At 43.7% G+C, this 72,089-nt stretch overlaps 1 protein-coding gene across 1 annotated transcript; it reads left to right on the top strand.

The window, feature by feature from the left end:
• The first annotated feature begins 18,781 nt into the window (after window positions 1-18,781).
• On the top strand, window positions 18,782-41,031 carry DYRK2 (dual specificity tyrosine phosphorylation regulated kinase 2). Its single transcript, XM_040344045.1, has 3 exons — window positions 18,782-19,074; window positions 19,253-19,362; window positions 37,505-41,031. The coding sequence occupies exons 1-3, from the start codon at window positions 19,029-19,031 to the stop codon at window positions 39,104-39,106; spliced, it is 1,758 nt and encodes a 585-aa protein (XP_040199979.1). The 5' UTR covers window positions 18,782-19,028; the 3' UTR covers window positions 39,107-41,031.
• Window positions 41,032-72,089: the final 31,058 nt, after the last annotated feature.

Below are 72,089 nucleotides of genomic sequence, written 5' to 3'. Positions count from 1 at the left end.
AAAGCTCACGGGTGTCAGACTGTTGGAGCTAAAGTAAGTATTACGGATTATATTTTTACTTTAATAACTCCATAATGTATGCTCCCTTAGGCCTTGTACACACGGTCGTTCCAAACCGATGAGAATGGTCCGACGGACCGTTTTCATCGGTTCACCGCTGAAGTGGCCTGACGGCCTGATATGCTTACACACCATCGTTCCAAAAACCGATCGGGTCAGAACGCGGTGACGTCAAACACACAACGTGCTGAATAAAACGAAGTTCAATGCTTCCAAGCATGTGTCGACTTGATTCTGAGCATGCGCGGGTTTTGAATCGATGCTTTTCTGTACTAACCATCGGTTTGGACCGATCGGGCAGCGGTCCATCGGTTCGGTTTTGAAGCATGTTTTAAAAATTTGGACCGAAGGAAAACAGACCGATGGGCTATACACACGGCCGGTTTGGACCGATGAAACTGAACCTCGGTCCATTCTCATCGGTTTTGTCCGACCGTGTGTACGGGGCCCTAAAGTGCAACTTGAAGTTTCCAGGAGGAACATTGAACAGGCTGGAAAGTATATTTTCCAGACATTTGGCAACTCAGCATCAAGCAACCAGCCCTTTCATTTAAAAACATTGTTCCATTATGTGGCATTTGTGGTTTAACCTCTGGCATGTACGTAAAATTCAGACTTTTGAAAGAAGAAGTATTGAAGAAGTATTGTCAGAATTTTCAAATTCCATTTAAATCTCCCAGAGTACCTAGTACAAACAACACTCGGCCCTGTTAAAATGTGTGCAGTGTTTTTTTTTAAATTTGCTGGAAAAGAACAACAGCATGTAATGTAAAGTTGTTAATAAACTGACAGTACTGTATGCATAATACCTATCTATGCAGTAGGTGGCGCTGAAGTATTATAGTGTATAGTTGATGTTTTCTATGATATACAGTAACAGGATGTATTGTCTATTTCAGTGCATTTACTTGTATATTCCTTGTTCCTGTTCTCTTGCTGTTTCTCCATGCTTTAACCACTTGCCGCCCGCCTTATGCAAAAAGACGTCGGCAAAGTGGTTTCAATATCCTGAGTGGACATCATATGACATCCTCAGGATATTGAGCCGCTGTGCGCCCCCGGGGGCGCGCATCGCAGCGATCGTTGTTGCAGGGTGTCAGTCTGACACCCCGTAACACTGATCTAGGTAAAGAGTCTCCGACGAAGACTCTTTACCACGTGATCAGCCGTGTCCAATCACAGCTGATCACGATGTAAACAGGAAAAGCCGGTAATCGGCTTTTCCTCACTCGTGTCTGTCAGACGCGACTAGAGGAGAGCCGACCGGCTTCTCCTCTGACAGGGGGGGTTTGTGCTGATCGATTATCAGCACAGCCCCCCCCCCGAGTATGCCCACACTGGACCACCAGGGATGCCACTAGACCACCAGGGATGCCCACCACAGGTATGCCACCCTAGACCACCAGGGATGACAATCACAAATGGATGTCAATCAGTGCCCACAATGGATGCCAATCGTACTTATTTACGTACTTATGTACTTATTTACAATGTTTCATAACTGAAACAAAAAAAAACATTTTTTTTTCTAAATTTTTTTTTTGCAGAAAATAAAAATCCCAGAGGTGATCAAATACCACCAAAAGAAAGCTCTATTTGTGGGAACAACATTATAAAAATGTAGTTTGGGTACAGTGTAGCACGACCGCGCAATAGTCATTCAAAGTGCAACAGCGCTGAAAGCTAAAAATTGGTCTGGGCGGGAAGGTGTATAAGTGCCCTGTATGGAAGTGGTTAAAGTGGTTGTAAACCCTCGTTTACAACTTAATGTTACAGGTAAGTCTATATTAAGGCTTACCTGTAGCTAACAAGGATATCTCCTTAACCTGCACGGTTTAGGAGCTATCCCTATATTTGCATGTGCCGACGTCATGCGGCACATGTGCACGTAAGCCAATTGAAGCAATGGCACTATATTTAAATGAAGCTTGACCCCATGCAAATGATGGGCCGAATGAAAGGCGCATGCGCGCATGCTCAGAATCACGTCAAATTTACTCCCTAAGATACGACGGCTCAATGCCTATGACGTGAACGTAACCTATGCCCAGCCCCATTCACGTACGACTTACGTAAACAACGTAAAATACGACGGCTGTTCCGACGTCCATACCTTTGCATGGGATGCGCCTCCTTATATGTGGAATAACTTTACGTCGGACGTACGCCTTACGTAAACGGTGTAGATTACTGCGACGGGCGCAAGTACGTTCGTGAATCGGCGTATCTAGGTCATTTACCCTGTTTCCCCAAAAATAAGACCTACCCTGATAATAAGACCTAGCGTTATTTTCCAGGAGGGTTGCAATATAACCCCTACCCCAAAAATAAGACCTAGTTTAAAATGCTTTTAAAATCCTATAATCCACTCTATTACAGTATTATATAATGTACAATGTGAGTGTTTCTGTAATATAAATGCGGGGACGAGAGCTCCGCCGGGTCACAGAAGTGTAGAGTTGCTCTATAAAGAAGGTATTTGGCACAATTATATTACAGAAACACACACATTGTACATTATATAATACTGTAATAGAGTGGATTATAAGATTTTACAAGCATTTTAACTCAGTTCACACTGGGGATTCCTGACAGGCAGGGAGGGAGAGGGGGAGAGAAGACAGAACATTACATGGTAAGACCTACCCTGAAAATAAGCCCTACTATGTCTTTTGTTGCCAAAATTAATATAAGACCCGGGGTTATTTTCGGGGAAACACGGTACATATTCGACGCCTAAATCTGTGGAAGCGCCCTTTGCGGCTATCGTAAATATGCGCCCAAGAATCAGGCGCAGAGATACGACGGTGCATCCGTGCACTTACGCGGCGTATCAGTAGATACGTCGGCGTAAGTCTTTCTGAATCCGGGCCTACATATTTAAATAGGACCAAGTACTATGTGCAAAGGGACCCCTTGAGGATTTAATTAGAGTTTTTATAATTCTGCTGAAACTTCCTATTGAAGTAGCTGGCTTGAAATTGGTTAGTTAGCAGAAGTAGTTAGTTAGTAAAGACGGTAACTGTGAAATCTACCTGCCCTTTAAACATTTCCTAAGGGCCAGTTCTTGCTGCATTAAAGTGCACCTATTTCATATGTAAACATATATCCATGTAAAAGGAAATATGTCACACAAGTAGTCATATTCCTTTTTAAAAATGCTAACTGCCTACCTATCCTGCTGACCTTCGTGATTCAATACTAAGAATCGCAGACCTGGATGCAGTATGCAGACAAGGACTTGTGACTTTTCTTTAACTTTCTTGACCTCCATACTAAGACTCCTTTCACACTGGGGCAGTTTGCAGGCGCTATTGTGCTAAAAATAGCGCCTGCAAACCGACCTGAAACAGCGGCCGCTGTTTCTACCGAGGGCTTTCACACTGGAGCGGTGCGCTAGCAGGACGTTAAAAAAAGTCCTGCTAGCCGCATCTTTGGCGCGGTGAAGGAGTGGTATGTATACTGCTCCTTCACCACTCCCGCCCATTGAAATCAATGGGACAGCGCTGCTATACGGCCGGCAATGCGCCTCTGCATTAGGCGCATCGCGGGCGGTATTAACCATTGTAGCCTACATATTTCCTCTTCACAACAGGTTAACTTTAAATGTTTTGTTAAGATGGATAAATAAAGAGTAATAGAATGTCTTAAATCCTAACATTTCTAAAAGCATTTGCTAATGCAAACTTTCTTCAGTGTTGGCTTCATGTCTGAACTTTGGCCTTCCCCTTCAGAGACCCATGACCAATAGCTAGATTCAGGTAGAGTTAGGTCGGCGTATCAGTAGATACGCCGACCTAACTCAGAATCTGCGCCGACCTATGTTTAAGTGTATTCTCAAACAGAGATACGCTTAAACATATCTAAGATACGACGGCTTGCGCCGTCCTATCTTAGGTTGCAATATTGAGGCTGGCGCTTCCATTGCGGTCGGCGTAGAATATGCAAATCAGTAGATACGCCTATTCACGAACGTACGCCCGGCCGCTGCAGTACATTTACGCCGTTTACGTAAGAGATAGGCCACCTAAAGTTAAAGCTGCCCCCTAGGTGGCGTAGACAATGTTAAAGTATGGCCGCCGTTCCCGCTTCGAAATTCGAAAATTTTGAACTGTATATGTTACAAGTCTAAAGAAGTTGCTCTGATAACAATTTTATTTGGGTGAACCTCCGCTTTAAGCTAGTGCATTGTTGGTTCACTTACCTTTTCCTTCGATTTCTCTTCTAAATGTTTTTTTTCTTTGTCTGAATTTCCCACTTCCTGTTCCTCCTCAGTAAGCTTGACCCCATCATCCGAGCCGTTCTGGCTGGGGGTTAGTCAGCGTGCTCGCCCCCTCCCTTGGGACTACATCCCTGCAGGGAGACGCTGAACACAGTATGTAGTTCCAAGAGAGGGGGCAAGCACGCTGACTAACCCCCAGCCAGAACGGCTCGGATGATGGGGGCAAGTTTACTGAGGAGGAACAGGAAGTGAGAAATTCAGACAAAGAAAAAAAAAAAATTTTGAGGGGAAATTGAAGGAAAAGGTAAGTGAACCAACAATGCACTAGCTTAAAGGAACCTATTTAGAAAATAAAAAACCTTTACAACCCCTTTAAAGTGGGAGTTCACCCATTTGCGTTTTTTTTTCTCTTTTCCCCATAGATGGATGCTCGTTTTGTCTAGGGGAATCAGCTATTTGTTTTAAAATATGATCCGTACTTACCTGTTTTCGAGATGCATCTTCTCCGTCGCTTCCGGGTATGGGTCTTCGGGAGCGGGCGTTCCTTCTTGATTGACAGTCTTCCGAGAGGCTTCCGACGGTCGCATCCATCGCGTCACTAGTAGCCGAAAGAAGCCGAACGTCGGTGCGGCTCTATACTGCGCCTGCGCACCGACGTTCGGCTTCTTTCGGAAAATCGTGACGCGAAGGATGCGACTGTCGGAAGCCTCTCGGAAGACTGTCAATCAAGAAGGAACGCCCAGTCCCGCAGCCCATACCCAGAAGCGACGGAGAGGATGCATCTCGTAAACGGGTAAGTACGGATCATATTTTAAAACAAATAGCCGATTCCCCTAGACAAAACGAGCATGAAGCTAAGGGAAAATGTGTTCTCTATGGGTGAACCTCCGCTTTAAGTAAGTTTGCATCATTTTAAAGGTTGTCCCCACAAAAAAAAATATTGCCACTATTATCATTTTTTAGTAGGTACATTGGTAACCTTGGTGCCAATTTTACAGGACAGGGCAGTAAAGTACCAGCCTGGTGGCAGCTCTTAGGCCCATTTCACACGGACGGCTGTTCTGCTGCAGTTAAAAGCATGTTTTGTTATTTTGAAATTCAGAGAATCCTGGCACAGCGTTCACTTGCAGTTGTACATTGCGATTAGCTGCGTTTACGTGCGGCTGCGTTTAGCCGCGTTTAGTTGCGTTGGAACATTCTTGCCATTTCTGTTCCACTGTTCAATTGCTTTCTGTTGTTTTTCTTTCCTTGTTGCCGCTGCTATCTGCAGGTGACATAGTACACTGCAGATAGCTGCATTAAATTGTTCCTGGACGCAGTCAAATCTATTTTTCCTATCCGCACCAAACCCCATGTAATGAAACCGTTGCTAAACGCAGTGTGTGAATGTGGACATAGAAAAGCATTGTCTAAATTAAGCTGCGGTAGATAACTTGATCTATCCGCAGCTAAAAGCTGAATTCTATCCGCCCGTGTAAAAGGGGCCTTATTATGCAAAAAGCTAGCAGGGGGATTCCCTCAGCAGCATCCACCCACAACTGGAATTTCAATCAACTGGATTGACTGACCCTTTAATCCATGGGTCTTCAAACTACGGCCCTCCAGTTGTTCAGGAACTACAATTCCCATCATGCCTAGTCATGTCTGTGAATGTCAGTGTGTTCCAATGCCTCATGGGATGTGTAGTTCTGCAACAGCTGGAGGGCCGTAGTTTGAGGATCCCTGCTTTAATCTAATGGCTGATCTCTTTGTTAGCTTCGCTTTCCGTTTTAAAATCAGTTAAACATACATGTTTGCTCCAAAAGCATTCAATGCTTGTTCTAAATTGTTCTTGGCTGGACATTATGACCAGAGTTTGTACACTGAACTTTTTCATGAGGCACAGTATCAACTCATGACCACTAGCCAGTGAATGAATTCTTTTAGTTAATCGATTTCACACAATAGTAATGACTGCCAGCAACTTCTACAATCCAGAGTCTGATGGGGATGAGTGAAACGAACTCCAAAAGCACTTCACTAATGTGATCCCACAGGTCACAGTACTGCCGTGTAAACAAACTGTGCAACCCTAACAACGTGTTATTACCAGAAGATCTCTCCAATGAACAGTCACTCTACCCATTCTAACTTGGTGCTGAGCTATCGTCCCAAACAACATGCTCTGTTATTTTATTTTAAAGTATGTTTCTACAGGGCTGCATAACTATCGTGTTGTGCCCATAGTAATATATTCCCCATGAGCTTTGAAAATATTGACAATATTGACAGCCTTAACCTCTTGCCTTAACCTGTTGCTCGGCTGCGCAAAAATCACGTAATAAAATGTGATTTTGCATTGCGGCCACTAGGGGTGCGCGCGCCACCCCTGGTCGTGATGCGAGTGCCTGGAGGGTGTGATCACCGCAGGGCACCCGCGATCAGGGCCGGCCTTAGGTGTTCAGGCACCCTGTGCGAGCTAATCCTGTGGCGCCCCCCCCCCCATCTTCACCCCTCGCCCCCTCGTTAACCTAAACATACACAAAGAGGAAAAAAATGTTACTTCTTTTTATTATTATTTTAAGTCCCTTATATCCTCCTCCCCTTCTGTGTGTAGGCTGGCTATAAAAAGTAAATATTTTCTTTTTATCTGAAAAAGTAGATGCATGCAGGGCCAGGGGCTCAGTGTGACTTACCTTTCGGTGGACGGTGCGGCTTTGCATTTAAAAATGGCGCTGCCCGGTGCTTAGACGCCACTGCGCATGCACCCTTTGCCCGAGAATAGCCAATCGTTTTCGGGCTTTCCCGAGCAGCGGCGGCTCATGCGCAGTGTGCCTATCGGGGCCGGCAGCAGCCATTTTTTTCAGGTGCCGCAGCCGATGTGTTGCTCTTCACCCTGTCCCAGGGCAGGGGTACCTGGCAGTGCCTGCTGCTGTGATTCGTAGGAGTCGGACTCCTGTGATGATCATGTGAGTAACTGACTGCTACTCACATTCTGCGAGCTGTGATGGCCGCACGGCGCCCCTTTTGCCCATGGCGCCCCGTGCGGCTGCACAGCTCGCACACCCCAAAGGCCGGCCCTGCCTGCGATCGCTTGTTACAGAGTGAGAACTGGGAGCTGTGTGTGTAAACACGCAGCTCCCGGTTCTTTCAGGGGGAGAAATGACTGATCGTATGTTCATACAATGTATGAACAGCGATCTGTCATCTCCCCTAGTCAGTCCCACCCCCCCTTCAGTTAGAACACAATGAGGGAACATAATTAACCCCTTGATTGCCCCCTAGTGTTAACCCCTTCCCTGCCAGTGACATTTTTACAGTAATCAATGCATTTTTATAGCACTGATCGCTATTAAAATGCCAATGGTCCCAAAAATGTGTCAAAAGTGTCCGAAGTGTCGTCCATAAGGTCGCAGTACAGATAAAAATCGCAGATCCCTGCCATTACTAGTAAAAAATGTTTTAATAAAAATGCCATAAAACGATCCCCTATTTTGTAGATGCTATAACTTTTGCGCAAACCAATCAATAAACGCTTATTGCGATTTTTTTTACAAAAAATATGTAGAAGAATACGTATCGGCCTAAACTGAGGAAAAAATCATTTTTTATATATTTTTGGAGGATATTTATTACAGCAAAAATTAAAAAATATTATTTTTTTTCAAATTTGTCGCTCTATTTTTGTCTATAGCGCAAAAAATAAAAACCGCAGAGGTGATCAAATACCACCAAAAGAAAGCTCTATTTGTGGGAAAAAAAGGACGCCAATTTTGTTTGGGAGCTACGTCGCACAATCGCGCAATTGTCAGTTAAAGCGACGCAGTGCCGAATCGCAAAAAGTGGCCCGGTCATTGACCAGCAAAATGGTCCGGGACTGAAGTGCTTAAAAAGCTATGTCTGCTGTATTGCTGGAGTTGCCTATCTCCGATCTGGTAAAGAGCGTTTATCAATAGACTAATCTCTCCTCCCCAATTTTGACAGCTTGATATGACAACTGAGCGTGGATTGGGCTGTTTAAGGTTATTTATATTTCCAACTTGTTCAGCTATACTGCTCTAGACCTATGGACACCCAAAGTAGGACCATCTAGCAGCAGGCAGCTTCTCAAATATACTCAATGGCACTGCCCACCAAGGGCTTCCAAGCACCATGGGGAGCCTTCTGGTGGAAGGGGATGAGGGAGGGGAATCCTATACTCCAGCCTTTCTCAAACCTTTTAATATGGAGGAACCCTTAAAATACCTTCAGGTCTCAAGGAGCTCTTGTTGATAGTTATTATATCTACAGCTCATGGTACATTAGTGTGATAGTCATTGGGAAGAGTGTTCCTTACACTTGTGATCATTATGAAGACAACTCCCCGTCCACTCTTAGGCCGCCTACACACAGTCGTTCCAAAACGATGAGAACGGTCCGACGGGCCATTTCCATTGGTTCACCGCTGAAGTGGCCTGATGGTCTGATGTGCGTACACACCATCGTTCCAAAAACCGATCGGGTCAGAACGCGGTGACGTCAAACACACGACGTGCTGAATAAAACGAAGTTCAATGCTTCCAGGCATGCGTCGACTTGATTCTGAGCATGCGCGGGTTTTGAACCAATGCTTTCTGTACTAACCATCGGTTTGGACCGATCGGGCAGCGGGCCATCGGTTCGATTTTGAAGCATGTTTTAAAATTTTGGACCGAAGGACAACAGACCGATGGGCTATACACATGGTCGGTTTAGACCGATGAAACTGAACCTAGGTCCATTCTCATCGGTTTTGTCCGAACCGTGTGTACGCGGCCTCACAGATATCTAGAAAAATCAATTTTATCTGAGAAGCAGAAGGTGCTCATTGCTCAAGGAACCCCTTGCAGCCTCTTGAGGAACCCTTGTTGAGAAAGGCTGCCATACTGGAACCTCACCCCTATAGCAGCCACACAAGGCTCAGTTCATTAAAACGGATCTGCTAATTTATCTCAATTACTTATTTTATCTCATGATAATTTTCACCTATTCAATTCCAAAATACAAATACATAGGTTTAGAATTGAAATAAGCAGTTAGGTGTTGGAAGTCCTACTATAAGTCCTTATTTCACCTCACAAAGTATTCATTTATTGCATCTCATAAGGGTCCACAATTACCCTCCTTGCAGTTATTGCTAGTTTGACGCTAAAGGTATGTTAAAGTGTTTGTTACCCCAGCATTTCATATTCAGGATATGTGCTTGCTGTACCATGTTCTTTTATGAACAAAATATCCTGTTCTCTTTGTATTGCTTCCTTTGTGTGAAATCCCTAGTGATTCTGCCAGTCCCTTTGCTTTCCTATTAAAAACTAACCACACAAAGCAGGAGAACACACCGTGGTCAGTTCTCTAGCTATGCTGGAAACTCAGCCTACTCTGATCAGACTTGTCCTAACACCCCCCCCCCGCACAGCCATTCACTGGCAAGCTTAGTATTCTGTTGCTTTTCCGTCCCCCAGCTCTTATGCAGCTGAGAACAGAGGGAATGTGATCACTTTTTTTTTTAAAGGGAAAAAGGGTATTTATAATTTTTTTATATCTATACACAGATGTTTTACCTTTCATTTCAATTTTATACTGAATGGGTTGTTTTACAAGGTGATTGTTTACAATTACTTTAAAGCGGCTGTATACCCGTAAAAAAAAAAAACCCTGCAAGGCAAAGGCATAATGAGCTAGTATTACTAGCATACTTGCTAATTATCAATTACTTACCTTAGATCGTAGCCCCCCGCAGCGGTCCTCGGACAGGTCCTCCGTCGCCGCCATGATACCCGGAATGACTTCCGGGTATCGCCGTTCCGGCTCTGTGACTTGTCGGAGCGGCGATGACATCACTCCCGTGCTTGCGCATGCGCGATATACATTTTAATACATTTTAATGCAGACACCTAGGGCTAAATCCTGCACGCAACTAATGTATGGTAACAAACTTTTCATATGCGCTATGCTTTTGCGTATCGTTTTGATTGTCTTTGTAAATGCTACAGAAAAAGTAAAACTGTACACCAAGTAATGTACCCTAAGTAATGGCATATGTGGTGATGTGACTCTCACATCTAGCATATCGAACCTTTCATAGAAAAAAAATGGTGCAGTGTCCATCATATGTTTATTTATTACAGGTACTTATATAGCGCTTTCAATTACACATTTACAGGTACATCTCATAAAATTAGAATATCATCATAAAGTTAATTTATTTCAGGAATTTTATTCAAAAAGTGTTTACTGATACTATTTATATAGATGTGTTACACACAGAATGATGTATTTTAAGCATTTCTTTCTTTCATTTTGACGATTATGGCTTACAGCTAGTAAAAAACCCAAATTCTGTATCTAAGAAAATTTGAGACCAATAAAAAAAAGTTTTTTTAAATACAGAAATGTTGGCTTACTGAAAAGTATGTCCATATACAGTATAGTATGCACTTAAAGCGGATGTGCCAGTAAAAAAAAATATTAAAAGCCAGCAGCTACAAATACTGCAGCTGCTGACTTTTAATATTAGGACACTTACCTGTCCTGGAGTCCAGCGCCGTCCGCAGCAGAGGATGAGCGATCGCTCGTCTCTCTGCTGCTCCCCCCGCCATCCTCAGTGAGGGAACCAGGAAGTGAAGCGCTCCGGCTTCACTACCCGGTTCCCTACGGCGCATGCGCGAGTCGCGCTGCGCCCGCCGATTGGCTCACACGCTGTGTGCTGGGAGCCGAGTGTTCCCAGCACACAACGGGCGAGAGACGGGAAGTCAGAAAAACCCGTCTTTTGCCCGTAGCGTGTGGCCGGAAGTGGGTGCAAATACCTGTCTTTAGACAGGTATCTGCACCCCCCTCCCCCCTGAAAGGTGTCAAATGTGACACCGGAGGGGGGGCGGGTTCCGATCAGCGGGACTCCACTTTAGGGTGGAGATCCGCTTTAATAATTGGTCGGGGGTTCCTTCTGGATGAATTACTGCATCAATGCGGCGTGGCATGGAGGCGATGGGTCTGTGGCACTGCTGAGGTATTATGAAAGCCCAGGTTGCTTTGATAGCAGCTTTCAGCACGTCTGCATTGTTGGGTCTGGTGTCTCTCATCTTCCTCTTCACAATACTCCACAGATTCTCTATGGGGTTTAGGTCAGGCAAGTTTGCTGGCCAGTCAAGCACAGTGATATCATGATCATTAAACCAGATATTGGTACTTTTGGCATTGTGGGCAGGTGCCAAGTCCTGCTGGAAAATGAAATCAGCATCTCCATAAAGCTGGTCAGCAGAAGGAAGCATGACGCGCTCTTGAATTTCCTGGCAGAGGGCTGCACTGACATTGAAATTGATAAAACACAGTGGACCAACACCAGCATATGCAATAGATCCCCAAATCATCACAGACTGGAAAATGTTGCATTTCATTTGGAAATTAAGATCCCACAGTCTGGAGGAAGAGTGGAAAGGCGCAGATTCATACATACACATACTAGGGCCAATTATCCTTCAGGTATGTGTTTGGAGTGGGGGAGGAAATCCAGACAGGTAGTGCAGTGGTTGTGATCCAACCAACGACCCTATAGCTGCTATGCGGAAGTACTAATCACTTAGCCATTGTGCTGCCGATATGTTTTTTTTGGTCTCCTCCTGTACATGCTGCTTGCTGGAATTATCCTCAGCATCTCATGACAGGTTTAGATATGATTAATGGGGGAAAATACCACAAGAAGTCAGGTTGAATACACACAAGCTTGGGTGTCCACTGTTTGGAATGCAAAGTGTGGGATTATTGTTTGCACATAATTACTTTGTATTGAATGGGAAAAGGAAGTCTACTCAAGTAACATGTTGCAGACTTCAGAACTGAGGATGGTCATATGGGAGAGTTATCTGTGGGGGAAGATAGGTTCTCACTACTACAGTATGTGGCTAGTATGTTCATCTTCCCTGAGCTCTCCTACAAAATGACAGATTCTCTTTAAACTACTACGCTCAAATCACTAGCAGGAAAGCTTGACATTGCAAGAACAAAAGCAAAAGAATATGGACATTTTTTTTTACCCTCCGTGAAACACTACTCTATCAAAGTATATGTGATAGAGTCAGAGGCGGCTCTAGGCTTTGTGAGGCCTTAGGCAAAACTTGACATGGGGCCCCCACTCACGCCCATGATGGGAAAAAATATTCGAGGACAAGAGCCTCTTCCCCACAACCCTGGCCAGTGGTTGTGGGGGTCTGCATGCAGGGGGCTTATCGGAATCTGGAAGCCCACTTTAACAAGGCGGCCCCCAGATCCTGCTCTTTAATAACTAAGGGGCGGGGGGCCACCTGGAGATGTCACCTGGTGAACCCTTGTGACGTCATTGACTGAGGGCATGCTGGGTCATTGACATCACAAGGGGTGGTGTCACGGATATTCACTGGTTGTTAGGGACGCTGGCGGCTCCGCTCCTGAGTCAGGGCTCTTAACGCTGCCTGAGCACATCAGCGTTAAGGTCCCCTGTCCCTCAAAATTGGGGTAATGCATTGGGTAAGTTAGGGATCCACGAGGCCCCTGTGAGTGCGAGGCCTTAGGCGACCGCCTAATTTGCCTAATTAAAGAGCCGCCTCTGGATAGAGTCTTGCGAGCTTCCCAAAAAAACAAAAGTAACTATATATGTACTAGAAACACTGTGCGGTTGATTTACTAAAGGCAAATCCACTTTGCACTAAAAGTGCACTGCAAGTTCACGGACGTCCCCTTGTCTGAGGATGAAATAATGTTCGTGATTGGTGAAACACTGAACACAGTGTCTGCTGGGAAACTGAGTCCGAGGATGAGAGGACCTCTGTGATAGGCAGAACACAGTGTCAAATGCCTATCATGGAACGGAACGGCAGGAGGAAGCCGCGACTTTTAAAAAATGGACGCTTGTCAATAATTCAGGTACACAGGCACAGTGAGACTGCAATGGGCACAGTGAGGTATGGCACAGTGAGACTGCAATGGGCACAGTGAGACTGCATTGGGCACAGTGAGGTTGCAATGGGCACAGTGAAGTTGCAAATGGGCACAGTGAGGCGTGCAAATGGCCATTGTTGACCCTCTTTTCCGCTTACAGTAGCTGCTGCATTCTCACCCTAGGCTTATACTCAAGTCATTACGTTTTCCCAGTTTTTTGTGGCAAAATTAGGTCCTCGGCTTATACTCGGGGCGGCTTATACTTGAGTATATACAGTATTGTAGCGCCCCCTTACTTTCAGGAAAGGCACTACGCTAAAATTAGTGGGGAATGAGAGAGATAATTTGCTCTCAATCCGAATTTGTGTTAAATTTGGCTGTCGCCAAATCTGGATTGTTCTGTGGGTCAGACTGCATTCTAGGGATGTGGTACCATCCCTGGGCAGCAGGTGGCGCCAGAGAGGTCCAGGCGGAGCCGCTTTTTCCCAGCAGCCAATGGAGTTGAGCCTCGCTGTGCATGCTGGGAGGGAGTATTTCTGTGGTGGAGGCCGTTGTTCTTGGTTCTTCGCGGGTTCCGGGTTCCAGGTGCGGCACCCACCTTTAGGGTGTGCGCACATCGCGGGCCCCACCACTATGGCCTACCTGGCCTGGGGTCGAGGGCAACGTGGAGTTCCTGACTCTGGGCCCTCCTGGCCTGGAGCAACTGATGCCACAAAGGGGCCCCAGTGACTGACTGGGTCCCCCCTTCTACTGAGGAGATCCCAGGCTGTGTGCCGTTCGGTGGGGGATCGGCTTGAGGAGAACCCGGAGGCAGGTTGTCCAAAAGGGCTGGAACGAACCATCAGGGATCTAGTGACCGGGACATTGACAGGTACACTTCCACTGTCAACCGGTGACCCTAGCGTAAATTTACTGGGAGGATAAGCTCAACCATTTAGCTCATCCAAGTTCTAGGCTTGTGGCAGAGGCTCCATCAGAGCCAGGTCTGTGGCAGAGACCTGCTCCTCCCAGCATTCTTAAAGTGACACTTCGGCTGCCAGGCCTGTGGCAGGGGTCTGTCTGGGGGCACATCACCCACTCTGGCTGGAGTGGCGACGAACTGTACTACTGTTATTGAAAGCAGGATTGCTTTCTTCTTCATCCAAGCGTGATACCGCAAAGTTCTTTACCTCATCAACCTTTCCTGTCCTACCTCATGTTGATGTTGGTCGTGTTGGGCCGAGAAATAAAGCATTCAGAAAACCTATTTCACTGATGGGACATTTGTTTACTTCTCTACTCACTGCTATCCCCTAGACAACGATTAGAGGTAACTTAATTCGCCGATCCCAAATCAACCAGCGGCTCCTGAGGGGGTAGCGCTACAGTATGTATAAATGATAGATCTGAACACAGAATACTGTATGCCTGTGTGTATGAATCCTAACTAATGGCATGAAATATAGATCCTAAATTAGCTTGAGGGACAGGAGTATACTGTATGGGTCCAAAAAATCAGCATGATGCAAAAGTATGTATGCTATGCTATAAACAGAAAAGGATCCATTTTGCACAACTGAAAGAGTTTCAGATTTACCAGGGTCACAACCAGGGACATTATTTTGTAGTGAACACATGCACATTCTAGTGAAGGGTGTGCCAGTTCCTGTACTGTCCCCCTGACATTATCACAGTCCTGCCTGACAGTAAGACCAGAGGAGGGGGAGGGGCTCCTGGGGGCATCTGCTCCTCCTCCCCAGGGAAGCCCTTCTCCTCCACGCTTCATGCACTGTGCCATACAAAAGAACAGCCTGAGCTCACAAGCAACCACACAAACACAGCTCTGTCACCAAGCTGGCCGCAGCAGGACAGAAGCATGCTAATTTGTGTTTCTGGTTGCTGCCCTAGTCTATATCCAGACCTGTACACTGGCCCCGCTCCTTCCTGTGGCTCTACTCATCTGGGATCATTGCTCTGATGTCTGAAAGATCGCAACATTAAAAACAGCATGGAGATGAGCATCAAAGTCACACACAGCAAGATTTTTTTTTTTTGGGTAGCATGAGGAAGAGTTCTAAACTATTACTGTGATGTCATTGGGGAAATTCCTTCTCACTTCCTGTGTCATCACTTCCTTCGCCCCTAGAGTTAACGAGCATTTAACTTTTGCAGTGCAGGAGAGCCTCATTCAAGAGTAGTTTTTTTTTTTATTTCCGTAATTCAAGTATATAAAAGTATATATAAAGTATATGAAAGTGTGTGTCCTGTATATAAAGAAAACATTTTTTTTCATTTGATATTAAATAGAAGTATGGAGTGGATTAAGGCTGGGTTTAACGCAAGTGCGATTTGGGAACCCTGCGAATCTACTGCGGGTTACCGCATCGCACCTGACTCGCACGGCAGTTTACACTGCCATATGCGAACTGCTGGAAAGTGTCAATATATTGTTAATGACACCCCCATTTCAGCTCGCATATCGCACTGCGAACTGTCAGTTTGGACATGAATCAGATCGCATGGGTGTGATCCAATTCTGGTGCGGACCAAAAAAAGGGTCCTGTGCCATGCGATTTCAGCCATACTATCTGTATGGCTGAAATCGCACGGACATTGCATGCGATTTGCGAATCACTGCAGTGCGGGTGCAAATCACATGCGATATCGCACAGCGCACTAGTGTGAACTGGCCCTTAAAGCGGGATTCCACTCGCAAATTATTATTTTTTTTTAAAGTCAGCAGCTACTAACACTGTAGCTGCTGACTTTTAATAAGGATACTTACCTGTCCTAGGCGCCCGCGATGATGGGACTCCGACAGCAATCGCTCGGTCCTGGTGCCTCCATCCTGGTTTCCTACTGCGCATGCGCAACTCGCATGGTGCTTTGTGAATGGGCGGTTGCCTCCTGGGATACACACAGTTTCCAAAGGGCAGCGCGCCCCCATTCACACAGTTCCCAGAAGGCAGCGCTCCCCCATTCACACAGTTCCCAGAAGGCAGCGCGCTCCCATTCACACAGTTCCCAGAAGGCAGTGCGCCCCCATTCACACAGTTCCCAGAAGGCAGCGCGCCCCCATTCACACAGTTCCCAGAAGGCAGTGCGCCCCCATTCACACAGTTCCCAGAAGGCAGCGCGCCCCCATTCACACAGTTCCCAGAAGGCAGTGCGCCCCAAATTTGCTCAATTCCCCCATCAACACAGACAGCGTTGATTCGGGAATCCCTCCTGCCAGGCCATTGTCTTCTCCCTGGGGGGGGGGGGGGGTGGGGGGGGGAAACCTACCCCACCGGGGAACACAGTAATTATTGCTAGTGGCTATACCAGCCCCTTGTGATAATCGCAGGTAAAACCCAGGATGCTGGTTGTGCCTTAGTTTATCGATCGGCTTGGTACCTTCAGCCTGCCCATACACAGTTTGAATCTTGGCTGGCTCCTGCTGAATCAGCCAAGATTTGAACCATTGTATTGCCTGCCTTAGGCAGTTGTCAAGTGTCCTAGTTGGAAGATTTACCCTCTATTGCTTCAATTTCATTCCTGGTGATATCGTTGATCTGGACCATTGAAAAGGGTGAATCTCTGAATGGGGACAAAGACAGCAATGAAGGTTTGCCTTTAGTTATAAATTAAAGTGATTGTAAAGTCTTTTTTTTTTTTTTGTATAAAAATAAAAAAACATGTTATACTTACCTCTGTGTAGTTGATTTGCACAGATCCTCCTCTTCTCTGGTCCCTCTTCGGTGATCCAGGCCCCTGCCTCCTGTTCAGTGTCCCCACAGCAAACAGCTTGCTATGGGGGCACCCGAGCCGAGCTGCAGCTCCCTGTGTCCAGTCAGATACAGAGCTGTGGTTTGGCCCCTCCCCCTCTCTCTCCTGAGTGGCTAACTGACTTTGATTGACAGCAGCAGGAGCCAATGGCGCCACTACTGTGTCTCGGCCAATCAGGAGGGAGAGTCCCCCCAAAAAGATAAAAACCTTCTGCCTTTACAACCACTTAAAGCTGTAAAGCTGGTCTTTAGCTGGCTTGGGTTAAAGCTGAAAGTACTAGGACCCCTTTAAGGGATCTTAGGCAGCCCATAGATGTTTCAAAATTCTTTCCTGCAGAAATTCACACAATTCCTCATTAACACAGACAGTGTGGACAGGCTAATCCCTACTGATGAGCAATTGTCTTCTCCCGGTGAAGGGGGGAGCCATCCCTGCTGGGAGAAGATATTGATTTATCACTCATTTGTACAATCATATTGCATAGTGTATGCCGTCCTTTGTACAATCATATTGTATCGTGTACACCGTTCTTTGTACAATCATATTGCATTGTGTATGCCGTCCTTTGTACAATCATATTGTATAGTGTACGCCGTCCTTTGTACAATCATATTGCATTGTGTACGCCGTCCTTTGTACAATCATATTGTATAGTGTATTCCGTCCTTTGTACAATCATATTGTATAGTGTACGCCGTCCTTTGTACAATCATATTGTATAGTGTAGGCCGTCCTTTGTACAATCATATTACATAGTGTACGCCGTCCTTTGTACAATCATATTGTATCGTGTACACCGTCCTTTGTACAATCATATTGCATCGTGTACGCCGTCCTTTGTACAATCATATTGTATAGTGTAGGCCGTCCTTTGTACAATCATATTGCATAGTGTACGCTGTCCTTTGTACAATCATATTGTATAGTGTACGCCGTCCTTTGTACAATCATATTGCATAGTGTAGGCCGTCCTTTGTACAATCATATTGCATAGTGTACGCTGTCCTTTGTACAATCATATTGTATAGCGTACCCCGCCATTTGTACAATCATATTGTATCGTGTACACCGTCCTTTGTACAATCATATTGCATAGTGTACACCGTCCTTTGTACAATCATATTGCATCGTGTACGCCGTCCTTTTTACAATCATATTGCATAGTGTACGCCGTCCTTTGTACAATCATATTGTATAGTGTATTCCGTCCTTTGTACAATCATATTGTATAGTGTACGCCGTCCTTTGTATAATCATATTGCATAGTGTAGGCCGTCCTTTGTACAATCATATTGTATAGCGTAGGCCTAAATAAACGTGTACAGGAAGCCACCCTTATATGATGTGGGCACTGCCAGGCTGACCTGTGTGGGCTCTGACACTGTCGCCCTTTAGTAAGTCAGTGACCCCAGAACAAGCCTGGACATATCATGATGTGTCCCATGGTGAATGACTGACAGCAGGCCTCCCTCCAATGGTGAATGGCTGACAGCAGGCCTCCATACAGCTCTGTGACTCCTCTGCTCTCATATACAGTACAGCTTTACGACCCTTTGAACACGCTAAGAAAAAAAAACAGCCGACCGCATCACTTTCACGCTTCCTAAATATGTGAAGTGAAAATCTATTGGCTGCCTAGCAACGCCCTAGCCGCTTGCGATGTGTTGGTCACCTGGAGACGGGTCTCCTCCCTCCTCGAACTAGTGGCCGCCGCCCGCACTCTCCTCACAGCTCGGGCCAAGCTCAGCCTCGCTTTCACATCCCCCGGCTCGGCTGTGCCCGGTACAGGGGCCTGGCGGAGGAATCCTTGGGAGGGGGCGGGGGAATCGCAGTGACTGTGGGCGGGGCCTGCGCTCCCTTCTCACACTGACTGACTCCCTCGGGTGCTCGGCTGGCTGGGAGCGGAGCTGAGCGGAGGAAGCAGCGGGGCCGCCCGTGTGGTGCCGGGAGAAAGACAAGGACGAAGCTCGGGGATGCCGGGGCGCTGCCGCTCTGATTGGAGAAGCCGGGGAGCGGAGGTAGTGGGGGACCGACAGCCTGGATCTGGAGTTCAAATTCCAGCTCCCCTCTGGCCTTCCCCTCCTCATCCGCCATGTTAACCAGAAAACCCGGGGCGGCCGTGGCCATCCATCCGGCCGGTAAGAGTGAGGAGCATGCTTAGGGGGTTAAATCAGACAGTGTGGCCCCTACATGGCTGTATAATAACAAAGCCTTGTGTGATCATGGCTTTACCCTGACAATGGCACCCAGTCTGCTCTATTCAGGGGCCCCCCAGACATTGTCACCGGCTAATCCCAGACATGCTTTGTTTTTCAGGCAGAGGAAGCGAAGGGACCAGCCAGCTCCAACCATCGCCAGCGTTACCCAGATCTGCCGCCGCCGCCACCGGATCGCCTGTCTCATTGCCACCCCTCAGAGCCAATACGGTAAGACCTGGGCTCCCCACTTCTGTGTTCTCCCATATGCTGACATCAATGTACAGGATGGGGGGGCTCCGTCACCCCCCATACACTGACCTATACATGTACATCAATGTACAGGATGGGGGGGCTCCGTCACCCCCATACACTGACCTATACATGTACATCAATGTACAGGATGGGGGGGCTCCGTCACCCCCCATACACTGACCTATACATGTACATCAATGTACAGGATGGGGGGGCTCCGTCACCCCCCATACACTGACCTATACATGTACATCAATGTACAGGATGGGGGGGCTCCGTCACCCCCCATACACTGACCTATACATGTACATCAATGTACAGGATGGGGGGGCTCCGTCACCCCCATACACTGACCTATACATGTACATCAATGCACAGGATGGGGGCTCCGTCACCCCCACACACTGACCTATACATGTACATCAATGTACAGGATGGGGGGGCTCCGTCACCCCCCACACACTGACCTATACATAGACATCAATGTACAGGATGGGGGGGGCTCCGTCACCCCCACACACTGACCTATACATGAACAGGATGGGGGACTCCGTCACCCCCATACACTGCCCTATACATGTACATCAATGTACAGGATGGGGGGGGGGCTCCGTCACCCCCCATACCCTGCCCTGTACATGTACATCAATGTACAGGATGGGGGGCTCTGTCACCCCCATACACTGACCTATACATGTACATCAATGTACAGGATGGGGGGGCTCCGTCACCCCCACACACTGACCTATACATGTACATCAATGTACAGGATGGGGGGGCTCTGTCACCCCCACACACTGACCTATACATGTACATCAATGTACAGGATGGGGGGGCTCCGTCACCCCCACACACTGACCTATACATGAACAGGATGGGGGACTCCGTCACCCCCATACACTGACCTATACATGTACATAAATGTACAGGATGGGGGGGCTCTGTCACCCCCACACACTGACCTATACATAGACATCAATGTACAGGATGGGGGGGGGCTCCGTCTCCCCATATGCTGCCCTGTACATGTACAGGATGGGGGGGGCTTTGTCACCCCCATACACACTGACCTATACATGAACAGGATGGGGGACTCTGTCACCCCCACACACTGACCTATACATAGACATCAATGTACAGGATGGGGGGGGACGACTCCGTCTCCCCCATATGCTGCCCTGTACATGTACAGGATGGGGGGGCTCTGTCACCCCCATACACTGACCTATACATGTACATCAATGTACAGAATGGGGGGCTCTGTCATCCCCACACACTGACCTATATGTAGACATCAATGTACAGGATGGGGGTGCTCTGTCTCCCCCCACACACTGCCCTATACATGTACAGGATGGGGGGGGCTCTGTCACCCCCATACTCACCTATACATGTACATCAATGTACAGGATGGGGGGGGCTCTGTCATCCCCACACACTGCCCTATACATAGACATCAATGTACAGGATGGGGGGCTCTGTCTCCCCCCCACACACTGCCCTATACATGTACAGGATGGGGGGGCTCTGTCACCCCCATACACTCACCTATACATCAATGTACAGGATGGGGGGGGGGGCTCTGTCATCCCCACACACTGCCCTATACATAGACATAAATGTACAGGATGGGGGGCTCTGTCTCCCCCCCACACACTGCCCTATACATGTACAGGATGGGGGGCTCCTTCACCCTCACAAACCAAAATATCACTGCTGGAAAATGGCTTACCTTTTAAATAGCCCATACTTTAATTACTACGCCTTATTTGTAATATTCTCTGAAAGCTATTTACAGTGGCCGCTTAATTACATATGTTATTTATAGCACACATCTGTGGCCTCTTCCATATGTATGTAGAGCTTGTGTGGTTACCTAGAATTGTAGAGACTGTCATATATATGTAGAGATTGTCTGGTTACTTGGAACTATAGGGTTGTCGTAGGTATTTCGAAATATTGGTAGGAAGGGAATATGGGATTTTTAGGGTGCCAAGAAATTAATAATCAGATATATATTAAAAATATATAAATGTATTTATACAAAGTGTATAAAAACTGTGATTAATACACTTTGTATAAATACATTTGTATAAACATAAATATATATATTTATACAAATTTATTTATACAAAACATCAGTTTTTATACACTAAATTTATACAAAAAAAAAAGTGTATAAAAACTGATGTTTTGTATAAATTTGTATAAATATATATATTTATGTTTATACAAATTTATGGTTATGTAGACTTGTAGGGGTTGTCATATGTATGTAGCCTTTGTCCGGTTATGTAGACTTGTAGGGGTTGTCATATGTATGTAGTCCTTGTCTGGTTACTTGGAATCATAAGGTTGTTATATGTAAGTAGAATGTGTCATGTATGTAGCCCTTGTCTGGTTTTCTAGACTTGTAGGGGTTGTCATATGTAGTCCTTGTCTGGTTATGTAGACTTGTAGAGGTTGTCGTATGTATGTATGTATGTAACTCTTGCCTGGTTTTATAGACAAGTGGTTCTCAACCCTGTCCTCAAGTACCCCCAACAAGCCATGTTTTGGGAGATTTTCTTAGATAAAATAGCTTTCCAAAATACCAAGCCATTGATTCCGATTTGAAGCACCCCTGCAAGATAAAGACAATCATGGCCTGTTAGGGGTACTTGAGGACAGGGCTGAGAACCACTGTTATAGACTTGTAGAGGTTGTCATATGTGTGTAGTCCTTGTCTGGTTACATGGAGCTATATGGTTGTTTTAGGTATGTAGAAGTTGTCTTATGTACATGGAACTAGTCTGGTTACATAGAATTTTTGAGGCTGTCATGTTTGTAGTTCTTGTCTGGTTATATAGACATGTAGAGTTTGTCATATGTATGTACCCGTTGTCTGGTTATATAGACATGTAGAGTTTGTCATATGTATGTAGCCGTTGTCTGGTTATATAGACTTGTAGGGGTTGTCATATGTATGTACCCGTTGTCTGGTTATATAGACTTGTAGGGGTTGTCATATGTATGTACCCGTTGTCTGGTTATATAGACTTGTAGGGGTTGTCATATGTATGTACCCGTTGTCTAGGTTATATAGACTTGTAGGGGTTGTCATATATATGTAGCCGTTGTCTGGTTATATAGACTTGTAGGGGTTGCCATATGTATGTAGCCGTTGTCTGGTTATATAGACATGTAGAGGTTGCCATATGTATGTACCCGTTGTCTGGTTATATAGACATGTAGAGTTTGTCATATGTATGTAGCCGTTGTCTGGTTATATAGACGTGTAGAGGTTGTCATATGTATGTACCCGTTGTCTGGTTATATAGACTTGTAGGGGTTGTCATATGTATGTACCCGTTGTCTAGGTTATATAGACTTGTAGGGGTTGTCGTATATATGTAGCCGTTGTCTGGTTATATAGACTTGTAGGGGTTGTCGTATATATGTAGCCGTTGTCTGGTTATATAGACATGTAGAGGTTGTCATATGTATGTAGCCGTTGTCTGGATATATAGACTTGTAGGGGTTGCCATATGTATGTAGCCGTTGTCTGGTTATATAGACATGTAGAGGTTGCCATATGTATGTAGCCGTTGTCTGGATATATAGACTTGTAGGGGTTGTCATATGTATGTACCCGTTGTCTGGTTATATAGACATGTAGAGGTTGCCATATGTATGTAGCCGTTGTCTGGTTATATAGACGTGTAGAGGTTGTCATATGTATGTAGCCGTTGTCTGGTTATATAGACATGTAGAGGTTGCCATATGTATGTAGCCGTTGTCTGGTTATATAGACATGTAGGGGTTGCCATATGTATGTAGCCGTTGTCTGGATATATAGACATGTAGAGGTTGTCATATGTATGTAGCCGTTGACTGGTTATATAGACTTGCCATATGTACAGTGCATTCATAAAGAATTTAGACCTCCTTCACTTTTTTCTATTTTGTTATGTGCAGCCTGATACTACAGTTGTTTTAAATATTTTTTTTTCTCATTAATGTGCACTCAGTACCCCGTAATGACCAAAAAAAACCCAGATTTTTAGAAACGTCTATGAATTTGTTAAAAAGGAAAAACTGAAATATCACATTGGCATAAGTATTCAGGAGCCTTTGCAACCGCACTTGAAATTTTAGTTCTTGCTCCTCCCATTTCTCCTGATCGTTGCTGAGATTTTTCTACACATTGATTGGAGTCCACCTATGGTAAATTTATATACCCGTATTTATTAGAGTATAACGCGCACCCGTGTATTTTGTAATTGCCAAAAATCATTTATGTCGAGGCATGCCCCCTGTATGTCGAGGCATGCCCCCTGTATGTCGAGGCATGCCCCCTGTATGTCGAGGCATGCCCCCTGTATGTCGAGGCATGCCCCCTGTATGTCGAGGCATGCCCCCTGTATGTCGAGGCATGCCCCCTGTATGTCGAGGCATGCCCCCTGTATGTCGAGGCATGCCCCCTGTATGTCGAGGCATGCCCCCTGTATGTCGAGGCATGCCCCCTGTATGTCGAGGCATGCCCCCTGTATGTCGAGCCATGCCCCCTGTATGTCGAGCCATGCCCCTTGTATGTCCAGCCATGCCCCCTTACCTTTAATCACGCGGCGCGCGGGAACATTACAGACAGCGTTCGTTTGAACAGCTGTTTTCCCTGCCACGCATAGACACTCCCCCTTGCTCGCGATTGGACAGATCCGTCCAAGGGGGAGTGTCTACGCGCGGCAGGGAAAACAGCTATTCAAACGAAAGCTGTCTAATGTTCCCCCGCGCCGCGTGATTAACGTTGTAGCGGCGTTGGTGGCTTCGGTGGCGGTAGCAGCGGCGTGTGCGGCGGCGGTAGCGGCGGGGGGGACAAAGTCCTCGAGTATAATGCGCACCCAAACGTTGATCTTTTTTTTGGGTATAAAATTTTGCGCGTTATACTCGAATAAATACGGTACATTCGTTTGACATGGTTTGGAAAGGCCCATACCCCTTTATAAAAGACAGCTGACAATGCATACTGTATCAGAGCAAAAGCCATGAGGTCAAAGGAACTGCCTGCAGAGCTCAAAAACAGAATTATTGTAAGGCACAGATCTGGGGAACGCTACAAAAAAAATTCTGCTGTACTGAAGGTTCCTAAGAGAACATTGGCCCACATTATTCTCTTAAAGGGGTTGTAAAGGTTTGTTTTTTTATTTTCTAAATCGGTTCCCTTTAAACTAGTGCATTGTTGGTTCACCTTTTTCTTCTAATTCCCTTCTAAATGTTTTTTTTTCTTTGTCTGAATTTCTCACTTCCTGTTTCTCCTCAGTAATCTTGCCCCAATCATCCGAGCCATTCAGACTGGGTGTTAGTCAGCGTGCTCGCCCCCTCCCTTGGCACTACATTCCTGGGGAGAGACGCTATGTTCCAAGGGAGGGGGGCGAGCATGCTGACTAACCCCCAGCCAGAACGGCTCGGATGATGGGTGCAAGCTTACTGAGGAGAAACAGGAAATGACAAATTCAGGCAAAGGGGGAAAAAAACATTTAGAAGGCAAATCGGATTATTTAGAAAATAAACAAACCTTTTACAACCCCTTTAATACAAGAAATGTTGACATAGCCAGAACTCTTCCAAGGGCTGATCTCCTGACCAAACTGAGCAGTTGGGAGAGAAGGCCTTGGTAAGGGAGGTGACCAAGAACCAGATGGTCACTCTGACTGACTGAGCTCTGGAGTTCCTGTGTAGAAGGACAACCATCACTGCAGCCCTCCACCGCTCTGGGCTTTATGGCAGAGTGGCTAGATGGAAGCTTCTCGGTGCAAAACACCTGAAAGCCTATTGTAGTTTGCAACAAAGCACCTGAAGGACTCTGACTGTGAGGAACAAGATTCTCTGGTCTGGTGAAACCAAGATTGAACTGTTTGGCCTGAGTTCAAACCATTATGTCTGGGGGAAACCAGGCACTGCTCATCACCTGCCCAATACCATCCCAACAGTGAAGCATCATGCTGCAGGGGTGTTTTTCAGCAGCAGGGACTGGGAGACTGGTCATGGTTTAGGGAAAGCTAAATGGAGCAAAGTACAGAGATCTCCTCAATGAAAACATGTTCCACAGTGCTCAGGACCTGAGACTTGGCTGAAGGTTCATTTTCCAATGGGACAATGGTTCTAAGCACAGAGCCAAGACAACACAGGCGTGGCGTAGGGACAAATGTGTGAATATCCTAGAGTGGCCCAGCCAGAGTCCTGATTTGAACCCTATTGAACATTTCTGGAGAGACCTGAAAATGGCCGTCCACTGACGATCCCCAACCAACCTGACTGAGCTTGAGAGGATTTGCAAAGAAGAATGGCAACAATTCCCCCAATCCAGATGTGCAAAGCTTGCTGTGTCATACCCAAAAAGACTCGAGCTTCAACAGAGTACCGAGTTACAGGGACTGAATACTTAAATACATGTGATATTTCAGTTTTTCTCTTTAATAAATTCAGACATTTATAAAATTTGTCAGTATGGGGTACTGAGTGTAGATTAATCATGGGAGAAAAAAATGAATTCAAACAATTGTATCAGACTGCAGCATAAAAAAAAAAGTGAATGGGGTCTGAATACTGTACTTTATAAATGTATTGTATGTAGAGCTTGTCTGGTTTATATAGACTTGTAAAGGTTGTCATATGTATGTAGAGCAGGGCTTGACAAATTTGCTTAGAATCTAGGAGCCAACTGAAAAAGTTAGGAGCCAGTTTTTTAAATCGGCTGCCCAGCACTGCATGTCTGGGCTGTTGGGAAATAAGAACCCACCCCCGTGCCGGCCACCCCCCCCCCCCGTTATGATACAAGTATAGGTAGGAAAGTGAGAAACTCCCCAGGCCATAGCTGTTGAATTGGCTGTTTGTCCCCTCCCCCATGCTCCTCTGTCCCCCCCCTCCCATGCTGCTCTGGCCCCCCATATGCTCGGCCATCCAGGCTTCTCTGGTCCCCCATATGCTCATCCCCCCCCCCCCCCCCCCTGCTCTGGTTATCCATATGCTCACCCCCCCATGCTGCTCTGGTCTTCCATATGTTCCCCCCCCCCCATGCTGCTCTCATCCTCCATATGCTCCCCCCCCATGCTGCTCTCGTCCTCCATATGTTCACCCCCCCCCCATGCTGCTCTCGTCCTCCATATGCTCACCCCCCCCCCCATGCTGCTCTCGTCCTCCATATGCTCACCCCCCCCCCCCATGCTGCTCTCGTCCTCCATATGCTCAACCCCCCCCCCCCCATGTTGCTCTCGTCCTCCATATGCACACCCCTCCCCCCCCATGCTGCTCTCGTCCTCCATATGCTCACCCCTCCCCCCCCATGCTGCTCTCGTCCTCCATATGCTCAGGCCCCCCCCCCATTCTGCTCTCCTCCATATGCTCAGGCCCCCCCCCCCCATTCTGCTCTCCTCCATATGCTCCCCCCCCCATGCTGCTCTCGTCCTCCATATGCTCACCCCCCCCCCCCATGCTGCTCTCGTCCTCCATATGCTCACCCCCCCCCATGCTGCTCTCCTCCATATGCTCCCCCCCCCCCCCCATGCTGCTCTGGTCCCCTCTCCCAGCTCACCTCTCCCTGGCTTAGTTAAGCAGCGCGACTGAATGACATGCTCCTCGGGAGTCGGCACTGAAAAGCTCATACGATCCTGAAGGAGGGCTCAGGGCAGCCGCACACAGCTGTGATATAAGCTTCCTCGTCACCCGTTCTACTGCTATTTCCTTCCCCCGCTCTCCATCTAGACTCTCCGCGGCAGCAGACAGGATGGAGAGTGGGGGAAGGAAATAGCAGTAGAACGGGTGACGAGGAAGCTTATATCACAGCTGTGTGCGGCTGCCCTGAGCTCTCCTTCCGGATGGTATGAGCTTCTCAGTGCCGACTCCCGAGGAGCATGTCATTCAGTCGCGCTGCTTCACTAAGCCAGGGAGAGGTGAGCGCTGGGGGGGGGGGACAGAGGAGCGCAGGTGACCAGAGCAGCATGGGGAGGTCGCGCTGCTTAACTAAGCCAGGGAGATGTGAGCGATGGGGGGGACAGAGGAGCGGGGGGGACAGAGGAGCGGAGGGGACCAGAGCAGCACAAGGGGGGTGGGAGGAGGTCGCGCTGCTTAACTAAGACAGGGAGATGTGAGCGCTGGGGGGGACAGAAGAGCGGAGGGGACCAGAGCAGCATGGGGGGGGGGGGGGTCGCACTGCTTAACTAAGCCAGGGAGATGTGAGCGCTGGGGGGGACAGAGGAGCGGAGGGGACCAGAGCAGCATGGGGGGGGGGGGGGTCGCACTGCTTAACTAAGCCAGGGAGATGTGAGTGCTGGGGGGGACAGAGGAGCGGAGGGGACCAGAGCAGCATGGGGGGGACGCGCTGCTTAACTAAGACAGGGAGAGGTGAGCGCTGGGGGGGAACAGAGGAGCGGAGGGGACCAGTACATGCCTGCCCAGCTGTCAAACTGGGAAGATGTCGGAAGTTGGCAAGCAGCCAAAGCAAGCTGATCATCACATGACCATCTACCAGAGGGCGCTGATTCGTAAAAAGCGACGGTCTCAATTTTGGCTAGCACAGGCTGAAGTCCGAATACCTACAGTGGGGCCACGTCCCAGCTGCTGCGGTGTAGCCCAGGCGCCAGGACTCGATTTCAAGTTGCCATGGCGACCGGGTTTTGTCGAGCCCTGATGTAGAGCTTGTCTGGTTATATAGACTTGTCAAGGTTGTCGTAATGTATGTAGAGCTTGTCTGGTTATATAGACCTTGTAGGGGTTGTCATGTATGTATGTATGTATGTATGTAGCGCTTTTCTGGTTATGTAGACTTGTAGGGGTTGTCACATGTATGTAGAGCTTGTCTGGTTATGTAGACTTGTAGGGGTTGGCATGTATGTATGTAGCCTTTGTCTGGTTTTATAGACTTGTAGGGGTTGTCATATGTATGTAGCCCTTGTCTGGTTACATCGATTTTGGTGGTTGTAATTTGTAACCAGACTATGGCTAGATACATAGGGGTTGTACAGTATTCTGATAACACACAAGAAGACTGTGCCTTTTATTTTTCTTATATTCTTTCCTATGGGATTATGCATATACTGAGCTTTCACCTTGCATGAACCCTGTGGAAGAAGAGAAAGATATCACTGAGTGTCATTGTTTGCGCCCTTCATGAATGAAAAATTGTAATTTTGCACAAAGTAAATGGTGCATATACCCTCTTTGTTCATTTGGCAAAACAACCGACCAACCAATCAATTCTGCATCCTGGATTATAAGACCGTGTATTGGGAAGACGGGTAGCTGGCCTTTTCTCATCTTTTTAAAAATAATACAAATATTATGAATCATTTTTTTATTATTAAAATAATTTAAAAAAAAAATTATATATTCTCAAAATGTCCCATCATGAAAGAAATACTTGCTTGGCTCTCTATTCGGATCCTCTCCTATATGTTTGCAGCTAATTCAATTAGAAGTCCTGCATTCTTGAATTGAGTGTTTCAAAGTATTCAAACCAGAGGATCAGCAGCATAACCAGGAAAATCCATTTTTTTTCTGGAGGTCAACAGCAATGTCACCCTAACTACATGTTTCTTTCACTTCTACAAGACCTTGGGTGTAGCCCATGTGTCCCGGCTTGGAAAGGGTCAAAACAAGCTCATGTATCTATTCTTATCAACAGGCTGAGGGCGATTTAGTAAAAGTGATCTGGGCAGCTGTGGAACTGCCAGATCACTCTTGCAGGACTCTCAGGGTGCCATCTGCTGGACAACCACCTCCCCCTCCTCCATATCGCAATATTGGGTTTCACTGTGCGTTCCGGAGTGAAATTTAAAAATAATTCTAGGTCCCTCATTTACAGTTAGGCTCCATTCACACCTTGGTGTTTTAATACATGTTGAAACGCAAAACAGACGTGTCTTAGGATCACATGTTACACAATGAGATCCTTCACATGAGCAGTGTTGTGCTGCATTTTGAATAATGAGGCATGTGCATTTCATGCATTATGAGGCCTATAGAAGCCTGCCCATGCTTGTATAGTGCTTTTTAATTTGTCTTTATGCATTGCCAGCCCTTCCAAGGCCCACAACAGTGATGCCCCTGCAGGAAATCGGTGCTTATTGATCAAACCAAAGATGCATGGCTCATAAAAAAGCATAACGCAACGCATAATGAAAACGCAGGGAGACTTCAGAGTGTTTGCTGATGGTCAATTAAATGTTGAACGGGAGAACACCATTTTCAGCACACGTTTTCACCTCTGCGTATCGCTCCAAAAACTTGGATTTTATGGAAATGCCCTCAAACTTGTGTAGCCATTAATTAATATGTGCAGATTGTATTGCACGGAGAGAAAAAAGGGTGCTAGGATTAACACTTTGGTGAATTGGGGGCACACAGCTAAAATTGATTAAAGGCCAACTCCATCATTTGCAACATGTTACATTACAATGGTATTTAGGGTGTAACATGCATGTAGCTAAGCAAATTTCCCCCCGCCAACCCAACAGCAACAGGGGTTGTTCTCCCATGCAGCTGCTGTAACATTGTGCAGCTAGTGCTGCGCCAGTTTTACGACAGGTCATTCATTCTAATAGATCTTTGAATGAGCTACAATTCCCATCTGCCACTGCGGCCAATGGATTTCTCAATGGACTAAAAGTGTGGTGATCGCTGCACTAGTATTCAATTGAGACTTCTTCCAGTTCTCCAACTGAAAACCCATATCTTGGGACAGACAGAGCTGGAGGGAGAGTCAGCAGGAAAATAAAATAAATGCACTTTTTTTTTTTTAACAAAAATTGTGAAATTATTATTTTTTTTACAGTGAATTTAGAAATAGTTTTTTTTTTTTTTTTTTTTTTTATAAAATTTTTTAAAGAAAATAATAAACTCCCTTCAAACTGATTTGTGTAGTGGGTGTTGATAGAGTTCTTGTTTAACAGCAAAACTTGTCGCACTGGGATTGTTCAAGTCTTTCTTGTTTTCCTCAATTAAAGCAGTAGTTTCAGATGTGAGTGAGACTGACTTCCAGACATTTTTACTTCCTTGTTTTGTTCACGCGCCACATATTGTTCAAAAGGGGATGTCCTTGTTTGTTGTTGGTGAATAGCCTTTTTTTTTTTTTTTCCCCCATTTCAGTTTGTTTTTCTTCCTTTATTCATACTTTTTCTCTAATGGTCCATTCACACCAGCTACTGCATTGTAACGCAGTTGCTGGAGTGCGGTGCAGTCTGGCAGGATCACTGCACTGTTTTCCTGTTGTATTTTTTTAAACCAGATTTATTGAACATTTCTTGAAGCTCAATTGGCTGCCGCGTGATGTAGTGGCAAGCGCTGCGCTGAAAAAAAGTATTGCACGCAGTAATTTTTTACGGTATGCCGTACCCATCTTCACACCACTGCAAGGCAGTGGTGTAAATGGGACACAATGCATTTTGTCTTGTCGGGGTGGGACTGCGCTGGAATAGCCGCCCAATGCAGTCCCAGTCTGGTGTGAATCGACCCTTGGTGTGCTTTTCTGCTAGCATATAGTGCATACGGAAAGTATTCACAGCTCTTCACTTTTTCCACATTTTGTTATGTTACAGCCTTATTCCAAAATGGATTACATTCGTTCTTTTCCTCATAGTTCTACAAACGATACCCCATAATGACAATGTGAAAGAAGTTTGTTTTGAAATCTTTGCAAATTTATTAAAAATGGGGGGGAAAAAAATTGCACGTACATTAGCGTTCACAGGCTTTGTCTCAAAATTTGAGCTCAGGTGCATCCTGTTTTCACTGATCATCCTTGAGATGTTTCTACAACATGATTGGAGTCCACCTGTTGTAGACTTCCGGCAGGATTGTTTCAAGGCATAGATCTGAGGAAGGGTACAGATAAATGTCTGCAGCAATGAAGGTCCAAATGAGCACAGTGACCTCCATCTGTAAATGGAAGAAGTTTGGAACCAGGACTCTTCCTAGAGCTGGCCAAACTGAGCGATCAAGTGAGTAGTGGGGCCTTGGTCAGGAAGGCGACCAAGAACCCGATCAGTCTGACAGAGCTCCAGCATGGAACCTTCTAGAACATGGGTCTTCAAACTACGGCCCTCCAGTTGTGCAGGAACTACAATTCCCATCGTGCCTAGTCGTGTCTGTGAATGTCAGTGTGTTACAATGCCTCATGGGATGTGTAGTTCTACAACAGCTGGAGGGCTGTAGTTTGAGGATCTCTGTTCTAGAAGAACAGCCATCTCTGCTGCACTCCACCAATCAGACCTGTATGGTAGAGTGGCCATACGAAAACCACTCCTCAGGAGAAGGCACATGACAGCATGCCTAGGTTTTGCCAAAAGACATTAAAATTCTCTGGTTAGGTGAAACGAAGATTGAACTATTTGGCCTGAATGGGAAGTGTCATGGCCAATACCATCCCTACAGTGAAGCATGGTGGTGGGAACATCATGCTGTGGGGATGTTTTTCAGCGGCAGGAACTGGGAGACTAGTCATGAACTCAGACTGGGGAAAAGGTTCATCTTCCAACAGGACAGTGAACCTAAACACACACAGCCAAGATAACAAAGGGGTAGTGATTTGACAACTCTCTGAATGTCCCTGAGTGGCCCAGACTTGAACCTGATTGAACATCTCTGGAGAGATCTGAAAATGGCTGTGCACCGACACTACCCATTCGGCCTGATGGAACTTGAGAGATCCTACAAAGAAGAATGGGAGAGACTGCTCAAAGATAGGTGTGCCAAGCTTGTAGCATCATACTCAAAGACTTGAGGCTGTAATTGGTGCCAAAGGTGCTTCAACAAAGTATTGAGCAAAGGCTGTGAACGCTTATGCACATGTGATATTATTTTTTTTTTCATTTTTAATAAATTTGCAAAGATTTCAAACAAATTTCTGTCACGTTCCCATTTATGGGAAGTTGTAGAATTTTGAGGAAAATAATGATTTTTATAAAATTTTGGAATAAGGCCGTAACATAAGAAAATGAGGAAAATGTGAATGCTTTCCAGATGCACTGTCCAATATCCTGTAAAAGAAATATTTAAAATACAATATTCAATATAAAACCTGTGATTTGGACTAGTTGTGATATGGCTGTTGGGGGAAATGTACACTACCGTACGCAGTTGTTGCCACACAAAAGTAACCAAGACAGTATGTTGGCCTAAGGCCCTATGAATGGATTGTCTGAATGAAAGGTCGTTTGTGTTTTCTCCTAGCTACCAGTCAGTGCTGATACTACTCTAGACATGGGAAGTTGAAAAGTTGACTGGTTGCTAGGCAGGAAATACAGACACCTCAACGGGCCAACACCATATACTGGAGGTCCGTCATATAGCCATTATAGCACAATATATATTTAATCCTATTTATTTTGAAAAGTGTTTTTATATTTACAATTTCTGCTGCCCTAAGCGCTACTTTTTATGGGTAGGATAACAAAACTACTGTGTGAAATGTCGGGTTACGTAAGGTGATGGCACTGAGGACTATAAACTGTTTCCAGGCCATTCCATTGAGGACAAGTTTGGTGCCAGAGAAGACACTAGGCTTTAATAGAGCTTCACTCATCTACCAGCTGCCTAAAATGAGTAAGAAGATACTTGAATTTTTTAGGAGACTGCTGAAAGAAATGGATTTAATCTTTTTTTTTTTTTTTGGAACATGGGCATTCAGTATGGGTCTGTCTGTGTCAGTTTTTTTAGACCAATGCAGACTGAACCACTATTGGCAGGTGGATGTAAAAAGACATCTGTCAGTTTTAAATCCGAGTCCATTTATGTCGGCAGAAAACAAGGGTTTGCATCCATTTATATGTATATAAACAGATAGTGACTATATATATATATATATATATATATATATATATATATATATATATATATATATATATATATATATATATATATATATATATATTATATATATATATATATATATATATATATATATATATATATATATATATATATATATATATATATATATATATATATATATATATATATATATATATATATATATATATATATATATATATATATATATATATATACACACACACACATACACACACACACACACACACACACACACACACACACACACACACACACACACACACACGTCTGCTGAGATGTGAATCGATTCAGATTTTATGCATTTTCAATTATTTTCTTTTTTTATCCATTTTCCTGACAGAACTTGTGACGCTCCTGTGAAAGAACCCTTTCTCTTTTTCATGTTCTGTTATACATCTTTTTTCTGGGCTTTTTGCATTTTGAATTAATGCTACAGGCATCATTCAGATATCACCGTCTTCAGCCGCCGATTCTGTGCACAATAAGAACGATCAACGCATTCTGCCGCTTGATCGTTCTTATAGGCAGCGGGAGGGGACATCCCGCCGCCATCCGGTGCTTCTCCGGGCTCTCCCGTGCAATCGGGGGCCGGGAGAGCGAATCGGTCGGCACTGCCTGGAAAGCATAGAGATGACTGGTGACCATGTAAAAATCTCTGAAGGAGAGAAGTGCCAAATTAAGACTGGTGGACAAGTGGTTAAAAAAAAAAAAAATTGTCTTTATTGCTATGGAATTTGACAGGTTATTTTAATGCAAATGAGAATCCTATGGCAAAGCAGTGATTTGAACGTTGCATCTGAAGAACACAACCTCCCATCTGATCATTGGAAAAAAAGGGGGAGGGGGATTGTTAAGAAGTGACTCTAATATGTAAATTTGGGTAGAAAGGATAGTAATATATAACTGTAGTTCAGAAATGTAATTCTTTAAATACCCAAATAAAAAAACATACACCCAGAAATTGTGTATTGATAATTCAATTAAGGTGTGTTCCTCTGAATCTGGGTAATGCATATGAAAAAAAGGGATAGAGGGCGGACAGCCCAGACAGGATTCGTTAGAGAGGAACAAACTGGTTGTAGCAAAAATATTAATTTTATTTTAACCACTTGCCGCCCGCCAATGACATATTGACGGCGGCAAAGTGGTTGTCTGATCCTGACCGGACGTCATATGACGTCCTCAGGATTCTGAGCCGCCCGGGGGCACGCATCGCGGCGATCGTTGTTGCGGGGTGTCAGTCTGACACCCCGCAACACCGATCTCGGTAAAGAGTCTCTCACGGAGACTCTTTACCACGTGATCAGCCGTGTCGAATCACGGCTGTTCACGATGTAAACAGGAAAAGCCGTTGTCGGCTCTTCCTCACTCGCGTCTGACAGACGCGAGTATAGGAGAGCCGATCTGCGGCTCTCCTGACAGGGGGGGCTTGCGCTGATTGTTTATCAGCGCAGCCCCCCCTCGGATCGCCACATGGACCACCAGGGAAGCCCACCCTGGACCACCAGGGTGGGCAAAAAAAAAAAAAAAAGTCTGTAAAAAAAAAAAAAAGCATTAAAAAAAAAAAGATGCCAATCAGTGCCCACAAATGGGCACTGACTGGCAACATAGCTAAATCAGTGCCGCCCCAGTGTCCGTCAGTGCCACCCCACATTGTCCATCAGTGCCACCCTACAGTGTCCATCAGTGCCACCCCACAGTGCCCATCCATGCCCAGTGCCCACCTATCAGTGCCCATCTGTGCCACCCATAAGTAGCCATCTGTGCCGCCCATGAGTGCCCATCTGTGCCGCCTATGAGTGCCCAGTGCCGCCCATCTGTGCCCATCAGTGCCGCCTATGTGTGCCCATCAGTGCCGCCTATGTGTGCCCATCAGTGCCGCATACAAGCGCCGCCAATCAGTGCCACCTCATCTGTGCCCGTCAGTACTACCTCATCGATGTCCATCAGTGCCATCTCATCGGTGCCCATCAGTGCCGCCATATCAGTGCCCGTAATTGAAAGAAAACGTACTTATTTACAAAAAAATTAACAGAAAAAAATAAACATATTTTTTTTCAAAATTTTCAGTCTTTTTTTAGTTGTTGCGCACAAAAAAAAAATCGCAGAGGTGATCAAATACCACCAAAAGAAAGCTCTATTTGTGGGGAAAAAAGGACGCCAGTTTTGTTTGGGTACAGTGTAGCATGACCGCGCAATTGCCATTCAAAGTGCGACAGTGCTGAAAGCTGAAAATTGGCTTGGGCGGGAAGGTGTATACGTGCCCTGTATGGAAGTGGTTAAATAATTCCACCATCTGATCATTGGTTGACCATAGACAGAGCGATTTACTTTTCCTGCAACCCATGGAAAATCGCTTGATTTCTCCATTCAACACTGTCAGTGTTGATGGGGGGATCCCTCCCATGAAGACATTGTGTTCTTCCTGTGGGGAAGCTGTCCGGGTCTGGTGAAATCGGTGATTATTGCTAGCGGATATAACAGCCGCTCGCAATAATTGCACGCAAATCCTACATGCTGGTTATACCCAAGTTAATTGATCTACTTTGGTACGTTCAGCCTGCCCATACATTGTTCGAATCTTGGGCTCAACCGGCCCGAGATTCGAGCCGTCTACAGTTGGCTTAAGGGTACATACACACTGGGCTTAAAAAAAAGCCTGTTTTTAGGAAGATGTAGTAGAGATAAAACCACCTGGTATTATTTTTTTTTTTTCACACTTGCTTTTATCTGCTGTGGTTATTATGAGGAGTTCTCTGTATTTTTTGTTTTAATTATTTATCTAGAGGTGGGTGGAAACGCCTAAAACCCCCAGGTGGAAAAGAACAGAGTAGGTAATTATGGTAGTAAGGTCTTGCTGTCCTGATATTTTTTGGATACTCAGTCTGTCTGGCTAGGCTCACCATTCTCTACCAGTTAATATTACTTTTTGGTTTAAGCGACCTTTTAAGTGATTGCGGAAATAATATAAAGTATAGGTATCCTTTTTAGGTATTGTGTTTTTCATTGCAAAGACCAAATTGGGCTATAGACAGACATATGCCTTTAAGGATAGGAGTACTTCATGGCTGAAAGAATCATTGTAGCAACTTGCTTTGGACAGCTGTTATCTGATTAGCTTCTATTGACAATAGACATTGCCCTTTCAGATGCTTTGTAGCAGATGAATAGAATCTGATCATATTTCATCTGTCAGACTGAATGATGGGATATTTTTTTCTTTCTTTCCCAAACCTCCTGTTTTCAGTTAACCCGCTTAAACTTTGTTTCTTTAGAAGAAAAAAAAAGCAGCCTATTAAAAAAAAAATTTTTTTTTTATACCTGCAGTGACACGGATCTTTGATTTTTTGGGGAGTACAACAGCCCCTGGAATATCCAGCATGTGTTGGATTTCTGCACCCCCCTGCTTTCTGCTTTGGTTCCACCTCCATTGCCTTTGCACCCCTATAGAGACACACTAGTAACATTGGGGTTGATTTACTAAAACTAGAGGGTGCAAAATGTGGTATAGCTCTGCATAGAAAACCATCGGCTTCCAGTGTTGTTCAATTAAGCTTTGACAAAAAAAAACAAACAAGCTGAAGTTTGAAACTGGCTACCATGCACAACTCCACCAGATTTTGAACTCTCCAGTTTTAGTAAATCGACCCTCCATAGCATCTACCTGGTCAAACCACAGCATGGTGCAGGGGATGCAAGCATCTGACACACCAGGCAGTGTCCAGTGATTAATATTCCAGCAGCCTGTGTGTATTTGTAAGAGCAATTATTGGAGTCGCTGATGACAGGCCTTGTCTTACGCCTTTTTTTTTTTGCAGTCTTCCTTTTTTAAAGGGGTTGTAAAGGTTTGATTTTTATTTTCTAAATGGGTTCCTTTTAAGCTAGTGCATTGTTGGTTCACTTACCTTTTTCCTTCGATTTCTCTTCTAAATTTTTTTTTTTCTTTGTCTGAATTTCTCACTACCTGTTCCTCCTCAGTAAGCTTGCCCCCATCATCCATGGGGGTTAGTCAGTCAGAGCAGCTTACTAAGGAGGAACAGGAAGTGAGAAATTCGGACAAAGAAAATAAACATTTAGAAGGGAAATCGAAGGAAAAGATAAGTGAACCAACAATGCACTAGCTTAAAGGAACCTATTTTATAAAATAAAAAATGAACCCCTTTAAATTTTGCTTTAATACCAAGCTGTTTTTGCTGTATATTGTGTGATGGTTATGAAAGCCTCATTACTGTTGCCCTTTTTTTATGAATGTTGTACGTTTTTTGTATTTCAGATTGGAGGCAATAAGCACACAATGAATGAACATCTGCACATTAGCAGTCATGGACCGATCCAGGTGCAGCAGTTGTTTGAGGACAACAGCAACAAAAGGACAATACTGACAACACAACCAAATGGACTCGCTAATGTTGGCAAGACTGGGCTTCCTGTTGTTTCAGAAAGACAGCTAGAAGGCACACACCGGAGACAAGGAAGTTCCAGCTCTTTGAAATCTGCTGATGGGTCAACCAAAATGAAGTCCTCTTCGTTAACCCCGGAACAAGCAATGAAGCAATACATGCAAAAACTAACAGCCTTTGAGCACCATGAAATTTTCAACTATTCAGAGATATACTTCCTGGGTCCAAATGCAAAGAAACGCCAAGGTGTAATTGGTGGCACCAATAATGGTGGTTACGATGATGACCAAGGCTCTTATGTGCAAGTGCCACATGATCACGTTGCATACCGATATGAAGTATTGAAGGTTATTGGGAAAGGGAGCTTTGGTCAAGTTGTGAAGGCATACGATCACAAGCTCCATCAGCACGTGGCTTTAAAAATGGTGAGGAATGAGAAACGATTTCATCGTCAAGCGGCAGAAGAGATAAGAATCCTAGAACACCTAAAAAAGCAGGATAAAGATAACAACATGAATGTCATCCACATGCTGGAGAATTTCACATTCCGCAATCATATCTGCATGACGTTTGAGTTGCTAAGCATGAACCTTTATGAGCTGATAAAGAAAAATAAGTTTCAAGGCTTCAGTCTGCCTTTAGTTCGCAAATTTGCGCACTCAATCTTGCAGTGCTTGGATGCTTTGCACAAAAACAGAATAATCCACTGTGACCTTAAACCGGAAAATATTTTATTGAAGCAACAGGGTAGAAGTGGTATAAAAGTCATAGACTTTGGATCTAGCTGTTATGAACATCAGCGTGTTTACACATATATCCAGTCTCGCTTTTATCGAGCTCCAGAGGTCATTCTTGGAGGTCGTTATGGTATGCCTATTGACATGTGGAGCTTGGGCTGCATTCTAGCAGAACTATTGACTGGCTATCCACTCTTACCCGGAGAAGATGAAGGTGATCAATTGGCATGTATGATCGAATTGCTGGGAATGCCACCCCAAAAACTACTTGATGCTTCAAAACGCGGCAAAAATTTTGTCAGCTCCAAAGGTTATCCTCGATATTGCACTGTTACAACCCTGCCAGACGGATCTGTGGTACTGAATGGTGGTCGCTCTCGTAGAGGAAAATTACGTGGTCCTCCTGGGAGTAGGGACTGGGTAACTGCTTTAAAGGGCTGCGATGATCCCTTGTTTCTTGATTTTCTATCGCAATGTTTAGAGTGGGATCCCGCTCTGCGCATGACACCCAGCCAAGCTTTACGGCATCACTGGCTACGTCGGCGCTTGCCGAAGCCTCCAACGGGGGAAAAGACATCATCCAAAAGAATTACCGAAAGCTCTGGTGCTATAACTTCAATCTCTAAGTTACCTCCTGCATCAGGCTCAGCTGCAAAACTAAGAAATAATTTGGCCCAAATGACTGATGCCAATGGAAATATTCAACAAAGGACCGTTTTGCCAAAGTTGGTTAGCTGATTCATAAACTTTTTTTTCTTTATTTTTTTTTTCTTTAAACACCTTGCTGAGCCTTATGCATACAGCTCAAGTTCATAATATTTTTAATTGCTCAGTTTATATCAATACTTTTATCTGTGCAGCCATTGTAATTTTTAGTAAGGATGCAATTTTGTATTTAAGCAATGGGGACGATGCTTTAAGTTTTTTTTTTTTTTTTTAAGGCATATCCATTTTTAATTGGCTTTGTTTATGATGTGTCAAAATCAGTGGCTGGCCACTGTCTATTGCTTGACTGTTAAACCTAATTTATTGGTGTCCGAAGGATTAGCTACCAATCATTCGTTTTTAAAGTAATTGCTTAAGTGCTCTGAGAAACTGGCTCCACACATTATTTTAATTTATTTTACAAAGTAGACTTGGCCAAAGTGGATGTATCTTGTATGTATGTTGGGTATGAAGAAGTCGCTTCCCAGTATGCATTTGACATACTTTGCATATCTTCATACAGTTGAGTAAAGTGTTTTAAAGCATGTTAATGATGTTGGAGGTATGTGCAAAGAGTTATTAAAAAGTAAAGAGTATTTGTTTGGCGGTAAACTATGTCAAACGGCCAGAATCAGCTTTCAGCAGTGTAAAGGGTACAGACTAGTTAAAGCTTGTATCTGATTGGTTGCAACATGTGCCTCAGTTATTTATGGATTTTTAAAATCTCACAGCTGATTGGTGGTTGAGAATGAGGTGTATGTCGCTGCTTGTCACAGCTGTTAATTAAATATTTTTTAAATAAATACTAGTCTCATACTGTTACACCAGGGCTCTTAAAACTGTTGTCTAAACAAAGGGCCAGTTTACAGCCCTTCAAACTTAAAACAGCGGTCTGCCCACCCCTTTGAAAATCAAAAGTCAACAGCGATATATGCTGTAACTGCTGACTTTTTAACATTGGGACACTTGCGGGTAAGGGAACCTTTCGGCTTCACGGTCAGGTCCCTACTGCGCATGCGCAAAGTGTGCTGCGCTCTCACTGGTCTGGCAGAAGGAGGGGGACCAACATGTGACGTACTTTGCCGCGGCCTGGTCCCCCGAAAAGGTACCAAATGTGGCACCGGAGGGGGGGAGAGAATTGGATAAGCGAAAGTTCCACTTTTGGGTGAAACTCTGTTTTTAAGGGGGGGTGACTGTGGCTATTGGGAGTAAAAAAGGTCCCGATGTCAATGGGAATAAACAATGCACCATCTTTGGTGTTAGTGGGAAGAATCGTGCCCCATCTTTGGTGTCATAGGGGACAAATGTTGGTGTCATTGGGAGGGGTTGTGGCCCGTCGTTGGTGTCATTGGGAGGGGTTGTGCCCCGTCATTGGTGTCATTGGGAGGAACTCTGGCCCTGCATTGGTGTCATTATGCCCTATTTTTGGTATTGGTGGATGAAAATAGTGCCCCAAGGGCTGGATAATGGCAAGCAAGGGGGCGCATCTGGCCCCCAGGACATAGTTTTGAGACCATTGTTTTACACGCAGGGAAGGATATTCTGCGTAATATATTCTTTTGATACTTTTTAGTCCTTTTTTATGGTGGAGTCAAATTATTCAGATTTTTATTTGTAAATGTAAGCCAAATACCTATTTTGTGTGGTGCAGTGGCAAGGAACCCGGAAAATGCCATATTTTTTTTTTCTACATACAACTGATGCTTTTAATATAATCTTTAATGGAAAGCACCTGCATTGGTTTCGGTTATCGCAAATGTCCCCTATGAAGAAACACTAGAAGTTTATGTGATTGCTCCCCACAACAGTATATGACTGTTAACCCTTTTCATTTATGCAGTAAACCTATATGGTTGATAGTGTGGTTTTGAATGTGACGTCTACATTGCATCCACATCACTAACATTTGCAGTTTCTATTCACACTTAAAGCATGGTCCCCAAATGCATCTAAAAAAATATATTAAAAAACGGATGTCATTTATCTACTTTTCTCACAAAAAAAACAAAAAACAGATAGGATTTGTCAAATGTGAGACAACATTTATTTCAATCCACATTTGTTTTAAAGTGTTTTGTAATAATCCTTTTCACAAATAGGAACGTGTTTATACATTGGTTCAGAGCCAAGAACAAAAATCTGAAGAGCGCCTCTCCCTTTCGTCTAAATATAGTAACCTGGTTATTACGGCAGACGATTCCTGTGTATTTTAACCAAACGTGCGATGATACCCACACTGTCAGTTGGCACATTTTTGGCTGGTGCAAAATACAGTTGCAAGCTGGCATTGATTTGGCCTGCATCGGAACAACGATACGATGGGCCCACCAGTTTGTTGTACATTTCCTGCGCCCACTGCGCATTGAATGCACTTATTTGATGTGAACTATGTCTTCACTGTAAATTTTCGATCTTTGCATTTAGGAAAGAGTCATAAAAGTTACCCCCTCCCCCCGATCTGCTCCCTTTTTTTTTTTTTTTTTTTTTTTTTTTTTTTTTTTTTTTTAAACCTTTTTTATTTCACCAGTTTGATTTTGAGATTCTCAAATGCAGCAGCTGTCTTTTACTCATTTTCTAATGTTAAGTGCAAACACAAAGCATGCCAAGTGCAACTTTGTCATTACTTTAAGGGCTCTGGTGACTGATCTGCTGTGTGTCGTCCTAGTAACAATATTGTGTCTCACATGTTCCCATTGTCTGGGGACGTCTTGCCTATTTACAGCAGTAGTGATAGCACAGTATGTTGCTGTTTCTTTGGTTGCAGTCTCATTTTTGCTGTTTCATGCACCAGTTGGAGCTTACTTGACACATAAGTGTATTTCTGTTGTACTGTAACAACTGTTCCAACAACAGAATGAGTTACTCTTACAATACAGGATAAATTGTGCCTTTTATTAGTGCCACACTGGGCATGTTTGGCCTCATGTTTTACTCTGTAGATGGTAAGTAGTGAGAAAGGCATTTATATTACAGATTAATGCTACTTGTCTTAAACCAATTCTGTATAGAGGCCTTATAAGTAACCTATAACAGTAGTAGTATTGTTCTTATTGAGATCCATTCACACTGCTGGATTATACTTCCATACATCTGAAGGGTTAAGGAGGCTCAAAGTCAATTAACAGGTACTATATATCTGCATTTGTACACCAACCCTTTATATTTTGTACATTGTTTTTGTTATGCTTCTACTAGTGAAGGAAACACAATCTTATTTAATTTTGTAAGAATTACCTCAAACTTTTCATTTTTCTAGTGTGTTCAATCCCAGGGCATTTGGTAAGAACCAAAGTGCATTCCTTTTGTAATGGCTTTGCAGCCAAGCGACTTTTCTTAGGTGCGCGGTATTTGAGCCACTTTTCATGTATGATCTTGGAGTGCATAGTCTCTTCTAATTGGGTTATGCAGTAAACAGGAAAGAGGAGTGAAGTGTAACCCATAGAGCAGGGGGTCTCCAAACTACGGCCCTCCAGTTGTTCAGGAACTACAATTCCCATCATGTCTAGTCAGGTCTGTAAATGTCAGAGTTTTACAATGCCTCATGGGACATGTAGTTCCTCAACAGCTGAAGGGTCGTAGTTTGGAGATCTCTGCCATAGAGCATACACTTCTATAAGGGTTCATTCTAAAACTTTGCTTCTCTGCATATTACAGCATAGCCCAATTTCGAACTTGGATCATAAACACACCAATGTGAGTTCTCTTCTTGAAACTTTTTTTATTTTATTTTTTTTTAAACATCTTGACAGACATTTACTTCTGAAACGTTAAATGTTTTTATGCTTACAAATTGGCTACACTTGTCTTGCCCAGTGGTTCTTAATGGTCTTGCCAGTCATTCTATATAGCACATTATCAAGATCTCCGGGCAGAATCGGGTTGAAAGAAATGGATAGCATTTGTAATTTCTTACTTTTTTGCAGGTGTGGTTTTTTTTTTTGTTTTTTTTTTACTCCAGTCACTGGTTGATTTACAAAAACTGGAGAGTTACAAATCTCATGCAGCTATGCATAATAGAAACCAGTCTATTGGATTGCAAGCTCTTCTGGGCAGGGCCCACTTAATCCCCTTGTACTTTATTGTATAACAACTGTATTGTCTCTCTTTTTATATTGTAAAGTGATGCGTAAACTGTTGGCGTTATATAAATCCTGTATAATAATGATAATCCGCTCCCAGATTTTTATTGTCAACGCTTGAAGCCTGGTTCACACATATGCAAATTGGATGCGGGTTTCCCCGCATACAATTCAAATGACAGGATAGTGTGACCGGCTCTCAATGGATTTGGTTCACACGTCTCCGGGGGGGGGGGCACATTTAAAAAGGATCCTGTGTGTCTTTGGTTCCAATTCAGGTGCGACTTCAGGAAAAAATTTGGACCTGATTGTCGCCTGAATCGGTGAACAGGGATGTACTGAACCCCATACCGTGAGCCGCGGCCGCAGCATGTGTGAACTTAGCCTAAAGGATAAATTTACCCTTTTTAACAAAAACATTTTTTGCCAGTAAAAAAAATGTGCATTTACTATTTTTATTATACAGGATTTTTTATAGAGCTGACCGTTTACACAGCGCTTTTACAACTTGAGGGAAGACGGGATAAATACAATACACTTTGTAGGAATCAGAGGGCCCTGCTGGTTAGAGCTTACAATCTAAGAGGGAGGATGTTTTAGGAGCCTGGAAAGCATTGCACCAGCGATCAGCAGATCGCTGATGCCATGCAGGGCTTGTGCGGATCTGTCGGCGTAAGCTCAATGGTAGCTCATTGAGAACTACAAACAGCCGTTTTCCTATTCACAGATCGCTGTGAATGGATGACACGGACAGAGCCCCACACAGGCATGTTTTGTGTTTAGATTGTGGCAGCGAGCAAAGTTTTCCCTGCCTGCTGCCAAATGGGGAGGGGGATGGGGTTAGGCGGTAAATTTGTAACATGTTACACCCTGACTATGGGTTTCACATGTTACGTGCCACAAAACGTACTTCTCCTTAGGCTGGATTCACACTGATAGGACACGACTGTTGTACGACTATAATGCAACTTTGCCCTGCAACATCAGTCCTACTTTGGTCCTACTTCCATCCAACTTGAATAAACAAGATAAGATTTCGCTCCGACTCTGAGATAGTACGACTTGTCCTTTTGACCAATCAAAACAATCCCAGAGTGACAAATTATTTTTACTGCTGCTGTATTCACCATGTCGGATGGTTAGGACAAGGATCCTACTTTGATCCGACTTCAATGGGCTGAAGTAGGACCAAAGTAGTGCAGGGAGCATTTTTTAAAGTCGGCTCTCATAGGGAAACATTGATTTTTACACATCATGCGACATAGGCTCTCAATGTCGGAGCGTTTTGTCGTACCAGCGTGAACCCGACCTTAAACGAAACAAACTGAAGTTAGAATCTGATTGGCTAGCATGCACAGCTGCACCAGTTTTTGCACTATCTAGTTTTAGTAGATCAACCACTCAGTCTAGTATGCTTGCCAGGTGGATACCAGTGCTGGGACATTATCTATGGCAGTGTATTGGGTCACCATCAGTTGAAATCTACTCTGAAGTGGAACATACTGGCAAACACTTATTTCTGCTTTTAATGTGGTCATTGTACCACTATGTCTGCTTTCCTCCTTGCAATTGGAAGTTCACGATCTTCCACAATTGTTGATTGTAGGTTTCCAATTAAATCTTCTAAAGTTCAAGACTCTCTAAGCTTAGCTTGTTAAATGCATAGCCAGCTTATGAGTGCCCATGCACAAGGTTGCTTCTCCAGCACTCTGATCTTCTGATCACAATGTAGAATGAAGGGGATATAAATATGCATGCTTGTCCTGGCTAGGGTGTGTGTGTTTATGCACTAAACATACTTCTCTGGCAGCGTTTTTCTCAGGAGAAAAGTAGCGTTTGGCTGTGAAAATCTAGCTTGAGTGATTAGTTCTTTTGCTATCACCAGGAGGTGTCTGCAGAGGTTTCAAACTGCCCGTAGATTTTGTTTCTCGATTTGACCATAATCGGCCATATCTGGCAATGATCATCTAGTTTTACAAACCACATCTAATCTGTTTTTGGAGTGGATTGTATGTTTAGTACTTATTAATGTAGTCAGGAATGCAACACACCAAAGGCATGCAAAATGTTTTTGGTTCTGTTTGTGTTCCTAATGAAATGTGCGCAGATTGTGTGGCTTTTGTTGCAAATATATTAGATGCGGTTTGCAAATTAAGAATGCGTGGTGGTCAACGCCCAGCCTCACAGGTGTGCACCCGTGGGGTGAATCCTTTGTTTTTTCCTATAAAAGATTGTAAAAAATAAATAAAAAAGCAGTACAACCTGGCATACAAACTTAAGAACCTCTGTTGCTTTGCTTCTTCAGCAACATCTTAGACATGTGACTGTAATATGCTGCAGTTGTGTGTACTGATAATATGTGAACCATTTTGATTGAATGTGGACTTGTGTATAAATTTGTGTACATTTTCTGTGAGATGCTGCTGGCTCCACTTTACATTGGATATGTTGGAGTGGACAAGAATCAGTGGCCAGTTTTATACTGTATGTATTGTACAGCAGATGACAGAAGTATGAATTTTTAGTGAATATTTGTAAAATTTTATTGTTGTGGCCAGAGATCATTTCAGAATAAAAATGTATGTCCCTTTTGCCTTTTATTTCTCTGTCCTGTTTTGAATAAGGGATGGTGTTAATACATATGTTTTTAATGTAATTTCTACTTTATATATATATTTTTTTTTTCTACAGGATTTATATAGTACCAACAGTTTGCAATGCTTTACAGTATAAATGAAGATGGTACAGTTGCAATAAAATACAAGAGGGTTCCAAGAGGACCCTGTTCGTAAGAGTATGCAAACTAATACTTGACACTTGTTTTTAATACTGCCCCTTTTATATTCTAACCATAAAGCCATGAAACATGTTGCATTGCTATTCAGCACTGTATGTCCAGGACTGGCATTCTTAAAGCAGAGGTCAGCGATGGCAATTCTGTCAGGTGTACTTTCCATCCCACATGCTATTTTAAAATAGTGCTGGGTTTGCATTTCTCATTCTTAGTAATGAGGGTACAGGGCTAAGCCCAGCAGCTGAACTCATCAGCTTCCGGGCTTCTGATCCTGCTAAAGAGAGCATTCTGTAGTACAAACACAATGCTTCTGACCTTATCTGTATTTCCAGTGTGCAAATGCAACTATTTTGGAGCAGGTCAGAACTGGTCCAGCTCTGCTTTCACTTGCAGCAAAGCATCACTACAGTGTTGGTATAATGCTTGCTGATAACGGCAAGATCACAATTATATGTGATCTGTTGCTGCAAAATTAGTGGAAAAGGTCCTCCAATTAAATAAAAATAAAGTATAAAAAGATTACTTTTTGTTTTTAAGCCTGAACTGCAGCCGAACGGCTACATGATTGATATACAGTGGGGAAAATATATTGATTGATCCCATGCTGATTTTGTAAGTTTGCCCACTTACAAAGAAATGAAGGATCTAATAATTTTTTATCATAGGTGTATTTAAATGGAGACAGGATCAACCAATAAAAACACAGAACAAATTATATAAATTAGGTTGCAGCTCAGTGAGTTATTTTGATCCCCAAGCAAAACATGACTTAGTACTTTGTGAAGAAACCCTTGTTGGCAAGCACAGAGGTAAGACGTTTCTTGTAGTTGGTGACCAGGTTTGCACACGTCTCAGGAGGCATTTTGGGACACTTCTTCTTTACAGATCTTCTCTAAATCCTTAAAGTGGATGTAAACCCTCACATATACCCAGTGATAGCTGCCATAACCTTGACATTGTCAGCAACGGCGAGCGTTGACAACGGGCCCCCTTCCCGCAGCGTTTCGCCATTACCGTAGCTGACAGAAGCAGCGGAGACGATGGGGGTCCTCTTCCCTGACGGGCATGGAAGGGAGCTCCACACCATTGGTTGGCCGGGCATCAAATAATTCCCCCACTGTATACACATAGCACAACCCTGGCGGAAGCAGCGTCAAACGTCACCTCCGCCCAATGGACTTAAAAGTTTTTTTTTTTGCAGAAAAAATATTTTTATTGATTTACACACACACTTACACACACACACACACACACACACACACACACACACACACACATATATATAATTTTTATACGCGCACACACGCTTCGTTTCTTTGTAAGTGGGTAAACTTACAAAATTTGCAGGGCATCAAATAATTCCCCCACTGTATACACATAGCACAACCCTGCTTAGCAGACAAATAAGCCCTGTCCCTTCCCCCAGCTTGTGACCGGATAGTGAAGGAGAAGCCGCAGACTAATGATCTCAACACTATATGGCTCTGCTCTTTTCCTGTCCAAGGTTGCTTGTTAGCACATGTACAGAATGATCCTTTGTGCTGCCCTTCCCTTTCTCTGAACTCTGATGTACAGTAGATTACAATAGGTTGATACTAGGTCAAAATCAATTACCCTTGTGGGGGAAAAAATAGCATATGCAATTGCTACACAAGCCATAAACGTGGAGTTAAAATATGTGGAGTTAGCCTTTAAATATAAAGAAGGCCTTCATTGTCACTCAAGTCCCAGTGAATACATCAGATGCTCAGAAGAACATTTACACTTAATGAGCATAAAGAACTTCCACAAGTGTATTTAATGTCCTTTTACAATTTTTGTGTAAAAATCTAACCATTAAGTTAAAAAACTTGGCAATCTTGTTACACAAATTACTTAAGTTTTTATACAGATTCCTTGATGTTAAAAGGATAACTTCTCAACTCACACTCATGGGGTATTCTTGTATTCAGAAGGCTGTATGGCACAGTGCGAACGTGTATGCTGTATTGGAAAAGTCAATGGAAAATTTATATTCTTTATATTGTTCCTAAATTTAAAGTCTACCAAAAAAAAAAATATCTGTTACAAAATAAAAGGTCTATCTGTCAAGATGAGATATATTTTTAGAATGAACTACAGATGCAAAAAGTAGTTTTTTGCATTAACACAACTTCAGAAACGTGAAAAAAAAAAAAAAATCTTTGAGATTTAAAGATTATGGGGTTTAGGGTACTTCCACCAACGGAGATTATGTGACCAAATGTCTAGCCTCTTGGACATGCAGCCAGCACGGAAGGAAGTCTGGAACAGGAAAGTCAATTATTGTAGCCCTTGTGATACTATTTTTTTTTTAAATGAATTTTGGGCTGTTAAGTCCCCATGTACACAAGACCCTGCTAAATGTACTTTCAGAGGCAGTTGGATGCTTTTTTTTCATGTTATCCTATGTGACCATGTACACAGTCTCGTTTATTGCCGTTTTTAGGCAGTTGCGTTTTAACAACGTTTCTTTGAAAGCAAAAAAAATGGGTTCAGACGCAGAAGATTTCCACTTTTCAGATGCTAAACACAACAAAATGCCTCAATGCGGCAAAACAGACGTTTTAAGTGTGGGTTTCTGTCTGTCAAGTTAAATAGTTCAGGAGCAGTTGTAAAAATGTCCTGTGTACATGGAGCCTAACATTGCATTAGGCCTGCTTGAAATCCTTCAATGCAATTATGCCATGTTTGGCTAATATTGACTTTTGGAAGAGTCTCATCAATAGATCAGTAGGCTGGACAGAGCAATTGTGGTGTCCTGACATCTGTACTCGGCATATAAAACAGTTTAAAATCTATGCTGGAAGGGAAATTCCAGCCTTGGATTATCCCAGGAGTTAAATCATTAGTGTGTTCTTTTTAGAAAACACTTCCTTAATTACCAGTAATACGAATGCTTGCATTATACTTGGTCTTCACTGCACAATAAAAAACGTCTACAAATTTCTACATGCAAATTATTCTGTTGCATTTATACATAAAATAAGAATACTTTTTGAAATACCGCACAGATTGCACACATACTGCTGGCTAGTTAATGTCCTGAACTCATGGACGATTAAATCTCTGCTACTGAATGATTTAACTACTTGTTACCCATCATCTCATTCGCAGCACACTGATTTCAGTTTTCTGCAAGTGAGGTTGCCGGCAAGCAGTTAAATCTGAATAAGCAAAGCATTTTAATTGCTATTATAGCCTGTGTTTTATTGCTAAACAAAAGATAACGTGGTTGATTTACCAAATGCAAATAGGCTGTTCACTTTACAAGGGGAATTTCCCTATCTTACTGAATGTGGTGAACATTCACAGAACACTCAATCACATGCAAGAAGCGGAATATATATATATATATATATATATATATATATATTAAAAAAATGATTGAATTATGAAAGGTGGCAGAGCTTTACTACATTCACAAAGCAAGAGAAAATTCTCTTGCAAAACCAACATTTAATTGCGCAAGCTGAAGTTAGCTGATTGACTACCATGCACCACTGCACAAGATTTTGCACTCTTCAGTTTTAGTAAATCAACCTAATTGTGTCCGTGAAATTTACATAAATTAAGTTGTGAAGTCCACAATTGTGAAACAATAAATCTAGAGCTGCACCGAAATTTCGGCCACCAAAACATCGGGTGAAAATGTCTGCCAATCACAGGGACGTTGTTCTGGAGAGCCCGTCCTTACTCTCTCCTCCTCCCCTCCCTTCTAGCCCATATGCAGCCTCCCCGAGTGGTGGCTGTATATGGAACTGGGCTCCCCGATCCTCAGCCGATGTATAGATCGGCTGTGCAGGAGCTTGGTCACGCTGTGTTTACTCTGAAAGTGAAAGAAAGGTAGAGGTGTCCAGCAGTGTGTACTGTGCTCTCTGCCTCCCCCTACAGTGCAGTACCGGGAATGGAGATTGAAGGTACAGTGCTGCAGCTGACTTAAAAAAAGCTGATTTAAAAAAAAAAAAAAAAAAGCTGTCATATATATATATATATATATATATGTGTTTATATGCACTGGTAGGCAGCATGATGGGCACTAGTAGGCTGCTGGGCACTGGTAAGGCACAGGCAGGCTGCAAATGATGGGCACTGGTGAGCCTGCATTGATCTCTTGTGCATATGTCTGTACCATGTCCGCAGTCTCTAACCATCTCTTGTACCGTGTCCGTAGTCTCTGACAATCTCCTGTACCATGTCCCCCCAGTCTCTGACCATCTCCTGTATAAAAATATTTTTTAAAAACGGCCACTTTCGGCATCGGTGCTGTTTTGGATTTCGGCCTAGTGTATTTTTCATTTACGGTTTCGGCACCAAAAAAAACATTGGGTGCATCCCTAAATAAATCAAATCTACAAATTGGATCTTGAGACACATTAATTGATCCAATCCACAGTGCTCACAAAATGGTGTTCATTAATCATAAATGTGAGCAGCGAACCCACCATCTGTACATCCAACCTCTTACCAGAAAGACAGACCCCAAATTATTAGAGGTCATATATGGCATGAAAACAATGGGTCATCCACTCCAGGGACATCATTCTGCATTCCATCCGGGTGGGAGTGTATATTCTCCTCCTGTTTCTCTAAGATGGCTCAATCAAGAAGAGAAACCTCTGATATTGTGTTACCATTTAAAATGTATTGAATGAAGATTAACCACTTCAATACAGAGCACTTTCACTCCTTTCCTTCCCAGGTCAATTTTCAGCTTTCAGTGCTGTCACACTTTGAATGACAATTGTGTGGTCAGGTAAAACAGTACCCAAACAGAATTTTTTTTTTTTTTTTTTTTTTACACATAGAGCTTTTTTTGGTGGTATTTAACCTGCTGCAGTCACAGATCCATCCCTGCAATACTCTGCCATCCCATGCAATATCCTGCCATACTCTGCCATATCCCGCCATACTCTGCCATACTCGGTGATACCCAGGCATACTCTGCCATCCCATGCAATTCCCCCGCCATACTCTGCAATACCCTGCCATCCCTGCAATACTCTGCCATATCCCGCCATACTCTTCCATACCCAGTTACGGCGTAACTTAATCTTTTACATTATGCAAATACATTGGGCTAACTTTACTTTTTTTTTTAAAGCACAAAACATTTTTTTCCAAAAAAAAAAAAAAAACGCGTTCCTATTTTCTAGCAAATATATGATGATTTTTTCAGAGAAATGTCAGAATTGGCCTGGGTGCTCCAGAACGCCTGAAGGTGCTCCCTGCATGTTGGGCCTCTGTATGTGGCCACGCTGTGTAAAAGTCTCACACATGTGGTATCGCCATACTCTGGAGGAATAGCAGAATGTGTGTTGGGGTGTAATTTATGGTATGCATATGTTGTGCATGAGAAATAACCTGCTAATGTAACAATTTTGTGAAAAAAAAGAAAAAAAAATCTTGATATTTGCAAAGAATTGTGGGAAAAAATGACAACTTCAAAAACTCACCATGCCTCTTTCTGAATACCTTGGAATGTCTTATTTCCAAAAAGGGGTCATTTGGTGGGTATTTGTACTTTTCTGGCATGTTAGGGTCTCAAGAAATGAGATAGGATGTCAGTACTTCAGGTGTGATCAATTTTCAGATATTGGCACCATAGCTTGTGGACTCTATAACTTTCACAAAGACCAAATAATATCCACCAATTTGTACTTTTTTTTACCAAAGATATATAGCAGTATAATTTTTGGCCAAAATGTATGAAGAAAAATTACTAATTTTGTTAAATTTTATAACAAACGAAGAAAAATGATTTTTTTACAAAAAAAAAAAAAATATTTTTTCATTTATAGCACAAAAAATAAAAAACCCAGAGGTGATCAAATACCACCAAAAGAAATCTCTATTTGTATGAAAAAAAGGACGAGTAATTTGTCATTCAAAATGTGAGAGTACCGAAAGTTGAAAATTGGTCTAGTTATTAAGGGGGTTTAAGTGCTCAGTTGTCAAGTGGTTAATCACCACTGGGGTTGTTTTTTTTTTTTTGCTAAACAAATGAAATAAGATCAAAAGTTTGAAAAAAAATTTCTCATTCGCTGATGAGGCTGCACTGACTGGTACTGAAAAGGTGGCACTGATGAGGAGGCACTAATATGCAGCACTGATAGGTGGGCGGACATGGGCGACATGTTCTAAAGCAGTGGTTCTCAACCTGGGGGTCGGGACCCCCTTGGGGGTCGAATGGTGATTTGCCAGGGGTCACCAAATCCTGGCCTGTTTCTGAAGCCCACACCGCTCTCCCAGCCTTTTCTCGGCCACCCAGTTAGGCAGTTCCTAGAACCCTCGGCCACCCACTCATCCTCTTCTCAGCCGCCCATTCAGTTCAGGGCATGGCTGGGGTGCAGTAGACTAGAGATCTGCTGACTGGTGAGGATTGTGAGGTGGGAGGGGCTAGAGGAGACCCTATCTCCTGATTTTAGCATAGGTGTCACTGCTGCGAGACACCACTGTAGTACGGGTTCCATGCTACGAAAATAATTTTACTGTTAGGGGTCCCCACAATTTGTGAAATGTTATCAAGGGATCACAACACTACAAAGGTTGAGAACCACTGTTCTAAAGGATGTCATATGACCTCCATTCTGAACAATTAAATCACCGCCTGGCCATCATTTTGCTATAGCCAGGGCTAATGACTTACAAAATGCATATCTTGTTAACATGCAATGCATCATAAAACACAGCTGGCTCTAGCAAAGAATGCTCTGCCCTGCCCCAACAAACATTTTGCCTAAACGGATGTTGTCAAGGGGATCAGCCAGGGGCGTCGTCAGGGGTGGGCTGGGGAGGCTGGAGCCCCGAATGGGTAGCCGTAAAGCCCCGAGTCTCGGGCATGCCATAGTTAATTATGAGCCCCGAGCGAGCGCCGTGTTGCTGAGTGTGGCCGAGAGACACAGCAGATCCCGCCTTCCGGAACCTGCAGCGCCTATGATGGACATCCCACTGGTCCAATCCGGGACGTGTGACGTCCATCATAGGCGCTGCAAGCTCAGAAGGCGGGAATTACAAAGCCGCTCGGCACGCCGTGATGTCACATCCATCCCCGCTCGGTTCAGCGGGTCTTCACTCCTTCTCGGCTCCTCCTGAGCCTGGCTGCATCTCATGACAAGCTCAGGCAGATGCGGCACGCCAGCGCCGCACCTCACATCCCAGCTCCCTGCTCTGTTCAGCGGCTCGGCTGTCCTCGAGTTCTGGCTGCATCTCTACCACGGCTGAGGTAGGTTAGTGTATGTAGGTCAGTGATTGTGTATGTAGGACAGGTCAGGTCAGTGTATGTAGGTCAGATCAGTGTGTGTAGGTCAGATCAGTGTATGCAGGTCAGTGTAGGTCAGGTCAGTGTAGGTCAGGTCAGATCAGTGTATGCAGGTCAGTGTATGTAGGTGAGGTCGGTGTAGGTGAGGTCTGTGTATGCAGGTGAGGTCAGTGTATGCAGGTCGGTGTAGGTCAGGTCTGTGTATGCAGGTCAGGTCAGTGTATGTAGGTCAGGTCAGTGTATGTAGGACAGGTCACTGAGTACAGTGTATGTAGGTTATGTCTGTGTGTGTGTGTGTATATATATATATATATATATACACACACACACACACACACACACACACACACACACACACACGTGCGCGCAGGTCAGGATATGTGTGTCAAGCAGGTCACCCGCACCACTCCACCGACCGCGCGCTAACGCACCGCCCCCCCCCCCCCCTGTGTCGGCTTGGCTTCGGGCTGAAGCCCCTGGTCTTTTTGGCACCTAGCAACGCCCCTGGGATCAGCCATGTGCTGGTGTTAGCTGCAGCATAGCTACCATGAGTTCTTGACATGGGTACAAAATAAACAAGATTTTAGTCTGGTCTGGACACATGATCCCACAAAAAAAAAAAACTAACTACAGTAATAATAAAAAAACGTGTGCCCTTACCTATTTTTAATCTGTTCTGGTCTGGCACATGATCCTACTGCTCCTATACCACCCCCCCATGTTTTAATGAGTGGCTGCTGCAGGGAAGAGGAAGGAGCACCAACAATGACTGGGCAATGGGTGACGTTGTGGTTCCCAAAAATCTCAGCTGTTGTCGAGTCCTTCTTACACTCAAGCTGCAGTGACCAGATGGATTGAAAATGGGTAAGTGCACAGATCATTTTATGCATGATAGGCAGCCTAGATAGGAGGAAGGGGACATTTTTTTTAAGAATTGGCAGGGGTCCCAATACTTTTGGTAATCTAGTGTATATATTTTTAATTGTTTCTTTTTTATCAAATTTACAAAATGCAAAGTCAGTAAACCGAAGTAAAATCGAAAATCAAATCAATATTTGGTGTGACTACGCTTTGGCTTCAAACCAGCATCAATCCTTACTTGCACACTTTGTACACTTGCACAAATTCACAGATTTTGTAGGATTAAGCCTACGTTCACACTGACAGCAGGATTGATACCGCATGTCAGTCCGACTTCTGGGGCGATTTCAGAGACATCTGTGTGGGTTCCTGCACAGATGTCTATTGAAATCACACCTGAAGTCGCCAAAAGTAGTACAGGGACTACTTTAAGAATCCATGCGATGTCGCACTGATTCGGACGGTGCCGACAATAGCTACCGATCTGCCATGTCAAATTGCATGCCAAATCGCATTATGTAAACCTAGGCTAAAATCATATGTATGATTAGCCAATTATATCAAACGGATGCTAAAGATCATCAATTCCCTATGTAAGTTAAAACACAGGGGTTGATTTACTAAAACTGGGGAGTGCAAAATCTGGTGCCGCTCTGCATAGAAACCAATCCGCTTCCAGGTTTTATTGTCAAAGCTTTAGGGCTCTTTCACACAGAGCGGATCCATATTGACCCACCCCGTGTGTGTCCGTCTGCTCAGCGGGGATCATCTGTAAATCCCCGCTAAGCTGTCGGCGGACAGGGCGGTCCCCGCACACTGTGCAGAGACCGCCCTGTCTTTCCTCCGCTCTCCCCTATGGGGAATCGGATGAATACGGACCGTGTGTCCGTATTCATCCGATCCGTTCCGCCAGACGGAAGAAAAATAGGGTTTTCTTCCGTCTGAAAAAGCGGATCTTTGCGGAGGCGGATCTTTACGGATGTTATCGGATGCTCATCTGCGAACGTCCACAATCCCATAGGGATGCATTGTGAGTCCGTAAACGGACTTGTAAAAAACAGACCGTTCGTCCGCCCGAGTGAAAGGGCCCTAAATGAACAAGCTGAAGTTAGAAGCTGATTGGCTACCATGCACAGCTGCACTAGATTCTGAGTTCTCCAGTTTGAGTAAATCTCCCTCAGGTCCCTTTCACACTACCACGACTTCAAAGACGCGCAATTTTTTGTGATTTTGCGGCCACGATTTTGACGTGATTTCAGGGAGACTTGAGGTCTATGAATCTGAACTTGCATTAAAGTCTGACCAAAGTAGTGCAGGGACTACTTTGAAGTCGGCACGACTTGAAGTCGTACTAGTATAAATGGTTGTCATTTGAAATCATGGGGAATGACTACTTTGCAGTCCCAAATCGTGGGACAAGTCGTACAAGTGTGAAAGGGGCCTCAGTCTGTTTGTGATCTGTGTTTGAGGTGTTGCTAGGAATACACTGACCATAGGTGTGCACAGCCTATTGCATTAGGGTTTGCACCCAAAATGTATTAAAACATGGACGGTGTCAGTAGAGGAGTGGACTTGTCAGTAGAGCAGAGGTTGGTGTCAATAGGGCCGTGGACAGTGTCAGTAGCTTTTTTTTTTTTTTTAGGAGCCCCGTTGAGGCTGGGTTCACACTTGTCCTACAAACGGTCCTACATTGGGAGCCTCATGTAGCATGACGTGTGAAAATCAATGTTTCCCTATGAGAGCTGTCTTAACTGGTCCTACACAAGTCGGTCCGACTTTGAAAATGCTCCCTGTACTGCTTTTGGTCCTACATTGATCCTACTTCAACCCATTGAATATCATTGAAGTCGGACCAAAGTATAGTTACATAGTTACATAGTTAGTCAGGTTGAAAAAAGACACAAGTCCATCCAGTTCAACCACAAAAAATAAAAAAACAAAAATTAAAAAACACAGTAAAATCCTATACACCCAACTCCATTCCCACAGTTGATCCAGAGGAAGGCAAAAAACCCCAGCAGAGCATGATCCAATTTGCTACAGCAGGGGAAAAAATTCCTTCCTGATCCCCCGAGAGGCAATCGGATTTACCCTGGATCAACTTTACCTACAAATCTTAGTACTCAGTTATATTCTGTACATTTAGGAAAGAATCCAGGCCTTTCTTAAAGCAATCTACTGAGCTGGCCAGAACCACCTCTGGAGGGAGTCTGTTCCACATTTTCACATGAATAACTCAACACCAAGTTCACTGTATGGACCTCTTATATATTTGTACATGTTGATCATATCCCCCCTTATTCTCCTCTTCTCAAGAGTGAATAAATTCAGTTCCTCTAATCTTTCCTCATAGCTGAGCTCCTCCATGCCTCTTATCAGTTTGGTTGCCCTTCTCTGCACTTTCTCCAGTTCTCCGATGTCCTTTTTGAGAACTGGTGCCCAAAACTGAACTGCATATTCCAGATGAGGTCTTACTAATGATTTGTACAGGGGCAAAATGATATCTCTGTCTCTGGAGTCCATACCTCTCTTAATACAAGAAAGGACTTTGCTCGCTTTGGAAACCGCAGCTTGTAGTATCCTGTTCATGAAAGTAGGATGGATGTAGGACCAATGTAGGATAAATGTAGGACCAATGTAGCAGAGCAAAGTAGGATGAAAGTAGTGTAGTAGTGTGAACCCAGCCTCAGGGGGCATTGGTGCAATATCAGCAGGGGGAATCTGCACCTTACAGGTTAATTAGGGTGTGCCCAGGCACAACCGGCACACCACCTGCACATGCTTATGACACCGACGCTTGCAGCAGAGCACACATCCAGTGCATTTTGACACTGCGTTCTGGTGTGAATGAGTCCTAAAGTAAAACTCCAGCAATTAAAAAAAAATCATCACTGCATCCTATCGGGCTGTGTGCACGTTGGGTTATACTACAGTTTGTAGTTGTGAGCTGTAATTCCTATGACAGATTTAGTAAATCCTTTTGCAACATCTGAGAGACTTTGTTTTCAATCAGCTGGAGGACATGAGGAGGGAGGTGATCGTTAAACTGCCTTGTGTGTGTTGTCTGGCACTCCCAGGAGGAGGATTAGGTGTGACAGCATTCATTCATTTCTTGCTACAGGTCTATAATTTTAATTTGCTTTCAAACCCCCAAACAAGCCGACTTCAGTAAACCAATTTATTCCTGAATATTGTTTTGCCTCGCGTACAGCTTGGCCATAAACAGATTGTTCCTACGGCTGATGTACATGTTCTGTATGTACGCTGTTTTCCATGGAAGAGAACATCTTAGACAAACTGTTTTTTATTAGTCACAGGATGACATTCATTTTAAGGAATCATATGATTTGGCATCAGCAAATCTAGAAATAATTCATTATTAGTGAATGGTTGAACATCTTTCCCGAATAACATTTTTTATTGTCAACATTAACAAAATACATAAATCATATATATATATATATATATATATAAAAAAAATAAAGAAAATCCTGTTGCATCCCTTAGGTGTTATTGCAAGCAAACAATTTATGTAATGGTAAATAAAAGCAACATTTTTATGTGTTTTTTTTTTTTTCTTCGTCAGAGTAACTTTTAAAAGCCATACCGTTTGCATACACTTTACAAATGGTCTATTACTGTATGAACGTCTTCTCTCTCAGCAAACTGCAGATGCATTGTCCTTTGTTTTTGCTTGTCACAACTGATCATCTCCTGAACATGTAGACGGAACAGCTGCTTCTCTGGTAAACATAGCCTAATGTTCTGGTGTTTCTGTCCAATTAGTCATCCTCCAGTTCATTCACCGGGATACTCAATGAAAATTGTCCTCTGCTGACCATAGTGATCTCTTGCACAGTAGCCCCAAGTAAAGTGCTGTGATTATATAACTCCTTAAACCTTTATGGAATGTAAGATAAAAAAAAAAAAAATACATTATATTTGACTCTATTGTCTCTAATAAAAATAATAATGTAATAAATTTCATATATGAATCATTACTAAAGCTTTAGGTAACTATTTTCTATTAATCACTACTAATAAATGTTATGGAATTTTTATTTTTATTTTTTTGACAAAGGAAAGAAAACAATTTCAGTTCTCCTCCTTGTTTTCTGTTAATATCCTTGTTTTGCCAATGAAAATCTTATTTATATCTCAAATAAGGGGAAAAAAAAATGTTTGGCTGGTCTTAGTTCATGGTTCAATAATAAAATACAAGCCTTTAGTGCCGGTTCATACAGGGGCAACCAGACTTACAGCGCGACTTTGCAAGGCGATTGGAAGGCGACTTCAGCTTGACTTTAAGCAACTTACAACGTGACTTAAAGTTGCCTCCAGGACAGGTGACTTTGGCTGTGACCAATCGCAGAATAATCAGCTCTGTGGGAGGGAGGGGGGTTTGCCTGGGTAAACTATTTTCTTTTCCTGTAAAGTTGCTTCAGTTAAGATGGAGATCCAACTTGGAGGCAACTTCTATTGAAATCTATGGGGACAAGTTGCCTAGAAGTCGCCTTTAAGTAGTACAGGAACCTTTTCTGAAGTCAGAGCAACTTCAGTAGTGTACATTAAGACAGCTCTCATTCACTTCAATCAAATTTCTTATGTCCAGCGACTTGGGGCAACTTGAGGTCTGACAAGTCGGATTCCAAGTCACTGTAGTGTAATCCGGCACTTAGGTGTTTTCTTTCCTCTGTAAAGTTCAATTAAATGTAGAGTGGGAGTAAACACCCTTGGTTGATTTTTAGGTACAGTAAATATCTCCTAAACATGCACTGTTTAGGAGATATTTACTGGCAAAGCCACTTTTGACATCACTGGCGTATGTGCCCTGAAGAAACGGCATACCTGTGCTGTTCCTTCAAAGTTCTGGCCGTGAACAGCGGCTCCTGCACACATGCGCAGGAGTGACGGCATTGCGGCGCGTCCAATCAAAGAACACTGCTGGAGGGCTTTGTTTTACGGTAAGTTTCACATAATGTGTTAGTATGAGATGCCTTGTAGGTTTAAAAAAAAGCTGGCGGTTTACTGCCGCTTTAAAACAGTGGTTCTCAACTGCTGGACCGCCGCTACCCTTCTTCCAGGCCTCCAGCCACCTGCAGATCCCTTTGCCCCCTGACAGTGCCCCCAAGCCCCCCTGAAAGCCCTCAGCCACTATAGTGCTGCCCAGCCTCCTACAAAGTCTCCAGCTCTCAGTGGTGCCCCCCAGAAACGTCATCCCCTACAGAGCCTCCAAGTGTGTTGCAGAGTCCCCTAACCCACTTCACAACCTCCATCAATCCCAACAGTGACACCTAACCCCATTCAGAGCCTTCCGGCATTTCAATAAATATTTTTATACACTTTTATTGTGCAGGTATAAAAGCTTTCTTTTTATGCTGGGTTCACACTATTGCAAATTGGATACGGTTTACCCTGCATCCAATTCGCATGACAGGAGAGTGTGATCGGCTCTCAATGAAGTTTCAGGTCTGAATTTAGCCCAAAATTCGGACCTAATTCAGACCTGAAATGAAAATGCACCAGACCCCCTGCTGTGCCCTGTGGCTGCACATAGTGTGACCTCTGCCCTACTGTTTTAGGATGTGACACTGAAATATACTGTACACATCAAGTTGAAGGAAACTGGTGGACCAAGGGGCTAAACAGAATGGACAAAAGGAGGAAGAAAGCATGTCTTCACATGCTAGCTATATAGCTCTGCTTCCATCACCATTTTTATTGTCCATCTTGCCATGCTCTTGGATACATTCTTGCAGCAATTGCCTAGCCATCTCTTGCAATCATGCCCATGCATGTTCTCACTATTGAAGGGAAATCTTTTGTGTAATGCAGTGTTTACACAACACATCCTTGCACCCCAACAATAGTATGTTTTGCAGGTTACTCCACATATGCACAAGAAGAGTAATTGTTTACCAAATGAATTTGAGATAATTGCACAGATATCATCAAACAGGAAATGCAGGTTTTTAAAACACTGATGTAATACAAGTGCACCTCATAAAATTAGAATATCATCAACAAGTTCATTTATTTCAATAATTAAATTCAAAAAGGGAAAAATTGTTACACCATCCAAGTGAAACCTATGGTGTTGCCAACATCCCTATAATTCAGAACCCAGCAAATAAGTACCCCCCAGTACATTGGAACTTTAAGGCTGGATTCACACCGATGCAGTTTTAGTGCTTTTTGCATTTTGCTGATATGCACTACAGTCCATTTGACATGGTTTCCTATGGAATATGTTCTGTAGTGCAAATCTGAAAAATGCAAAAAGCACTAAAACTGCATAGATGTGAATTTAGCCTAAGGTCAACTCAAATATACAAATATATATATAATATAAAATATAGATTTTTATGCATATACAAGGATAAAAATGTGGTGCATATATCGCCATAGAACAACATTCCAAAATGTATTAAAATATGACTTCTTAGTGAAGCTAGATGTGGTAGTGAAAATCTCTTTGCACTATGTCTGACGTTTTTCAGGAGCAGATAAAAATCCTTTCTTCAGGGGTATTCCATAAAGAAGATCATTAATTTGCAACTCTATAACAGAGCACAACGCATATTTAAAAAAACACTTATCAGGGGGTAAACAATGGAAATTTTTTTGGAAGATGAGCATATGACATTTAAGATAGAGCAGCCCGCACCACATTTGTCAAGTAAAACCAGAATTATTCCGTAGGCACCAGAGTCAACATGGCCCCCCTATAATATGTCCCCCTGGAGAGACAGCAGGGCCCCAGATACTTCTCACAAGAATCCAAGTGTAATGACCCCAAATTGCAGCCAACACAGAAGTAAGTACCAAGATACAAAGAGATCCAGGTTGATGGAAAAGGTTGGCGGTGGTCAGTAGGGGAGAAGAGATGTTTTCTGTGGGAGTATAGAAAATAAAATATAAAAATAAGTAATAAAGGATAATCACATAGGAGAGGGAGAAAAGACAGGGAATATGTCCCTACCCATATATTTATGGATATTCCTTGGACCACAGATAGCAAGTATTCAAAGCACATAGTGTATGTACAGAACATAGATTCATACCCCATCAGCAGGGGGAGTAGGGTCACAACCCACGGTCTGCTCGGAACAGCAGCATCTGCATGATGCATGTCCACTGCTTTATACCCAGGCAAGGACGCCAGCATATGCGCGCTGACAGCGCCACGAGTACGGGCGCGTGTACAAGTTTGCATCATCGGAGTAGGGGGAGTTACCGCGGCCAAGCAGGAAATGTCGAGACATAAGGGAAGACTGCATGACAGGGTCAGACAGGATCCCTCGGATTCACACCCGGATGGCACCTGCCTATAGAATATGGTGGGGGCACGTTGCACAAGCAGTCCACCGACTCACAAAGAAAGCATCCCATCGCAGGAGAGAGCGTGATCCGGGGCAATGAGACCCTGGACCATCATCCCAGCCAACAGCAAGCCGCAATTAGCGCCCCCCCGCTGAAAAACATGAGGCCTTTGTTCGCTGGGCGGGAGCAAACCAGGGCCCCAAAGGAGACCACTGGCAAAGTGCCCTCTGGTGTGTGCCTAGAGAAAGGCATGTAACAGTGCTGGTGTGTCCAAAAGAGGAAACTAATACGGGCTGACCTCTGGCATGTCAACACATAATCACAGTCCTCCTAGAGTCAAAACACAATCATACCATATATATATATATATATATATTCTCTCACATTGTTAACAGCAACAATGGTACTGAATGTTAAGGTGTCATCAAGAATATACATTTGTGACATTACAAAAGTACTGACACATTTTATAAGAACGAAAGGCAGACAAAAAGCATGAAGAACAATTCAGATAACGGATATAAGGCCCCGTACACACGTCCGAGAAACTCGACGGGCAAAACACATAGTTTTGCTCGTCGAGTTCCTTGTGAAGCCGCCGAGGATCTCGGCGAGCCAAGTTTCCTCATTGACTAACGAGGAAATAGAGAACATGTTCTCTATTTGGCCCGACGAGATCCTCGTCGGTTTCCTCGGCCAAAAGTGTACACACGACTGGGTTTCTCGGCAGAATACGGCTCTGATCGAGTTTCTGGCTGAATTCTGACGAGAAACTCGGTCGTGTGTACGGGGCCTAACAGGTAATTCAAACCCTATAACCATCACAATTTCTGATCAAATTCTCCCTAGTAACAGTTTGTAAAATTATTATTTATTCTTTCTCCCAGCTTCCTGATGAGAATCCCTCTAAGAAGGACCGATAACTATTCTGGTTGTCGAGACCTGTGGGAGAAGTCGCCCCAAGCTCCGCAATTCAGTGTGCCTATATTTGAGTTGCCATTAAAGTCCCAATGTACTGGGGGGGGGGTACTTATTTACTAGGCTCTATTTTATATAGATGTGTTACACCCAGAGAAGCATTTATTTATTTTAATTTTGATTATTATGGCTTGCAGCTAGTGAAAACCCAAAGTTCAGTATCTCAGAAAATTTGAATATTACATAACACCAATTAAAAAAAGGATTTTTAATACAGAAATGTTGGCTTACTGAAAAGTATGTCCATGTATAGTATATTATGAACTTAATACCTGGTCAGGGCTCCTTTTGCATGAATTACTGCATCAGTGCGCCATGGCATGGAGGCGATCAGCCTGTGGCACTGCTGAGGTATTATGGAAGCCCATGTTTCTTTGATAGCGGCCTTAAGCTCGCCTGCATTGTTGGGTCTGGTGTCTCTCATCTTCCTCTTGACAATACCCCACAGATTCTCTATGGGGTTAAGGTCAGATGAGTTTGCTGGCCAATCAAGCACAGTGATACTATGATCATTAACCCCTTAACGCCCGCTGCACGACTATTTACGTCCGCAAAATGGCACGGACAGGCAGATGGGCGTATATATACACGTCCTTGCCTTCTAGCGGGTGGGGGGTCCGATCGGGACCCCCTGTGCGGCGGGCGGATTCCCTCGGGGAGCGATCCGGGAAGACGGCGCGGCTATACGTTTATAGCCGCTCCGTCGCGATCGCTCCCCAGAGCTGAAGAACGGGGAGAGCCGTATGTAAACACGGCTTCCCCGTGCTTCACTGTGGCGGCGTATCGATCGAGTGATCCTTTTTATAAGGGTGACTCGATCGATGACGTCAGTCCTACAGCCACACCCCCCTACAGTTGTAAACACACACTAGGTGAACCCTAACTCCTACAGCGCCCCCTGTGGTTAACTCCCAAACTGCAACTGTCATTTTCACAATAAAGAATGCAATTTAAATGCATTTTTTGCTGTGAAAATGACAATGGTCCCAAAAATGTGTCAAAATTGTCTGAAGTGTCCACCATAATGTCGCAGTCACGAAAAAAATCGCTGATCGCCGCCAATAGTAGTAAAAAAAAAAAATTAATAAAAATGCAATAAAACTATCCCCTATTTTGTAAACACTATAAATTTTGCGCAAACCAATCGATAAACGCTTATTGCGATTTTTTTTTCCAAAAATAGGTAGAAGAATACGTATTGGCCTAAACTGAGGAAAAATAAAATGTTTATATATGTTTTTGTGGGATATTTAGTATAGCAAAAAGTAAAAAAATTGCATTTTTTTAAAAATTGTCGCTCTATTTTTGTTTATAGCGCAAAAAATAAAAACCGCAGAGGTAATCAAATACCACCAAAAGAAAGCTCTATTTGTGGGGAAAAAAGGACGCCAATTTTGTTTGGGAACCATGTCGCACGACCGCGCAATTGTCTGTTAAAGCGACGCATTGCAGAATTGCAAAACCTGGCCTGGGCTTTTAGCTGCAAAATGGTCCGGGGCTTAAGTGGTTAAACCAGGTAATGTATTGGTACTTTTGGCAGTGTGGGCAGGTGCCAAGTCCTGCTGGAAAATTAAATCAGCATCTCCATAAAGTTGGTCAGCAGAGGAAAGCATGAAGTGCTCTAGAATTTCCTAGCAGAGGGCTGCGCTGACTTTGGATTTGATAAAACACAGTGGACCAACTCCAGCAGATGACATGGCTCCCCAAATCATCACTGACTGTGGAAACTTCACACTGGACCTCATGCAACTTTGATTCTGTGCCTCTCCACTCTTCCTCCAGACTCTGGGACCTTGATTTCCAAATGAAATGCTACATTTTTCAGTCTGTGATGATTCGGGGAGCCATGTCATATGCTGGTGTTGGTCCACTGTATTTTATCAAATCCAAAGTCAGTGCAGCCCTCTGCTAGAAAATTCTAGAACACTTCATGCTTCCCTCTGCTGACCAGCTTTATGTAGATACTGATCTCATTTTCCAGCAGGACTTGGCACCTGCCCACACTGCCAACAGTACCAATACCTGGTTTAATGATCATGGTATCACTGTGCTTGATTGGCCAGCAAACTCCCCTGACCTAAACCCCATAGAGAATCTGTGGGGTATTGTGAAGAGGAAGATGAGAGACACCAGACCCAACAATGCAGATAAGCTGAAGGCCGCTATCAAAGAAACCTGGGCTTCCATAATACCTCAGCAGTGCCACATGCTGATCGCCTCCATGCCACGCCACATTGATGCAACTAAAATGTTCTATGTTCTTCACGTATGTCCTTGGAATGTATACTGACCACGAGTTATAAAGGAGCAAGTCTTAATATTAACATTGTGATCTTAATCAGGAGAGCTCAATTTTTAATTTCCCAGTGATTTTTGTTCTTACAAGTTTTGATAATACTGTACTGAGAACTTCTATATTCAATGAATTTATTCATCTTTATATCACATTGCTGTAAACATCTCTTGTGTGTCCTAAAAACTGAGAACTTCTAAAAAAAAAAAAACAGTTGAAATACAGTACTTCTGAAAACAGAAAAAGTCACAATAATAAGCAAATGTATATCAAGTTAAGGAATTTTAAGTTTGATAAATGGACTCTAAGGCTGGCTATAGATTATGCATTTTCTTTCCTTCAACCACGGTGTTGGGGGAATCACTCCCGCTGTGTTATTGCATTCTGACAGTGGGAGTTTTCCCCGCCGTCAGAACATAATGCACGAAAAAACAAACAAACAACAGGCTGGTTGTACTGAAACCAATCGTCACCAGAAACTGGAGGAATTTCAATCGATCTTAAGGTTTAGACAGCACATTGAAATGTTATCTACCTGTACAAACATACTTACAGTATATTCATACATATACAGTATATACACACTACAGACACCTTTATATTTATATAGAAGGGCTAGGAAGCAACTATTTGCACTATTCAACACCTTCAACACCTTTGTTGAAGGTGTTGAAGTCAGCACAGTTTTATTTGCTAACAAAATACAGTTGAGCATATAAACTAGACTGTGTGTGTGTGACTTTTGAGCTTCACCAAGCAGAAATAAAATCATCCTGTTAACATGGTCGAGCTTACCATATGTGTGAAAACATATTCTAAAACCCTAAAATTAGTGTAATAAAATATAAGCAGCGCTGTAAACAATGTAAGATGAAATATCCGTTTTCACAGGTATTCAAAAATAATGATGCTAATGTCCATAAACATCACCATGTGACAAAAGTGAATATGTGCACAAATTTCAAAAAATATATATGAATGTGTTTAAATATTAATTAGATATAAGTCCATATATCACATCAAGTAGGTTTGTGAAAAAATAACGTTAATAGCTTCCAATCTTCCACCACACCCGGTGTCAGTGAATCCTCTCCCTTCAGATGCAAAACTCACCAACTCAAATTGTCTTAGGCCCCGTACACACGAGAGGATTATCCGCTGGGAATGGTCCTCCGGACCGTTCCCGCAGATAAATCCTCTGGCGGATTTTGATCTGATGGTTGTACTAACCATCAGATCGAAATCCGCGCGGAATCCATCCGCGGTGACGTGTCGCGCCTTTGCCGCGATGATGACGCGGCGACGTGCGCGACGCTGGAAGGTAAAGACTTCCCACACATGCGTCGAATCATTACGACGCATGCGAGGGAGGTGATCGGACGGATTGATCCGGTGAGTCTGTACAGACCACCGGATCAATCCGCTGGACAGGATTCCAGCGGATAGATTTCTTAGCATGCTAAGAACTTTTTATCCGCTGGAAATCCATCGGCCCGAAAAAAATCCACGGATAAATATCCGCTGGGCCGTACACACCACAGGATCTATCCGCTGGAACTGATCCGCGGATAAATACCAGCGGATAGATCCTCTCGTGTGTATGGGGCCTTACACTCTTGTGTTCGGCCTGTAAACGTGTACAAAAATACCTCACTGGTAGGTATAGCAGATAATCCCAGTTCCAACCAATTCACTGCCAGAAAGCTCCGCATGTAAATAAAAGAAGTGCTCAAAATAGCATGATACCGTAAAATCAGTTTAATACCACACTTAAATCTTCAAATATAGCACTCACACGAATCTATAAAAATAGAGCAATACACTGCACAGCAAATACTCGTTCAGAGATGAACCGAAAACTGAGAATATTGATCAATCCCATGTCTAAGTCTTTATGACGAAACATGTCGGGGCGTGGCTGTGCGGCAACCATCTGAAGTGAACCTGTGACGTATCAAGGCGGATCAAGGAAGCGGAGATCCAGGAAGGAATCAGTGGACACCTTGGGCCAGATTCAGAAAGAGTTATGCCGGCGTATCAGTGATACGCCGGCATAACTCACACTTTGCGCCGGCTTATCTGTTTTCTGTATGCAGAAAACAAGATAAGCCGGTTTGCAGCAAAGATCTGACAGGCGTAATTGTATTGCACCATCGGATCTTAACTGCAATTTTAAAATGGCCGCTGGGGGCGTTCTCGCTGATTTACGACGAGAATATGTAAATCAGCAAAATACGCCAATTCACGAACGTACGCGTGCCCGACGCAGTCACTTTACGCCGTTTCCGTAAGGGTTTTCCCGGCGTAAAGATAAAGCTGCCCAAAGCAGGCGCATCCTATGTTAAGCATGGACGTCGTGACCGTGGGAAATTTGAAAATGTTTACGTCGTTTGCGTAACTCGTCCGTGAATAGGGATTTACGTCGATTACGTTCACGTCGAAAACACGTCATAATTTGGAGCATGCGCACTGGGATTTTTCTAAGGCCGGCGCATGCGCAGTACGTTCGGCGCGTGGACGCGCCTAATTTAAATAGGAGACACCCCCTACCCGCCTATTTTGAATTAGGCCGCCCAATTTACGCTACGCTGCCGCAACTTAACATGCAAGTGCTTTGTAAATACAGCACTTGCGTGTTAAGTTGCGGCGGCTTAACGTAAATAAGAAAAGTTACGCCGCCGCAACTTTGCGCGCGGCTTTATGAATCTGGCCCCTTGGGTCCGCCATGACCAATATACCGTATTTATCGGCGTATACCGCGCACTATTTTGCCCTGAAAATCAGGGCAAAATCGTGGGTGCGCAGTATACGCCGATACCCGCTTTCCCGCCATGAGTTTGAATACTGCGCCCGCATATAGCGAGCGCAGTACACTCGTGAATCTTCGGCCAGTCTCGGCACCTCTCGTACTGACGTCCTGACGTCCTGAGCGTACAGGACGTCAGTGCGAGAGGCGCCCGAGCCTGCCCGAAGATTCACGAGTGTACTGCGCTCGCTATATGCGGGCGCAGTATTCAAAGTCGTGGCGGGAAACGAGCGGGAGGACGCCGCCGAAGGACGCCGGACCCGCCGAAGATGGACACCGGACCCGCCGAAGATGGACACCGGACCCGCCGAAGATGGACACCGGACCCGCCGAAGATAAACGCCCGACCCGCCGAAGATGGACGCCCGACCCGCCGAAGATGGACGCCCGACCCGCCGAAGATGGACGCCCGACCCGCCGAAGAGGACACCCGACGAGGCCGCAGAAGGACGCCGGACCCGACGAGGCCGCAGATGGACGCCGCGCAAGACATCAAAACTGTAAGGATTGGGGGCCACTTTGGGGGTGCGCGGTATACGCCAGAGCGCGTTATACCGCGATAAATACGATACACGGTTTTCAGTTCATCTCTGAACGAGTGTTTGTGTGACTTTTTTCATTGGAAATTCCGATCGTGTGTACGGGGCTTTAGGTGTGTAAAAAAAAAGAAAAAATGTTTAAATTACATATTAAGTTCAGTTCAAATACAAATAGTTTGCTGTGTAATAACATACGAATGGTTTCTGTGCTTTTGCTACTTTACTTTTTCTAGAAAGTATTAAATTGCTGAGGCAAATACATTTTTCCAGCTCTACAAATCTATTACAAAATGCTTTTTGATGGCTCGTTCTTTAGAGGTATTGAAGAATGTGATTGCCACAGCAATTGTATTAGAGTGGTAAGAGCTGACACTAAAGTATAGCAGCAGTTATAAAAAGAAGCCACCATAGTAGTTGTAAAACATTAGACAATTTTGTCATTAAGATGTGCAATATAGGAGTTCTGAACTAAATGTCACACGTGAATAGCAGGATGTAACTGCTAATTTATATTTTCTTTTGTTCTTATATGTTTCTGTAGAATGTGTACAGTGTGTTCTGCAGTAGAAGAGGCCCAGCATGCTACAACAGCTGTGCTTCCCATGTTATGTACACATTGTACCTGCTCAGCTATAAAGTCTAAACCATAATGATTAATGAGCCAGTGATAATATCCATTAATATCAAATACTTAAAGGGTATGTAAACCCTAAAAATAATTTCTCTTATTTTCTCTCTTTTGGCTTGTTAAAAATTACCATTAATTTTTTTTTATCTTTTCAATAAGTGCAAGCAAAGAAACCCCCTTAATTGATCCTGCAAGAAATCCAGTGCTGTCTTATGAACGGTGCATGGTTATCTCAATGTCAGGAAGTTTAAGACAACAGAACAACTCCATATGTTATGGACAAGAGAAAAGGGTGAGGTGTTCTGTAGATCTGTCAGTTTTGTTCTGGTGACAGTGTTTCTCCTCCATGGATACAATACACTAGACCTGCATGATTCTGGATAAAATGAGAATCACAATTTTTTTGCTTAGAATAAAGATCACGATTGTCGAAATAACGTCACCCTTTTCATTATACAAAACAAATTGTGCTAACTGTTTACTGTTTAGTTATTTTTTTAAATTAATTGAAGTGTATTTTTTCCCCAAAAATTGCTTTTGAAAGGCCGCTGCGCAAATACAGTGTGAGACATAAAATATTACAATGACTGCCATTTTATTCTCTAGGGTCTCTGCTAAAATATATACTATATATATATATATATATATATATATATATATATATATATATATATATATATATATATATATATAATGTTTGGGGGTTCTAAGTAATTTTCTAGCAAAAAATATTGATTTTAACTTGTGTCAGAAAGGGGCTTATGCCGCGTACACACAACCTTTTTTCGCAATGTGAAATTTTTTTTTTTTTTTAATGTCATTAAAAATGATCGTGTGTGGGCTCCAGAGCATTTTTCGCGATGTTAAAAATGGCCATTAAAAATTTAGAACATGCTCTAAATTTTTGCTTAGTTTCTAGAGTTGTCGTTTTTAACGTTGTAATAAATAGTCGTGTGTGGGCTTTAACGACGTGAAGCAAGTTATGAATCTGGAGCGCTTGTTCTGGTAAAACTAGCGTTTGTAATGGAGATAGCACATTCATCACGCTGTAACAGACTTAAAAGCGTGAATTGTCTGTCACCAAACTTTTACTAACACAAAATCAGCAAAAGCAGCCCCAAGGGTGGCGCCATCCAAATGGTACTTCCCCTTTATAGTGCCGTCCTACGTGTTGTACGTCACCGCGCTTTGCTAGAGCATTTTTTTTTTCACGATCGTGTGTAGGCAAGGCCGGCTTAACAATAATCGGGTTGAAAAAAAATGTTTTTTTTTTCTAAACCATTAAAAATGGTTGTGTGTACGCGGCATTAGTCTTTAAGTGGTTAAACTTACCTTATTTACAGACTGAAGTTCATCCCATGTGATCTAAAAGAACAAATTATACAATGTTTCTTTTTACCTCAGAGATGAGCAATGTTGTGATAGACTTTGCCAGCTGCCTTTTTTTTGACAGCTCTGAGTAGAGAACGGCTCTGCACTTGTTAAGTGAATCTTGGAAATGCCGGATTAAGATTATGGGGGGTTGAATCGAGATCACGATTTTTTAACGATTTATCTACAATACGGTGATCGAGTGCTGTCATCCTAGGACAGGATGTGTGTTATTGGCAAGATCAACAGTTGATTAAAAAATAAATAAATACATGTTAATTTTGGGTTTAAATACACTTTAACCATGACATCAGATGTAACCCCCCAAAAGTATATAAATCTGACTATGGGTATGACCATAGAATAGGTAAGTGCAAGTATATTGTAATAAAAATGTTTGTACCTGATACAAACAAACCTGATACATACACTGTATGGCAATCAGCTTATTGTGCAAACCCAAAAACCGAAATAATTAGTTGTCAGGATATGGCAGGGTTGCTTTTTTGGAGATGAATCAAAAGGAAGTACTGTATGTGAATTACAGCATTTCTGGTACATTGTTATTTTACAGTAAGGGCTGCAGAAGTCAGGAAGTCTACTTATCTACTAACTGCATTAGTGACTTGAAAGTAATAAAGCCATTGGATCAGAATAGCAAGTGGACAAGCAGCATTGGCAGACTCAATGTTGTGTTACAGGTGTCCTTTATGCCTTGTACACACGATCGGAATTTCCAATGGAAAAAGTCAGACGGAATTTTTTCATCAGATATTTCGACCGTGTGTGTGCCCCATTGGAGATTTTCCATCGGAAATTCCGACGAACTTAGAAAGAGAACAGATGAAAAAAAATTCTATCGGAAATTCAGTTGGTCTGTATGGAACTCCGACGGAGAAAAAAAACATGCATGTTCAGAATCAAGTCGACGCATGCTCGGAAGCATTGAACTTAATTTTTCTCAGCTCGTCGTAGTGTTATACGTCACCACGTTTTGGATGGTCGGAATTTGGTGTGTATGCAAGACAGCTTGAATGGAATTCCGTCAGAAAAATCAGTTGGAGTTTATCCCGACGGAAATTCCGATGGTGTGTACGGGGCATTAAAGTAACACCATGTAGAAAGAAAGAAAGAAAGATGGAGTCTGGTTTTGCTGACTGACGTCTTAAAAGCTATCCTAGCATTGAAAGCCCAAGATTTTCTATAATACAGCAAACTGTGCAAGGGTATTGATCACCATCTACACACTGTATACAAGTATAAAGCCCCTTCCACACAGGGCGAATCTGCTTGCAGCGGTCCGCCAGCTCAGCGGGAGATCTCTCCGTTGATCTCCGCTGAGCCGGCGAATGACAGGTCTCTCTCTGCTCACTGAGTGGGGAGGGGCTTGTAGAGAACCGCTGTCTCCTATTGAGAGATCGGACAAAAACGGACAGCATGTACGTTTTCATCAGATCTCACCCGATCCGATCCACCATGGACGGACGGCGACGTATCACCATCCGTCTGATTTTAGCGGATCGGATGTCAGCGGACCCCCCCCCCCCCCACATTAAAATGTAAAAACACCTGACTGTGGCCCCTGCAACTTTCAATATCTCTTTGTCACTACTGTGTACCCCCTCTCCACAACTGCACCTCTGGACCCCTTTACATTACAAAGCATCCCACAGCTCTGGACCCTTTTACAGTACACAACCCCCCTGCACCTCCTGGACTCCTTTACATTAAACAACCCCCTGCACCTCTGGACACCTTTACATTACACAACCCCCTGCACCTCTGGACGCCTTTACATTACACAACCCCCTGCACCTCTGGACGCCTTTACATTACACAGCATCCTGAAGCCTTTGGGTTCACACTGGTGTCCTGGAGTTTGTCGCAGTGCTGGGGTATATGCAGTTTTTCAGCATTGTATTCCCATTTTTAGCTGCAGTCCCACAGACGTCTATTAGCTTGTATAATTTGACTGTGTTTTCTGAACGCGCACCAAAGATTCAGTATAGAGAACATTTGGTGCGCTTTCAGAAAATGTTGCAAAAATGTGTAATCTAATAGAAGT

Source organism: Rana temporaria, chromosome 3 (assembly GCF_905171775.1).
Source record: "Rana temporaria chromosome 3, aRanTem1.1, whole genome shotgun sequence".
Classification (NCBI taxonomy): domain Eukaryota; kingdom Metazoa; phylum Chordata; class Amphibia; order Anura; family Ranidae; genus Rana; species Rana temporaria.
Note: the sequence above shows the minus strand (reverse complement) of the source record. Positions and strands in the feature narration are given on the sequence as shown.

Bases quoted from the DNA above. Each gene is read 5' to 3' on its own strand.
- DYRK2 (XM_040344045.1), top strand. From the start codon at position 19,029: ATGTTAACCAGAAAACCCGGGGCGGCCGTGGCCATCCATCCGGCCG. The intron at 19,075-19,252 runs GTAAGAGTGAGG...TTTGTTTTTCAG, and splicing joins CGTGGCCATCCATCCGGCCG to GCAGAGGAAGCGAAGGGACC. The intron at 19,363-37,504 runs GTAAGACCTGGG...TTTGTATTTCAG, and splicing joins CACCCCTCAGAGCCAATACG to ATTGGAGGCAATAAGCACAC.